General features: G+C 44.9%; 1 protein-coding gene across 1 annotated transcript; it reads right to left on the bottom strand.

Annotated features, from left to right (window-relative positions):
* Positions 1-15,835: 15,835 nt before the first annotated feature.
* LOC128848161 (myosin-1B-like) lies at positions 15,836-47,963 on the bottom strand. Its single transcript, XM_054047969.1, has 40 exons — positions 47,945-47,963; positions 47,670-47,721; positions 44,159-44,397; positions 43,930-44,073; positions 43,681-43,837; positions 42,838-42,865; positions 42,627-42,735; positions 42,438-42,530; positions 39,824-39,887; positions 39,630-39,728; positions 38,943-39,046; positions 38,642-38,780; positions 37,145-37,290; positions 36,924-37,073; positions 35,561-35,731; positions 34,635-34,941; positions 34,432-34,505; positions 33,226-33,313; positions 33,014-33,131; positions 32,494-32,617; positions 32,272-32,408; positions 31,099-31,354; positions 29,318-29,560; positions 29,034-29,210; positions 28,802-28,947; positions 28,630-28,720; positions 27,711-28,100; positions 26,724-26,850; positions 22,815-22,933; positions 22,294-22,490; positions 21,755-21,938; positions 21,509-21,674; positions 21,233-21,357; positions 20,677-20,985; positions 20,373-20,576; positions 18,849-18,974; positions 18,585-18,755; positions 18,396-18,500; positions 17,990-18,085; positions 15,836-16,130 (listed from the first exon to the last, which is right to left on the bottom strand). The coding sequence occupies exons 3-40, from the start codon at positions 44,360-44,362 to the stop codon at positions 15,978-15,980; spliced, it is 5,841 nt and encodes a 1,946-aa protein (XP_053903944.1). The 5' UTR covers positions 44,363-44,397; positions 47,670-47,721; positions 47,945-47,963; the 3' UTR covers positions 15,836-15,977.
* Positions 47,964-50,717: the final 2,754 nt, after the last annotated feature.

Genomic DNA, 50,717 nt, shown 5'->3' with positions numbered 1-50,717 from the left:
CAGTAACCTGTCCTCATTATTTGCTGTCCCACCAATCTTTGTGTCATCTGCAAACTTTACCAGCAAAGGTTCTATATCATCATCTAGATTGTTGATAAAAATATTAAATAGTGTTCAACCAAGAAATAATACCTGGGAAACCATGCTAGAAACAGCCAGACTTATTGATGTCTCCCCATTAGCAACTACATTCTGAGATCTGTCAATGAGCCAGGTTATTTTTTATCAATTTTATGTGTGCCCTGTTAGTTTCATATAATGCAACCTTTTTAATCAAAATGTCATGTGGTACTAAGACAAATGCCTTGCAGAAATCCAAATATACTATACCACACAGTTACCTTTATCTACCCGACCTGTAATCCTGTCAAAAAAAGGTTAGTTTGACAAGACGTGCCTTCCATGAAACCATGCCGACTGCATTAGTTATATTTGTAGCTGCAGTGAGGCAGAGTGGCCTCCCTCTGGACTTGAGAGTGAGAGACCATTACCCTCCCCCGATGGGCAGAGCCAAACTCTCCCCGCCTCGCCAGAAGTTCCAGGGTAGGACAGGAAGTATGAAGTTCAGTGGATCTTGCTTCTAGGAATCCGAGCCTTTTGCAGGACCTGAGCAGACCAGTGTCCTACTGCCTGAAGAGACGGAGGACCCTGAGGCATCCACCCTGTGCATCTTGGGGAATACCTGGAGACCTAGACATGGTGGGGAAGTCTCAGACCTTGGGTGAGCCAATGCACTTGCCCAACTCCAAAGACAGGCTCAGGCGGCCAGAAATAGTTTTATCTGTGTGTGCTTTGGGCACCTTCGACATGACTGTCCCATGATGTACTGCAGCTTCGGCCAGGAATGGACCAGGAAGTCTAGGACCTGTAAGCAGCCCTTGGGTAAGGTGATGATCCCCCTCAATGTGGACAGAATCCAAGTCTCCGGCCTTATTGACTTCAGATGCAGACAGACTCTCATCCATCAGGACTACGTCAAGCCCCCAGACCCATCGCTGGGAGTCATCTGGCTACAATGCATCCATGGGGATGTGAGCTCTACTCAAAGCGTGTGTCACCATAACGGTGAAAGGAGAGACACAGGACATGACGGTAGGCCTGGTGCCAAGACCAGCATTCCCTGTCATCTTGGGCCGTGACTAGAGGGGGTTTGCTGCCAATGTTGGGTCCCAACATCCTGAAGTAGCCTTTGAGGGAGAGGCCTTTGAAAAAACGGATGAGGTGCCTGAGGACTCCGACCCGAATGGCCAAGAAAACCAAGATCCTGACTGCGAACTCCACCGCCCTTGCCGATGAAGAGGTCACCCCGGCAGCCTGTTCGTGAAGAGGCCTTGAATTTGGGGGCAGACTTCAGTCAGGGCCAAAGGGAGGATCCCACACTCAGTCAGGTCTATGAGCAGCTGGCTCGCATCAATGGGACCATGACCAAGCCCCATCAAATGACGCTGTATCCCCCACTTTGAATTGACCAGTGACTGCCTTTACTGGATCAACCACAACCCTTCTGGGCTCAGCTTGTGGTACCCCAATGCCACCAATGCGTGGTCTTGCAACTCGCCCATGACATTCCAGCAGCTGGCCACCTGGGTCATGAGAAAACATTAGCACGAGTCCTGGCCTGGTTCTTCTGGCTCAGGGTGCACCAGGAGGTGAAAGATTCTGCGACTTCTGTTCCGAATGCCATCTCATGGCCCTGTGTGGAGTGCCAAAGGCTCCCTTCATCCTGTTGTCAGTGATTAGCACCTCATTCAAGAAGTTCACCATGGACCTCGTGGGGCCCTTCACAAAGAGCATCATGAAGTTCAAATATATCCTGGTGGTTTTAGATTATGCCACCTGGTTTCCCAAAGTGATCCCCCTTTGAAACATCCTGGCATGAACCATAGATGAAAAAACATGAAATCAGTTTTTTGGTCCAACAGGATTAACTCAAATCACTGCTAATAAAGTCTGTTGAAGACACAAAGATCATTGGGGCCCTAAATAATTATGAGAACAAACCTCTGATGCAGAACAATCTGGATCACTTTGAAAGCTGGGCAGTTAAACAACATTAATTTTAAGGCAGCCATACGCAAGGTTATAGATCTAGGAACAAATAGAGTAGGTCACACTGAAAGGCTGGGAACCTGCATCCTGGGAAGCAGAGACTTTGAAAAGAATGTAGGGGTCATGAACGCCCGGTGCAATGCTGTGACAAAAAGACTTAATGTGCTTCTTAGCTGTATAAAAGTAATATTGACTAAGAGTAGGGAGGTGATATTATCCTGTATGCAATGCAGGGGAGACTATTGCTGGATACTGTGTCTAATTCTGGTATCCACACTTGAACAAGGATGTTAAAAAACTGGAGAGGGTTAAAAGAAGAGCTGCAAAAAACCCTCCAACTCTGGAGAATAAGCTTTATGACAAGCGATTTAAGGCATTCAACCTATTTATCAGAAAAAGAGTGCTTACCAATTGCTTGCTGTTCATAAATTGCATAGTCAATTGCTTGGCCAGACGTTGGTTTGTTATAAAATATATTCAAGAGACCAAATAACCAATATCAGTCAGGTTTATTGCTATAAGCCAGTAATAATATAGTACAGGAAAAAGGTTCTATATGATGCCAGTCTCCAGGAAGCCATCTTATGCAGTGATGTTTCATTCATCTTACAGGGAAGGGGTGCACCCAGAGATAAACATTTCAGTTGGTATTATTTATATGATGATTTTACAAGTTACGCGCCTCTTTACACATCACTAAAATCCACCCCATCAGTTTGTCCCAGTTACCTACATTGTTGTTCCTTCCTTTTCTTTATTTTGAATACCAGCATTCTAGGTACTGGTCAATGTAGCTGTGGTTCATCACAGCTGCCCTGACTGAGGACTTTTGCTGCTGGATAGAGATAGTTGGCATGAGGAGGATTTTGCTTCCTTGAATGACCCCACTTGCTGAGGGACTATTCAGAAGGAATGTGTCAGGCTAACATCTTGGCGTTATTTCCAACCACACCAGTTCAATGGACACTGACAAGGTACAAAAAAGTGTCAGCTGCAAACTTTGTGCACTTGTTTGTCCTACAAAGCCATTGCCCTCATGGGCAAAAGAGCTGATCATTCACTTCCCTGTTTACAGGGCTGTCAGCAGGACTCCACAGTTGCTTGAAGATGGTGCAGAGTACAGCAGCACACCTGCTCGCAGCACAGAGACGCTTTGATCACATTACAGCTACCCGGTATTCTTTACACTGCATGCATATGATGAGATGGCTGCTGGACTTTAAATTTATCTTTTTTTATTCTTAAAGTAGGTTCTGGCACTGTCCAAGACCTCCTCTTAGAGCTTTGTCCTGGTGAGTATCTGCATTCCCCTGCCCACACCTGAAAGGTGTGTCATCATTGCACCATTGCAAGTGCTCGTGCGATTACTGTGATGGCACTGGGGATAGCACTGCCCTCCACCACATGTCCTCCTCCACTTGCATCCCCCCTGCCCAGTTTGTAACATCATTGGAAAACCACATTTTTTCAGAGGTGTTTTCCACGTTCATTGCCATGGCCTCTGTGTAGGAATCTCTTCCCCCCCCCCCCCATTTTAAACAATACAACATTTTTGTCCTTTTAAATAATTTATCTGTATTATTTGTATCGTATATAGCACTGCTTGTGCATGGGCCTGAGTGCCTCAGTGTGGGCGCTTTATAAAAAACATCATGGTGTCTGGGGGCAAACCAGTGCACCGTGCATAAAGGAGCTGTGTGCTGGGGGTTCTGTAGGATGGGCTCAGGAGGAAGAACTCCTCCCCGCAGGCCACAGACCAGCAATATGACCTGACTGTAGCTTCAAAGCTGCAATAGTCCTCACTGTACCACTTGGCAAAGTCCTGCCTATTGAAGCCTTAGAATCCTAGAACTGTCGGGCAGGAAGGGCCCTCAAGAGATAATCCAGCCCCCTGTGCCAAGGCAGGACCAAGTGTGGCTAGCGAGGCCCAGTTTCCAGAAGGGCTGAACACCTGCAGCTCCTGTCTGGGGCTTTGTATAGAGTTGTGGGTGCTCAGCATTAATGAAAATCAGCCCCAAGTATCTGTTGTTGAGCACCCAAAATCAGCAGCAACTTGTGAAAATTTGAGTCCAGATATTTGAGAGAGACAGGTGAGGAGCAGAGGGAATGGCAGATTAGCCTCTGACTCTGAGAATGGACAATTTAGGGCCTAATACAAAGCCGACTGTAATCAATGTAAAGACTCCCAGAGGTTTCAATGGGGTTTAGATCAGGCCTTAAGACATTTTAACCTCTGTTCTTAACTGCTATAATGATATATGTATTTATAACGCTGCTCGCCCTCTGCAGCCATCGGGTCATGAAATCCTGGCCCAGAGTAAGGAAGACAGAGAAGAATGTTTATCTCCCCTGGATGCAACTCATCCTGCAGCAGTCTGCCAGAGAGAAGTTTGGTAAGAGAAGAGGAACCCAGACAAAGATGTAGTTTTTGCTTCTTCTGTGCTGCGGAAAGCAGTCACCCTTTGGAGAAACAGGAGACATTGAAAATGAGACGTGTCCATCAGAACATATGGGCACAGCCAGAGAGGTAAGGGAATAATCCAGGAACCATTTGTACTATCAGATGTCAAGAATGACCCATTAGTTTTTTAGCTGCTAGTTAAACTAGCTCAACTGACCTAACTTGAGTGGGGGAAAAAGCACCTTTTGTCCCAGTCTAGACAAGACCTAAATTACTACATGTGGTGAGGAGAAGCAATGAATTAGGGCCTCACTCTTTACCTTGGTCAGCATTTTCAACCCCAATCCAGCACTACAACTGCTGAGGCTCCCATGTTGTTTCCTTCCCTCTGGATAACTGGATTGACTGGCCGCTACATCAACAGAGCATTAACTTGAGTCTTTTGTCTAAAGCAGTGGTTCTTGACCTTTACTGCAGCCTGCACCACTTTGGTTCTCAAAATATGTTCTCGCACCCCTTATCAAAAATCAAAATATGTTCTCACACCCCTTAAACCTAGATATATTTTTGTTTGTATATTACAGTAATTGTTAAAAATGTATAATGTTAATAAATACATAGGTTTGATGAAACAAAGTAGTTGTACTTATGTGCCTGTGCTTAATTTGTGTTTTCAATGATTTACCGTCTAAAAATCTGGCATGTCTTGCACCCCCAGAAAGGGCATCTCGCACCCCCAGGGGGTATGTGCACCCCAAGTTAAGAACCACTGTTCTAAAGCCATCCCTGACAGGTGTTTGTCCAACCTGCTCTTCAAAACCTCCACTGATTGGGATACCACAACTTCCCTTGGTAACCTCTTCTAGTACTTATCTAGCCTTACAGTTAGAAAGCTTTTCCTAATGTCTAATCCTGATGTCGATTAAGTCCATTACTTCTTCTCCAACCTTCAGTGGACATGGAGAACAACTGATCACTGTCCTCTTTATAACAGCCCTTAACATATTTGAAGCCGATTATCAGGTCCCCCCTCAGTCTTTTTTTCTCAAAACTAAACATGCCCAGTTTTTTTAACATTTCCTCATAGGTCAGGTTTCCTAAACTTTTTATTACTTTTGTTGCTCCTCTGGAGTTTCCCCAGTTTATCCACCTCTTGTGACACCCAGAACTGGGCATGGTATTCCAACTAAGGCCTCACCAGTGCCAAGTAGAGCAGGACAATTTCCTTCTGTGTCTTATATAAAGCATTCTGTTAATATACCCCAGAATGATATTAGCCTTTTTTGCAACAGAATCATGTTGTTGACTCATTTAATTTGTGATCCACTATAACCCCCAGATTCTTTTCAGCAGTACTTCCACCTAGCCAGTTATTCCCCATTTTGTAGTTGTGCATTTGATTTTTCCCTCCCAACTGAAGTACTTTACAACTTGTCTTTGGAATTTAATTTTGCTGAATTCACACCAATTCTCCAATTTGTCAAGGTTGATTTGAATTCTAATCTTGGTTGCCAAAGTGCCTGCAATCCTCCCCATTGGTGTCATCTGCAAATTTTATAAGCAAACTCTCCATTCCATTATCCAAATCATTAATGAAAATATTGAATAGTACCGCTTATTTAGTCTGCAGAAGAGAAGAGTGAGGGGGGGATTTGATAGCAGCCTTCAACTACCTGAAGCAGGGTTCCAAAGAGGATGGAGCTAGGCTGTTCTCAGTGGTGGCAGATGACAGAACAAGGAGCAATGGTCTCAAGTTGCAGTGGGGGAGGTCTAGGTTGAATATTAGGAAAAACTATTTCACTAGGAGGGTAGTGAAGCACTGGAATGGGTTACCTAGGGAGGTGGTAGAATCTCCATCCTTAGGGATAGCTCAGTGGTTTGAGCATTGGCCTGCTAAACCCAGGGTTGTGAGTTCAATCCTTGAGGGGGCCACTTAGGGATCTGGGGCAAAATCAGTACTTGGTCCTGCTAATGAAGGCAGGGGGCTGGACTTGATGACCTTTCAAGGTCCCTTCCAGTTCTAGGAGATAGGATATAAGGCCTGGCTTGACAAAGCCCTGGCTGGGATGATTTAGTTGGGGTTAGTCCTGCTTTGAGCATGGGTTGGACTAGATGACCTCCTGAGGTCTCTTCCAACTGTAATCTTCTATAATTCTATGATCCCATGCCCCCAGGACGGACCACTATGGGACTCCATTAGATACGTCCTCCCAGTTTGACAGCGAATCATTGATAAGTACTTTTTGAGTAAGGTCTTTCAAGCAGCTGTGCACCCACTTCATACTAATTTAATCTAGACCACATTTCCCTAATTTTCTTATCAGAATGTCATGTGGGACTATGTCAAAAGCCTCACAAAAATCAAAATATATCATGTCTACTGCTTTGCCCCAGCCACTAGGTCAGTGATCCCATCAATGAAAGAAATTAAGTTTCTTTGGCATGATTTGTTCTTTACAAATGTATCTTGACTACTCTTTATTACCCTTTTATCCTGTAGGTGCTTACAAATTGATTGCTGTTCATAAATTGTATAGTAAATTGCTTGACAACACTTTGGTTTGTTATAAAATATATTCAAGAGACCAAATAACCAATATCAGTCAGATTTATTGCTATAAGCCAGTAATAATATAGTACAGGAAAAAAGTTCTATAAGATACTTGTCTCCAGGAAGCCATCTTATGCAGTGATGTTTCATTCACCTTACAGAGAAGGGGTGTGCCCAGAATTACACATTTCAGTTGGTATTATTTATATGATGATTTTACAAATTACACATCACTAAAATCCAACCCATCAGTTTGTCCCAATTACCTACATTGTTGTAACTACATTTGAGTGCACAATGTATGGTTTTGTGCCTGCAAATGTTCATTTTCTGAACATAGTAGGCACTGTTGTATTTTTCAGAGACAGTTGTATTCAGCTTTGAAAATGTGGTGCTCAAAATTTTATGACATGAGAAAAGAATCTGTGTGTTTGACTTAAAATGATGATCTTTTCTCTTTCTGAAAATAGTATTTTAAATTATTCAAAGTTGGAGAGAAAATTAACCAATACGTGAACAACATAAATTTCAAGCAAGAGACCTTTGATCATTCTTGCTGGTTCTCTGCACTGGTTCTCTGTTTTTGACACTCCTATGAAGGGCAGATTGACTTCATAATACACTTTGATAGATTCCTTTCTAAAAATATATTTGCATACTTATTTCACAGCTGCCATCACTATCCTGAACACAAGAATAGTTTCCACTGTAAGAGCAGTATGGGCAGGAAAAGAGTCTGACAGCTGGTTGCTAAACACGGCAAAAGGTAGTCAGTCTGTACATCACAAGTTATCGGGAAATGACGCTCACTACAATAAACCTGTCACTTTGTCATCTCCCAGCACAAACCTGAAAAATAACCACGATCATCTGTCTTTAGAGCTGCTTTTTGATTCGGTGGCCAAACCAAAAATAAATAAATAAATAAATAAATAAACATTAGGTTCAAGTCAGCCAAATCTTTCTTTTTTACTTTCAAGGTTTTCTAATCTTTTTAAATAATAAAATTCAAAACAAAAAGTTATTTTGACTTAAAAGATTGAAATGTTTAATTGGAAAAAATATTTTTGACTGAAACAACTCAGTGAATTCAATACAAATTCCAGGCAGCCGCCCAACAGGAGGCAGTACAGCTGCAGCAGGAGACCAATTGCCTGCTGATGAGCCAGGCCGCCCAGGACCATGCTGCAGGAAATGGTGAACCAGATGAAGGCCCTTACGGTGCTGAGCCATGGCTGTGATGGGATATGGACTGTACCGACCAGCAACTGCCTGCAGAAAATTATGCAGGAGGATGATGCGGAGGCGTACCTCTTGGCCTTCAAGAGGGGAGCCCTATGGGAGGCCTGGCCCTGAGATCAGTGGTCTGGCATCCTCGCACCGTTCCTGTGTGGGGAAGCTTACAATATGGCCGTGGCGGCTGTGGCAGACTAACCCCAGCTGCAAGCAGAGATCCTGGCCAAATCCGGAGCAACGACAGCATTGCGAGCCCAGAGGTTCCATGAGTGGCTGTACAGTGAGGACAAGGCACCATGGTCACAACTGTTTGACCCAATCCACTTGACCCGGAAGTGGCTGTGGCCCGACGCCCTCAGCTCTGAGAAAATGATGGAGCTCCTGGTGCTGGGGGCTACCCTCGGGCCTCTGAGCCTGGGTTGGCCAGAATGACCCATCCACCTGGTAGAGAGACAGCTGGCAGCCCCTGAACTGTTCCAGACCCCAGGAGATGAGGCATGACAGACCAGGAAGCCAGTCCCAACCCTGAGGCCCTGGACTGTCGAGAATGCCAGGAGAGCCATAACTGGAAGGAGGGGCACTGAGGAACAGCCCGAGGCCCTAAAGGGACCAGGGGGCTTGGGAGAAGGGGGTTGAGGGAGTGGGCCGAATAGCCCAATGCAGAAGGTGACAACCAGGGTAAGGTATCAGTGTTACGAGTGTGGGGAATTGGGGCACATAGCAGCCCAGTGCCCCTACAGGAAGGAGCCCATGCACTGCAATCTGGGGTATGACGGGGAGGAATGTAGCCTAATCAGCCTGGTGGGGGTTGCAACGACCCCACTTGGGTACATGAGATTGGTAAAAATTAATGGCATCGAGACCATAGCTTTGGTGGATTCTGGGAGTGCTGTCACACTGGTCTCGGGGAAATTAGTGGGGCAAGAACAACTGGCGTGGGCCAAAACCACAGGAGTAATGTGTGTCCATGGCACCGTAAATTTCTACCCCACGATCCCAGTGAGGGTTGAGATCCAGGGGAATATTACCAAGGTGACCACAGGGGTGGTCTCCGGACTCCCCTACCCGGTCTTAATCGGGACTTTGCAGGGTTTGAGAACCTACTCCCCCCAATAGGGCCAGAGGAGGGCAGCAACCCCCAGACTGAGATTGAGGCACCCACACATAGCCCCACCCCAACTTTCACCAGACTTGCCCAAGAATTATTTTCACCTGTCCAGGAAGCCCCAGAAATCTAGGTGGGAAAGGAGGTTAAATAAAAGGTTAGGAACCAGGATTTTGGTGGGGAACCAGAAAGCCACCCTGGTTGGCAGGCAAACCTATTCAGGAGGCCAGGAGACAGCTCGGACCAGTGAGGACCTGCAGGCAGTCCCCAGCATCAATAGGAGCAACTCAGGGGGCAAAGTTGAAACTGATCCCATAAAATTAGGCCAGATTGGTCTTGCATGTGAGAATTTTGGGCAGGACCAAGCCTATGACCTACTATATGCAAACATGAGGGAGGAGGTAGTGGAGGTAAACGGCATGTCCGCAGAGGGGAAAACCAAAGGCCCAGAGCCATACTACATGGTCAAACACAATCTGTTGTACCACGTAGCCCAAATATGGGGTGGGGGGAGAAGTAGAGCAGCTCTTAGTACCACGGAAGCACACAAGGGCAGTGTTAGAGCTAGCTCACAGCCATTTATTTGGAGGACACCTAGGAGTAGATAAGACCCTGGATAGAGTCCTAAGGAGGTTTAACTGGCTAGGAGTATGGGTGGAAGTCTAGTGCTATTGCACCTCCTGCCCAGAATGTCAGATGCACAGCCCCTGGCCTCACTTACGGGCCCCATTGGGGTCCTTGCCTGTTATTGAAGTCCCTTTCAAAAGGATAGCCATGGACCTAGTGGGTCCTCTAGAAAGATCATCCTAGAGCCACCGAAGCATACTTATCATCCACACCACACAGTACCCAGAAGCCATCCCCCTAAGAAGCCCCACGTCCAAAGCAATAGCAAAAGAACTGGTCCAGGTTTTCACTAAAGTGGGCATCCCTAAGGAGATCCTGAATGACCAAGGGATTCCCTTCATATCGAAATTAATGAGGGACATATGTACCCTATTCCACATCCAGTCCTTGCAAACCTCAGTCTACCATCCTCAAACAGATGGTCTGGTAGAGCGATTTAATCATACCCTCAAAAGCATGATCCAGAAAGTAGTGGCTCGGGACAGAAAAGACTGGGATACCCTTCTACCGTACCTGATGTTTGCGATACAGGAGGTTTCCCAGGTGTCTACTGGATTCATAGAATCATAGAATATCAGGGTTGAAAGGGACCTCAGGAGGTCATCTAGTCCAATCCCCTGCTCAAAGCAGGACCAATCCCCAACTAAATCATCCCAGCCAGGGCTTTGTCAAACCGGAGCTTAAACACCTCTAAGGAAGGAGATTCCACCACCTCCATAGGTAACCCATTCCAGTGCTTCACCACCCTCCTAGTGAAAATGTTTTTTCTAATATCAAACCTAAAACTCCCCCACTGCAACTTGAGACCATTACTCCTTGTTCTGTCATCTGGTACCTCTGAGAACAGTCTAGATCCATGCTCTTTGGAACTCCCTTTCAGGTAGTTGAAAACAGCTATCAAATACCCCCTCATTCTTCTCTTCTGCAGACTAAACAATCCCAGTTCCCTCAGCCTCTCCTCATAAGTCCTGTGCCCCAGCCCCCTAATCATTTTTGTTGCCCTCCGCTGGACTCTTTCCAATTTTTCCACATCCTTCTTGTAGTGTGGGGCCCAAAACTGGACACAGTACTCCAGATGAGACTTCACCACTACTGAATAGAGGGGAATGATCACGTCCCTCGATCTGCTGGCAATGCCCTACTTATACAGCCCAAAATGCCGTTAGCCTTCTTGGCAACGAGGTCACACTGTTGAATCATATCCAGCTTCTCGTCCACTGTAACCCCTAGGTCCTTTTCTGCAGAACTGCTGCCTAGCCACTCAGTCCCTAGTCTGTAGCAGTGCATGGGATTCTTCCGTCCTAAGTGCAGGACTCTGCACTTGTCCTTGTTGAACCTCATCAGATTTATTTTGGCCCAATCCTCTAATTTCTCTAGGTCCCTCTGTATCCTATCCCTACCCTCCAGAATCTCTATCACTCCTCCCAGTTTAGTGTCATCTGCAAACTTGCTGAGGATGCAGTCCACGCCATCCTCCAGATCATTAATGAAGATATTGAACAAAACTGGCCCCAGGACTGACCCTTGGGGTACTCCGCTTGAAACCGGCTGCCAACTAGACATGGAGCCATTGATCACTACCCATTGACCCCGATGATCTAGCTAGCTTTCTATCCACCTTATAGTCCATTCATCCAGCCCATACTTCTTTAACTTGCCGGCAAGAATACTGTGGGAGACTGTATCACAAAAGCTTTGCTAAAGTCAAGGAATAACACATCCACTGCTTTCCCCTCATCCACAGAGCCAGTTATCTCATCATAGAAGGCAATTAGGTTAATCAGGCATGACTTGCCCTTGGTAAATCCATGCTTATTGTTCCTGATCACTTTCCTCTCCTCTAAGTGCTTCAGAATTGATTCCTTGAGGACCTGCTCCATGATTTTTCCAGGGACTGAGGTGAGGCTGACTGGCCTGTAGTTCCCCGGATCCTCCTCCTTCCCTTTTTTAAAGATGGGGACTACATTATCCTTTTTCCAGTCATCTGGGACCTCACCTGATCGCCATGAGTTTTCAAAGATAATGGCCAATGGCTCTGCAATCACATCCACCAACTCCTTTAGCACCCTCGGATGCAGCGCATCCGGACCCATGGACTTGTGCTCGTCCAGTTTTTCTAAATAGTCCCGAACCACTTCTTTCTTCACAGAGGGCTGATCACCTCCTCCTCATACTGTGCCACCCAGTGCAGCAATCTGGGAGCTGACCTTGTTTGTGAAGACAGAGACAAAAAAAACATTGAGTACATTAGCTCTTTCCACTTCCTCTGTCACTAGATTGCCTCCCTCATTCAGTAAGGGGCCCACACTTTCCTTGACTGACTTCTTGTTGCTAACATACCTGTAGAAACCCTTCTTGTTACTCTTAACATCTCTTGCTAGCTGCAACGCCAAGTGTGATTTGGCCTTCCTGATTTCACTCCTGCATGCCTGAGCAATATTTTTATACTCCGCCCTGGTCATTTGTCCAATCTTCCACTTCTTATAAGCTTCTTTTTGCATTTAAGATCAACAAGGATTTCACTGTTAAGCCAAGCTGGTTGCCTGCCATATTTACTATTCTTTCTACACATCGGGATGGTTTGTTCCTGCAACCTCAATAAGGATTCTTTAAAATACAGCCAGCTCTCCTGGACTCCTTTCCCCCTCATGTTATTCTCCCAGGGGACCCTGCCCATCAGTTCCCTGAGGGAGTCAAAGTCTGCTTTTCTGAAGTCCAGGGTCCATATTTTGCTGCTATCCTTTCTTCCTTGTGTCAGGATCCTGAACTCGACTATCTCATGGTCACTGCCTCCCAGGTTCCCATCCACTTTTGCTTCCCCTACTAATTCTTCCCTGTTTGTGAGCAGCAGATCAAGAGGAGCTCTGCCCCTAATTGGTTCCTCCAGCACTTGCACCAGGCAATTGTCCCCTACACTTCCCAAAAACTTCCTGGGTCTCCCCCTTCGAGCTACTATATAGATACCACCCATGTGGCATATTAGATATCACCAAGGAGGATTGGGAAGAACAGCCTAACCCAGGGAAGAATGTCATTGAGCACATGGCACAGATGAGAGAGCGAATAGCCCGAGTGACCCCCGTAATATGAGAGCATTTGGAGAAAGTACAAGAGGCCTAGTGGACCTATTACAACCGTCGGGCAAAAGCAGGGAGAAAGCAGAAGAATGGGTGCTGGTACTGGTACCACGTTAACTTACTGAAACCCTGGTGCGACTGGGAGACAGATAGATGGCTCACAAGGGCAAGTGAGGATATTCCCTGAACTAACCCCAGAACAATGAACAGAGGTCATTGATATGATCCAGCGGAACCAAGACATGTTCTCCATGCAGCCAGGCCGTACGACGATGGTCCAACACCATATCATCACCTACCCAGGAGCAACGATAATGATAAAACCATACCGAGTACCAGAGACCAAAAGGGAAGAAATTAGAGTGGAGGTGAGGAGGATGCTGGAACTTGAGGTTACTGAAGAATACTACAGCCAGTGGTCCATCCCTAGCATCTTACTCCCCAAGCCTGATGGCACCCTGAGTTTTTTTAACGACTTACGGAAGTTGAACAAAATATCCCAATTTGATGTCTACCCAATACCACACATCGGTGAGCTAGTTGATCAGTTAGGCAAGGCCCGATTGACCACTCTGGACTTGACCAAAGGCTATTGGCAAATCCCCCCTGGCCAAGGACACCAAGGAGAAGACCACTTTCTCTACACCAGACAGCCTCTTCCAATACACCATCCTCCCTTTTGGACTCCATGGGGCCCATACAACATTCCAACAACTAATGGACAAATTACTATGACCCCATGCCAAGTATGCTGCCGCCTATTTAGATGACGTAGTCATCCATAGCTTTGAATAGGAGATTCACCTAGAAAAGTAGAAGAGGTGCTAGACACCCTTAGACAGGCCGGCCTCACCGCCAGCCCTCCCAAGTGTGTGGTCAGGCTTGCCGTGGACAGATACCTCGGGTATGTAGTAGGAAGGGGGCTGGTGAAACCTCAATGGTAAAAGGCAGAGGCAATACAGGTTTGGCCCCGACTGGTCCACAAAAATCAAGTCAGAGCATTCCTACCGATACTGGGGTACTATCATAGATTCATCCCTCACTTCGCCATGAGGACATGGCTGTTGACGGACCTGATAAAAGCTCGGGGCCCAAATATAGTAAAGTGGACCAATGTGGCAGAAGACGGAGATGCATTTACAGATTTATGGATGGCCCTTTGCAGTCATCCAGTGCTCATAGCCCCAGTCTTCAAGAAGAAATTCATTCTACATACAAATGCCTCGGAGGTAGGGCTAGGGGCCATCCTTTTGCAGATGTGGGGGAGGAGGAGCACCCAATCCTGTACCTCTGCTGGAAACTGCTCCCCAGGGAGCAATGGTACAGCGCCGTTGAAAAGGAATGTCTGGCGGTTAAATGGGGCACAGAGACTCTCCGATACTATTTACTGGGGTGGCAGTTCACCCTTGTGACAGACCATGCTCCACTCCAGTGGATGCACAGAAACAAGGAGAAGAATGTGAAAGTCACTAGATGGTTCCTATCCCTGCAACCCTTCCATTTCCAGGTACAGCATATGGCCGAAAACCAACACGGCAATGCTGATGGCCTGTCACGACAGCACTGCCTCTCATCCCATGTAGCCCAACCCTGTAGCATTGAGCGGGGGGGTGAGGGCGGGAGGGAAAATATGTGATACAGCAGGGCCAGAGGGAAGCAGGAGAGTGATAGATGGGAGATACATAAGCCACAGGATGATCAGAGCCTTATTCCCTGTGGACCGAGGAGAGGCTACTACAGGTTAATTAGAGCACCTGGAGACAATTAAGGCCCTGCCAGAGACCTAATAAAACCCCCTGCTTCAGTCAGACAGGGAGGGGGAAGGAGAGATGACTGTAGTTTCGAGGAGTACTCTTGTTAATCAGAGGATCAGAGTACCAAGGGAAGGGAAACCCTGCTCAAGCAAAGCAGAGGGACTCCCCAGGCACACAGGACTGAGAGAAACCCTGCCCAAGGGGGGGAGGGCAGGAAGCCCACGAAGCTGAAGCGGCTGGGACCTGGAGTAGAGGACAGGGCTGGGTCCCTTCCCAGCTCCCCTTCTCTCTCCTACCAGGGCACTAGCGGATCCCTCAATGCCCAAGAATAGGGGCAACAGGCAGCGCCCTGACTCATCACAGGAAGGGAAAGCACGGAACCCATCATAATAGCACCGACCATTTGCCACATTACACAGGGAGCAGATCTGATTTGTGGGGTCAATTTCATGTAACACAACTCCCAGGAAGTTGAATTTAGAAAAATTCAAATTGGAAATAAGATACAACTTGTTAACAGTGTGAGTAATTAACCAGTGGAACAGATTACCAAGAGTTTTGGTAACTTCCTCATTGCTTGGTGGCTTTGAATCAAGACTGGATGGGTTGACAGCATTCACTTACATCATACAGAAGAATAATTTCCTCTACTCCAGGAATTCCTGGGTGAATTCTGTGGCCTTGTACACCTCTACCCCAATATAACACGACCCGATATAACACAAATTCAGATATTACGCAGTAAAGCAGCGCTCCGGGGGGGCGGGGCTGTGTGCTCCGGCGGATCAAAGCAAGTTCAATATAACGCGGTTTCACCTATAACGCAATAAGATATTTTGGCTCCCGAGGACAGCGTTATATCGGGTAGAGGTGTATTTGCATGAGGTCAAATTGGATTATCTTAATGGTGGCTCAAATTCTTTAAAAATGTAGGGATGACAGTTTACAAATATTTTGTGTATGTTTAGTTAGAAAAATATAAGTGCACAAACCTTAATAAGACTCTAGAGCTAACAAGTACAACACAAAAGCCACTTTTGGTTCTTTGTATGCAAAGCGCTCTACAATCTTTATTTCCTAGACACTGAGGACAGAATAAACAATAATTACAAAGCGAAGTGACAGAGATTTTCACATTTTGTGCATTTCTCAGTCACTTTGCAGCATGGAGACATCCTCACTCTTCTCCTTCAATCTTCTTATGAACCTCGCGGCTCTTCACCCGGAGCTTATTGACCTGGGACTCCGCAATGTCAGCCCGCTCCTCAGCCTCTTCCAGCTCGTGCTGGATCTTGCGGAACTTGGTGAGGTTGACATTGGATAGTTCCTCCTGAGGATGGAGAAAGTGTTGTGAAAACCAAAAGGCTAACCGTTCCCCTTCTCCCACATTTGGGTCTTGATTGGATGCAAATGTTTGCCGAGGGGAAGGCCCAAACTCTGTCACCCACTGACCACTTCTTACCTCATAATTTTCTAATTTAGAAAATGTATTTAAAACTAATTGAAATACTTTTGCAAACATTTAAGAGTTATGTATCTTTAGCTGTGTATGTTCACTGATAATGCTGGAGTCTTTTGCATTTGCAAAATGACAGTAAACATATGATTGTTACTAAAAGTTTATCCTACGGTGGATGGGACAGTGAAGAAATCCAAATGACAGATGCCACACCATTCTCGCTCATAAGCATTTTAAGGGGAACACTTTAGATGAGCAGTCTAAAAAATCTCCTATTTGCTAGATTTTGTATTAGATTCCCCAAAAATTACCTTTCATACAATTAGAATGTGTGCTCATGCTTTTGCAAGAAAAGGGCAATTGGTACTTTCTAGTGAGATGCATCTTACAAGGAAGAGGAAGACAGAACTGAATGAAAGGAACAGATCAGTTGTGTTATATCAAAAGCACTATAACCCTTTCACAAAAAACTTTAAAAAGTTTTAGTTCCCTAGTGCAAATCTATCTGTGTGAAACACGCGCACACACACACACACACACACGGAGTGCAGGGACGGCTCCAGGCACCAGCCCACCAAGCTTGTGCTTGGGGCGGCACCTGGAGGGGGGTGGCGCGGCGCTCCGGCCCCCGGGGAGAGCGGGGCCACGGCCGGGCTCGCCGCCCTCCCCCCGTCTCTCTGGCCGCCCTCCTCCCAGGACTCCGGCTGCCCTCCCCCCGGCTGCCGGGGGGAGAGTGGAGCCCCCACCGGGGCTCACCGCCCTCCTCCCAGGACTCCGGCCGCCCTCCTCCCCCCGCCCCCACAGGGGGGGGGGGGCGGCCGGCGGCTTTTTTGCCTGGGGAGGCAAAAAAGCCAGAGCCGGCCCTGACGGAGTGGCTCCTTATTTTTTGTGTATTGTTGCAGGGAAATCAAAAGTATTCTGATAGATAGTGGGGATTTAAATAATTAGAAGAGCTACTGGACAGGTGATTTACATTCTGGGACAAGATAAGAGGGAGTTTTATATTAAAAAGACTTTAATGGTATTTACTGTATGTACTTAAAATTTGAGTGGGTAGTGTATACTGTAGTTCAGATAGCTTCCATTCTAACCCCTTTCTCAGTTGCTCATAACTTTCTGTGACAAATTCTTTTCAAGAAATGTACAAGCACCCCTGAAAAACAGGAGGAGTGTAAATATTCCACCAGCCTGATAACACCATGCTACAGAATGTACAAGAATGGTTAACCGAACAGGTACAGGCCAAAGGATGTGCAAGTTCTGCTATGATGTACACAAGTCCTGATTTGTTCCAAGATCGAAGTACCTCAGCCATTGCCCCAGGGGAAGAAACGTTCTTTGATAAGGTGACAGCATTTTCTGGCTCTGGCAAAATTGCAACTTAAAGGTATTATTTATATCTGAATGAAATTGTGTTTACTGCAGCCTCCCAGATCCATTGTTCTGGGTTGGCACTGAGTTGTGGGAAGTCCTCTCCCAACGATGTTGCTCTGAACCCGTCCAGGTGTCCACAAGAGATGTTACAATGGCCAATACAAACTAATTCTCTGTGTACTTGAGCTGTTATGCAAAAAACAACTACAAGGCATCCAACAAATTCCAGGGGCTTAGATAGGCAGACATACAGACAGACAATTAGTGGAAAACAACTTAATATCATTCTCCTCAAAGTAGCAGAATTTCTATCCCATAAGAGGATAAATATTCGCCTGCCTCAGAATGATACTTACAGCCTCCTCAGCTTGTCTCTTGTAAGCTTTCACTTTCAGTTGTAGTTTGTCTACCAGATCCTGGAGCCTGAAAACATTCTTGCGATCTTCCTCAGTCTAAAAAGAGTTCGTAATGGAAGAGAGTCAATTAATTTCCTAATTATTTGTCTATTTCCTTCATATTATAAAGTGAAAGCAATGTTCCATATAAAACATTTTGGTAAGTAGGATAATAAAGATTATAACATGGATATTTTAATAGTCTTTTAAATGATTTCCTGGTGAACTCTTTGTTTTTCCATAGTATTACTGTTCACTGTCTTACTGTTTGAAAATGGCAATAAAAATTCTGCCCTGCAGGATCACATGCAAATAATTCATGCTCCCAGGAGAAGGATGTGACAGCACAAAGGGCCTCCCTCCTTACCTGATAGGACAGTTCCTTTACTCTTCTCTCATACTTGCGCATACCCTTGATAGCATCAGCGCTGCGTTTCTGCTCATTGTCAACCTCACCTTCCAGCTCACGCACCTGAAATGAGAAATGGATCGTTGAGTTTCACTGTGACAGGACATAGGAAATGCTCCTAAATGCACAAATATGGGGAATACACACTCTGGCCTCCAGTTTCTGGATATGCTTCTTGCCACCCTTCAGTGCCAGCTGCTCTGCCTCATCCAGACGGAGCTGCAGATCCTTCACCGTCTGGTCCAGGTTCTTCTTCATCCTCTCCAGGTGGGCACTGGTGTCCTGCTCCTTCTTCAGCTCCTCCGCCATCATGGCCGCCTAGTGAGTAAAGAAAGGAAACCGGTCCAGAAAACCAGCCATTTCAGGTGCAAACACAGCCATATTCTCCAAAGAAAAGTGCCTTCAACTCACATCAGTGATTGCTTTCTTGGCCTTCTCTTCTGCATTACGCGCTTCCTGAATTGTCTCCTCCATTTCACTCTGGATTTGGGAAATGTCTGTTTCCAGCTTCTTCTTCGTGTTGATCAGGCTGGTGTTCTGTTTAACAATAACAGACAAGACGTGTTTACAGTTAGTCCCAAAATATTGACTCTGGAACATGAACTGAATATTTGTACTTAAGGTACAGGTTACTATTAAAATGTTGTAAAACAGAACTCTCCTCTAAATGAATTATCACTGCAGAACACTGGCAGATAGTCAGTGACGTGCTGTGAATATTTTGAGATAGAGCTCTCAAAAACATTGTCCCTCCCCACCCAGTCTGTGACAAACCCTGTATACCAAGGCTGTGTGCTTGCAGAAAGGACAGAAGTAGTGAGTGAATAAATACTATATTAATACAAAGAAAAATCTTTCTCATTGCCTTAATAAAGGTAGCAGTAAGGAGTACTTGTCAAACAAACACAGAAAGCACCTCACACACATGTTTGATATATATTGCCGTGTATTGACAATTTAATGTAGCTCACACTTCAATGTGTGTCATTACAGAAGGGTACAATGGGAAGATCATCTTTTAATGTCTACTGGTGATATCATCCCTTGTGAAAATAGGTTGGAAATAGTGGTGCAATCTGGTCAACTCCAAAAGCAAAATAATTGCTCTTTAGAAACACTTTCTGAGCCCAAATATCATCTCTGGGAAAGATGATTTAACAGTATCCATCAACAGAAACTACATCTGAGGCAGGAAACCCACCAGCTCTCCCTTCAGACTGGTTCAGAATGATTCCAAAATGCTACCTGAGGCCCCTGATATCCCCCTTCATCACTCAACTTCAAGTATTGCTATAATTGCCTCTGACCTTCACAACCCCCGTGTAGCCTTCAACACGGACTTGCAGTTTTCTGCTTCCATTTCAGCAATGGTCCATCCTACTGAATATTGCCACAATACTCAGTTCAGAAAAGTTCTTTACTGCATCTTAACACTGCCTATCTCTGCTCTTTGAAGAATATGCTGTGAATATTTTAAGAGCTCTCACAAACATTACCCCCATAACCTGTGACAAACCCTATGTGCCAATTGTTGTAAATCTGGTCCATTCCAAAACAAAATAATCACTATGTAGAAATACTTCCTGAGCCCCAGGGTGACTTAAAAGTATCCAATGACAGAAACTGTATAAGAGGCAGGAAAGCCACTCCCAGAGCCTCTGAGACACTTGCCCCCCTCCATCACATCACTGCAATTATAACCTTCGTCATCCCTGTGTCATCTTCAACACAGCAACATGAGGAAAAACAAGGATGGCCTTGCAGCTTTTTGCTTTCTGTTTAACAAATGTCCAGCCTATGGACATTAGCATAAAGGCCATTTCAGGAACAAAAATCTTCTAAACACCCCCTAGCATTGCTCTTTGGAGCAGGGAACGTACAGAGCAGTCTCCTGCGTAGGGATTTGTGGGATTTCTTTTCACACTAGACCCTGACCTGGGTGTGCAGGAGCTGCACTCGTTCACTTGCATCCAGAAGCTCCTGTTCAGCCACTTTCCTGGCCCTCTCTGTCTGTTCCAGAGCTGACCTCAGCTCCTCAATTTCAGCCTGCATCAGGTTAGCTCTGCGCTCAGCCATGGCCACCTGCTCCTTCAGGTCTTCTTGGCTTCGGAGAGCATCATCCAAGTGTATCTGGGTGTCCTGTAAAATGAGTGAGAGAAATTAGCTGGAGGCGCAGACTCCTTGGCATGCTGAAAAGACCAGCTGAGCTATTGCACTACGCATGTGTGGCTTACTGTACCTTGAGCACTCCTTGTGTGTTTCGCAGGTTCTTCTGTGCCTCTGCAGCCAGGCGGCTGGCATGGCTCAGCTGGATCTCCATTTCATTCAGATCCCCCTCCATCTTCTTCTTTAACCTCATGGCTTCGTTTCTGCTCCTGATCTCAGCGTCCAGGGTGCTCTGCATGGACTCCACAGCTCTGATATGGTTTCTCTTCAGCTGTTCAATTTCCTCATCTTTCTCAGCAATCTTCCTGTCAACTTCAGACTTTACCTGGTTCAGCTCAAGTTGGATGCGGAGGATTTTGCCCTCTTCATGTTCTAGTGAAGCCTTAACAAGAACAAGTGAAGGATCAATAAAGGGACAAAAATAGTTTTTTCCTTCCAAATAAAGTGTTAAATGCTCCCTCAGACTGGAATGTAGTGCTGTGGGTAGCATGGGCACTGAGTACATAGCTTCTAGCACAGCATGTGCTGTCCCCCGTCCCTGTGAATTATCCCACCGTGTTTAAAATAGGATACAGCTCCAAGGTTTTCTGACTATCTCTCTGTAAAGCAGTGACTAATGGCATGCATACCTCAGCTTCCTCCAGAGCGGCCTGGATTTCTGATTTCTCTTGCTCAATCTGCTTCTTCACTTTCTCCAGCTCATGCATGGCCTTTCCCCCCTCTGCAATCTGCTCCGTGAGGTCAGAAATCTCCTCTGTTGGGTTACAGACAAATAATATAGTCAGACAAAGGGCCCAAAGAGAGAGATTCTCCTTAGAAATGCCACAGGCACAGACAGATTCACTTTAGAGTGTTGACAAGCTTTCCAGAAGCCCCATGTTAGGAGAAGAAATCCAGGGACTTACGCTGCAAGTTCTTGTTCTCACGCTTCAGAGTTTCAAGTTGATCCAAAGTTTCCTCATAAGCATTCTTCATCTTAAACAGCTCCGTGCTGAGAGAGCGAGACTCTTTCTGGGAAGCTTCCAGTTCAGCCTGCGTTTCCTCGTATTTCTGCTTCCATTCTGACAGAACCTGAAGAACAACAAGACCTTAGTCTAAGCAACGGAGATCACTAGAGGGTTCTCCATCCAACATCCACAAGGCTGAAATACCTTATCAAAATTCTTCTGCTTCTTATCCAGAGCTGCGCAGGCAGCATTAGATCTTTCCACATCAATCATCAGGTCCTCCACTTCATTCTGCAGCCTCTGCTTCGTCTTTTCAAGAGAAGCACATTTGGAATTCACAGCTTCGACATGTTCTTCAGCATCCTGCAGACGCTGAGCAAGCTTCTTCCTGGAAGATTGTAAATACAGCTCCCATTTTAGTGAGTAAATACAGCTCCCATTTAGTGAGTAATGTGGGAATTAAACTGTGTGCAGCTGCTCTGGGATTCGTGAGAGCATAAGTCATCTCTTCTGGGCTGTGACTCCAGTGCATACATAATATGTGCCCTCTCCTAACCTTGGAGACACTACTGCATTTGGACTTTCCCCCTATTGTTTCCCAGGAGATATATACACTTTAGTTTTTCTTTTTCTCTACCATACATCACACCTGGGCCCCATATACTCCGAGTATCTTTGGCCTCTTCCCATTTCCACATTACATTCTTTGTTTCTTCCAGCCCTTCCCCGATCCCAGCACGTACTTGGCCTCTTCCAGTTCCTCTGTGCGCTGAATAGCGTCTGTCTCATATTTGGTTCTCCACTGGGCAACTTCACTGTTGGCCTTGGACAGGGTGCGTTGCAGCTCACCCTTGGCTTCCTGCTCCTCCTCATATTGCTCCCGGAGCAAGTCGCAGTCATGGCGAGCAGACTGCAAGGCGTGGGCCAGTGCGTTCTTAGCCTGGAGATACAATAGTGTTAGTACAGTGTTGCTAAATATCCTGGGAATCCTTCTGACAGTATCCTCCATCAATTGATGGAGTGGTAGAAACCCCATTGTATGGAGGCATTTAAAATTGATCTGGATAAATATAAATATACCGCAGGGAAATTACCTGCATTATAAGGGGCTGAACTAAGTGACTTAATAAGTCATTTCCCTGTCTAGTTTCCAAACTGGTATGGTTTTATACAAGGTTAAAGCATCCTTTCTAGACGATGAATCAGGCATCAAATGAAACCTCCAACCTTCAGATGAAGACAATACAGTTGGAAAAATCCTCACCTTTATCTCCTCCTCTAGATGCCTCTTCAGTTCCTCAATCTGTTGGGTAAAAGCCTGCTTGCCTCTTGAGAGCTGAGAAACTAATGTATCTTTTTCCTCTACCTGGCGTGAAAATTCACCTGAAAAGGACAAAGTGAAATAGGAGGGATTTAATGAGACTCAACTGACAATGATGGAAACAATGTTTATTCACAGATGAGACAAAATCATATGTTAGATGTGAGAAACTCCTGTTACATCATCCAGTCTATCTCTCTGCCAATCTCTTGTTCCCCACAGTACATTTTCTAGTAGCTTTTTCTAGTCCACTTTTCTAGTTCCATGTAATTTTATAGACTCATCACCTGTGGCAGTTTAATACATCTCGCTGCCAGGAAGGTTATCCTAATATTGACTCTAAATTTTCTTTTCTTAGTTTCATTCCAGTAGTCCTACTTATACCCTTGGTGCATCACACTAAACATAGTCTTCCACCCTTCGTATTTCCATTAAAATAAACTAAGTTATCACTTAGCCACACTGTACGTTACTATCTTATTAAATCATTTCTCATTACTAGTTCCTTCATCACCTTGGTCAGGGTTGGATTAAAGAATTTTGGAGCCTTGTGCACTGTGGAAATTGGGGGCCCCTTATCTTCCTTAAACCCAAGACACAGCATGTGATATACAGTCTGTAAATATGGCAGCGTGTCTCAGTTAGCTTGGCATTGTGCCAAGACTCGAATGATCCAAATGTGTATATAGAGGGAGAGGTATAGACAGCCTTCTGAGAATCAGAGTGAGAGCACCTGTATCCCAATCATTTTCCTCTTGCACCTACTGATTTCAGAGTAGGACCATGGATTTGGTTTCAGGGCCCAGAGTGGAAGTTTGCAGCTCATTGTACAGCCACACAAGTTTGAGTCTCCCAATACTTAAATGAATGTCAGTGCCAGCCAAGCCCAATAACATGGTAGCTTTGCAATGAGAGTTGGTTGCTTCCTTTTACTCTTGACAATAAAGATGCCTTCATAACCTCAGGTCACCACAGGACTTAGCATTGTTTTTTTCACATACTGGACATCAGGAATAATAACTTATCCACCTTTCACTAGGGGTCTGTCTACACTGCAATGTAAGCCCAAGGTTAATAGAACTCAAGTTAGAAGACCTTGGGTTTATTAACCTAGGGTTTGAGCATCTACACTCATTTGTAACCTCAGGTTAGGAACTGTTGAACCCTGGGTCTCAACCTGGGGCTCCAATGTCTATGCTACATTGTGCGGGACTGAGTTCAGCCACCCATGTCCCAGACTTCTTAGCGCCATCCCAAAATGTGGCCACTCTAGCCCTTTGTTCATGGTGCAGTGGGGGAAAACTTGATTGTCTGGAGGACAAAGAAAATCAGCCTGTGGAGTTGTGCAGTACTTTTGGCAAACTCCCAGAGCACGAGTCCTGTGGGGCAGCGTCTACACTGCAAAGCAATAGGGCTTGGGCCCTGAGTCCTGGCTTGACTCAGGCTTGGACCCTCCACCCCCATGGGGTCCTGGGACCCTGCGTCTGAACCCAGGGTTAGTGTGATTTGTGTGTAGACAAAAAGGGGGTTAGGCTTCAGCTCGAACCCTGGGCTTACTTTCAGTGTAGACATACCCTGAGAGATCGGATCGTGCCACCAGGACTTTCCCAAAATATCTAGATGAGATAACTATTCTAAATTGGTAGAGAAAGTTCAGATAAGACTTTTTAAAAATTGAATATGAAATATATTCGTATTAATAGATCTAGAATATTTAATTTAAATATACATGGCCATTTATTAAAAATTTAATACCAATGCTCTGTCTCTTCTTTTGCTCTGGAAAACATTTGCTAAGTAAGCTAATTGCTGGGGTATATTTATGAAATGGGACTTAGAAATTAATGTGACCATGCCCAGTTGGCTCTTCAGCTACAGGGGGAAAGTTCCCAATGAAAGCAAGACTTGCCAGAGACCATATAAATCAGAAAAGAGCAAGTACATTTGTGCATTGGAACCTGAGTGAGCCTCCTGAGCCACGGACGCTTCGCTGCCTTTGAAAAACAGGCAGGGCTTAGAGAGGAACTTTGCCAGCTCCTCAGCGATAGGAGCTCTGAGTCTCAGCTGGCTCTGGACACATGTTGGATCCAAATCAATACAAATAAGGGACTGACTCTGAGACACCAATTGTGGGATTGGGCTTCACCAGCCGAGCAAGCAAGGAAGTTGGTTCTTTTCCCCTGAGAAGAAGGGTGGACTTGAGTACCAGGATGCCCAGCTCCCAGGACCCAAAGATGACAAAGATGCAGAAGGAGACATGGACAAGCGGAAGCCCAAAAAGCGACCCAAGAAACCAGACTCCTCCCAGAAGCCCCCTCCTCTTAGGTATCTCTGATCACCATGACCATTCGGGAGAGCGCTAAGAAAAGACCCAGTGCCTAGGGCGCCAGACCTGCCAGTTCATCTGCCTACGGTGCCAAACCTAGGTAGCCTGCAATCCCATGCAACAGGTCACTACACCACTCACTGAAGTCTGGCCCAGCCACCCCCCAGCATGACAGCTGGGGCAGTCGGGCCAGATTTAATGGGACACAAAGGGGATTGCCATCGCTGAGAGTCAGAAACACCGGCCACTGACTACCCATCCCTGGACACACACGCCACCCTGTCCCTTCTGTTCCTCACATAGACAACCCCCACCAGCCTGACTCCCCCTCTTCTCCTCCCAGGCATCCCTCATCATCCTGACCCTCCTCTTCCCCTCCCAGGCTCCCCCATCACCCTGACTCCCCCTCTTCTCCTCCCAGGCATCTCCCAATCAGCCTGATCCTCCTCTTCCTCTCCCAGAAACCCCCCACCAGCCGGACCCTCCTCTTCCCCTTCAAGGTGCCCCCCACCATACCACCCTGACCTCCCTAGCCCATGAGCCTCCTAGAAGCCTCCACCAGGTAGTCCCTGCTCCTTACCCCTCCCTGCTTGCAGCAGTGCTTTAAGGCCTATGGACTCTGGACAATTCCCATGGAATTGTGGGAAATCTTTAATTCCTTGACAAGAATCATGCCAAAAGAATCTGATATACTCAAAGGCCTTGCATGTAGTTAATAAAGGTCTACATCATGTATTGACATTAAAAAGTTGAAGCCTAAAATTATTTAAAAAAAACCTAAAGTATAGTCCTAGCTCTGACGTGCAAAGGAACATCCAAATTAACCCTTTGCTGTAAAAATGGTCCCTACAACGTTCAATAGAGAATGTTTAGAACCGCCCTGTTTTGTGTGACGTGATGCATTTGCCCATGCAGTGCAAAACTAAACTGAGCTTCTTTGTTGTCATATTAGTTGGCAAATGTAAATCTACTCTGGGGTCCAGTGTGTCTCCCAGACCTCTCTCAACATTCCTGTTTCTCAGAGTTCCTCCACCCATCAAGTACATGTACTTTGGTTCATTTCTCCTTAGATCTATTAGTTGTAACTTTCCAAAAAGCATCTTGTGTTGTTATTTTCCTGCTCATCTTCCTAATCTCTGTAGGTTCCTTCGTATTATTTTTATCCTTGCTGGGTTTTGCAACTCTCCCCATATAAGTATCCTCTGCAAATTTCATTAGTGTGTCATTTCCCCTGTCTTCCTTATTATTCTTAGCAGTAGCAGCAGTAGCAATGCATTTGGTGATGTGTTCAAAATAAAACAAAAATCTTTTAGTCTTTATTCTATTAGCATGAAGTATTCAAGAAGGGATTTCTACTTGGTAATGACCTGACTTATGATGATCTAGAGTGTTTATAGGCATCACATAGAATGGCAGGTAGATTCTAAGCCATAGAGAGATAAATTCACCATTGTCAGAAGTATCCCAATTCTCGGCATAGACTGGTCAAATTTCTACCTTGAAGCAAACACTTAGAAGTGTCTTACCTGCTTCTGTCTGTAGACGAGCTCGTTGAGTGCTCAGGTCATTGATCAGGCGCTGGTGCTCCTCTTCCTTTGTCTTAACCTCACTAAGCTGATCTTCCAGAGTGCGGCAAATCTTCTCAAGGTTTGCCTGCAATATGTGAAATGGACAAAAGGAAAGAGGCTACACAACTGGCTCTGTTGTATTCTGAGATCACATGAGGTGCTAAGCATCTGCAACTCTCATGGACCACAAAACGCTAGCCAGCGTTTAAGAGAGAAAACAGTTCTATAGTCAGACTTATATCACTAAGATTGCAGGATTTATAGAAGATATGCACCACGATATGTAGTAGTGTGTGATAATGTATTGTCATAAATCATTCAAATGTTATCTCACTTGTTTAAATTAAGGAACAGATTGTCAGTTGAGATGCAGAGTCCTTGATTTTTATTTTAAATCATGATTTATTGCGTATTTACTATTAACAAAACTCATCACTTTACAGTGATCAGAGGGAGGGAAGGGAGAGCAGAAGAGAAAAAGGCAGGAAAGTAAAAAAAAGTGAGGTTGAGATAATTAATCTGTCAGAAGTTTTTAATGTTTTTATTTTATTACTTAAATTTTAATAATTTAACTAAAGTTTCAGTGTAATAATAATAATAATCGTGAAGGTCTTTCCTGCTAACGTGGTACTAACCTGGACTAACAAATGTACAGGCCTTTGGATTCCAAGTTTCTTTCCTATCAAAACATTGGCCATTAGCCTTAGACTTTATTCAACCCTGCATTTGGTTCTTATCTTATAAACCAAAAGTACCCATTAGTTATCATTATATTAGTGCCAAAATTACTTATCGCCAACTCATAGTAATACATGTATAGCTCTTACCCTTCTTTTACACCCTGCTTACATGTAAATTTGATATAATTAAATATAAATCCTCTGTTCTTTTCAGCTGCAATAACACTTAGGGTAAAGACAGCACTTTCAATAAACAACTCTGTACCTTGGCTTTGGAGACAGTCTCCATGTTACTAGCCAGGTCATCAATCTCCATCTTCAGTTCACTTTTCTCTTTCTCCAGCTTCTGCTTGACTCGTTGCAGGTTGTCGATTTGCTCCCCAAGCTCTGCTGTGCTGTCCGCGTGCTTCTTCCGGAGGGCGGCAGCTGTGGCTTCATGCTGCAGAGTGGCCTCTTCAAGGTCTCGGCGCATTTTCTGGAATTCTGCCTCACGCTTCTTGTTCATCTCAATCTGAACCGCTGTGGCTCCACCAGCTTCTTCCAGCCGCTCACTGATCTCCTCAAGTTCCCTGGAGAGATCACCCCGCTGCTTCTCTGCTTTCGCCCGAGAGGCACGTTCAGCCTCTATCTCCTCCTCCAGCTCCTCAATACGAGCCTAGAGAACAACAGGAAACACTAAGACTGTGGATTCATTCTGGGGTCAACACCAGTATGGCTGTCAGCAGAGTACTGCTGGCATAACACCGTAGAATAGATGCAGCCTACACTGACAACAGGGTGGCAAGGAAACACCACCTCCCTGAACTAGGATAGCTACATCCAAACCCACTGAAAGAAATTTGGGTCCCTGGTAAATCACGTTCACTGTGTCCACCTCTTTCCATTTCACTTTATTTACACAGATGTTAAAGATGTTTTGGGTATCCCCCTGAGCTCAGGACCCTGGCACAACTCTCCCTCCTTTCTCCCTCCTCTTGTCCGCCTACATTGATGGAAGCTTTCTTCCACCAACACAGCTGGTGTGCATCTACACTGGGCAAATCTATGTCAGTCAGGGATCTGGTTTTATCAAACCCTTGGCCGACATGACTATGTCAACCTAACTTAGACCAAGCCTAAGAAAGATGGTTTCCTTTTAACTGAACTCGTTCTGAAGGCCAGAAGAGAAAGAATTAATGACTAGCCTGTAACTCTTTGATCTTCTTCTGCAGCTGGACGCCCAGGACTTGCTCATCCTCAATTTTGCTTTGGAATTGACTGATTTCAAAGTCCTTCCTTTTCACACACACAAAGAAAAAAAGAGTTAGTGCCGGAACAAAATGTATCTGCAGGATACCCCCTGCAAACCATACCTACTTCTTCAGTTTTTCCTCCAGCTGCTGTTTATCATTTTCTAAATCCATTGTGGATTCCTGGGCCAGCTTCAAATCTCCTTCAAGTTTCCTCTTAGCTCTTTCAAGGTCCATGCGAATCTTCTTCTCTTGCTCCAGCGACCCTTCAAGCTAAACAGAAAAAGACCATAAATTCTCTGCTAACAGGAGCCTGATTTCACACTGGTTTTATTCTCTCAATATGTTATTGTGCCTACATCGTCCACTTGCTGCTCCAGCTTGGTTTTAGCTTTGCTCAGTGTGTTCACTTTGTCCTCTTCTGCCTGCAGGTCATCCAGGGTCTGCTGATGGGCCTCCTGGAGGGCTTTCTTTTCCTTTGTCAGTTTAGCAATGGTTTCATCCAGGACTGCCATCTCCTCAGTGAGGTTTTTCACCTGCAGAGTTGAACAAAGGTAGTTAACGAAAATGGATACAAAACATTATTGTTTGTGAACCAACAGTGTCATATTTTAGAATCTTCGTTAGAGATTCTGCCTTATACCTTGTTTTCTGTGGCATGTTTTTCCTTTTCAACCTTGGCCAATGTTAACTCAAGGTCATCAATGTCTTTCTTCAGCTCTGAACACTCGTCCTCCAGTTTCCTCTTTTTGGCTGTCAGCTCAGCGTTCATCTCCTCCTCATCCTCTGCTCTTTCACTCAGTTCCTTAATTTTAGCTTCAAGTTGGATTTTGGTTTTGATCAGCTGGTCACATCTTTCCTCAGCATCAGCCAAGCCATCAGATTCCTACAGTGAATCCATTATTAGGATCTTTTCTAAAAGGTTTTTTTTTTTAACTGGTGTTTGTCTCATAATGACTTTTACTGCATCTTTTATAGCATGGAATAGGTATTTTATAGTTATGGTTTTGATGACACTTCCACTTGTAGCTCATATTTTCAGTCACTTAAAATTTTCCAGAAAAAAACAACCATTTGTCCTGAAATTTATCTAATTTCAACAGAACTCAGAAATGAAAAACAAATATTTTTCAAATATCTGGCCATAAGTGAAGCATCTCTCACCAGTTCATATTTTTGGCCAGAGGAGTTCGCTCTCCCCCCGGGGCACCACTGGGGGCCCTGTGCTCCCCCCTCCTACCCGGCACTGCCAGAGGGTACCCTGTGCTCCCACCACCACTGTCCGGGGACGCTGTGCTCCCCACTCTACCAATCCCTCCCTTGCCTGCCCCACCCCCAGAGGCTCTGCTCACTGCCGCACTACTATTGGTGAAGAGGATTGTCACTCCGTATCATCTCAGCGCTAATTGGTGGAGGCAGAGAAGGGGGCAGGGTGAGTGAACTCCGGAGAACTCTGGCTCCTGGAAGAGGGGATCTGGCTGCCCAGCACTCACTCTCCCTCCACTGCCCTGGGGCTGCCTAGAGTGGCCAGACAGCAAGTGTGAAAAATCAGGATGGGGGTGGGGGGTAATAGGAGCCTATATAAGAAAAAGACCCCAAAATCAGGACTGTCCCTATAAAATCAGGACATCTGGTCATCCTAGGGCCGCCAGAGGAGTTCTGTGACCCCGCCAATTACTGGGGGGGCCGTGTCCCTGCTTTTCCCGCCTTGCACACACCCTGGCTCATAAAGCAAGTACTCAGGGTGCTGCCACTCTACTTCTGTGGAGGGAGAGAGAGAACCCTACATCCGCCACTGCTGCTCCAGAGGAGAGGAGGCCCTTTCTGCCTCTTCTTCTGGGAAAAGAGGACCTCGTACTGTGGTCACTGCTTCTCTGGGAAGGGAGGAGCCCTGCTGCCACTGCCATTTCAACTGTGTGTGTTGGAGGGGTGGGGGGACCACATCACAGGGCTGGGCTGTGCGGGTGGAGCCATAGACGGCCCCTTGTCATGGTGTGTGTGAGGCTCCAGATTGCCTTAATCCAGCCTGGGATGGCAACATTGGTGGCATAATACATTTAAAGGGTACAGCAGATGTGTAAATTCATCAGGGGTTGTGAATACATTGGCACTGTCACAGTAAATTGCCATGGATGCGGCAGGAGTATTTAAAGAGCATAACTTTGCTTCTCCAAATTTGCTTGCTCTCACTTTGTTTTAGGGCATGACCTGTCATACATGGCTGGGAGTATTGTTATTTATTTATTTATACACCGATACTTTCTTTTTGATACTTTATATTTTAAACACGGGGAATATTTTATCTTGGCCAAACACTGATCCCAGTGCTATTAATGGGATGCTTCATGGGAAAGTTGCATTGGGAACTTTCAGCTTGGACCTTTCTACTGTACAATAAGGGTTGAATGCACTGGTGATACTCACAGACTGTACTTGGAGCTGCAGGTCGTTTTTCTCTTGCAGCAGGGTCACCATTTTTTCCTCCAGTTCTTTCCTTTTTGCCTCAGATTTAGCAAGCTCCTCTTTCGTCTTCTCAAACTCTTCCTTCATGTTGGCCATCTCCTTCTCAGATTCAGCACTCTTCAGCAAGGGCTTGATCTTGAAGTACAGCTTCATCCAGGGCCAGTGCTTGACATTCATGAACGAGCGAACGTTGTATTGGATACAGAAGATGGACTCTCTATAATGTCATCAGAATATATGGTCAATGTTAAAGGCCAGATACTGCAATGCTACTAATTGTGAGTAGCATTTATTCAGCCAAGTAGCCTCATTTGAGTTCAAATGGGGCCACTCACATGAAAAAATACTACTCTAAGGGTTACAGACTCTGGACCTGCTTGAGCCTTAGAAAGTCTAGGGGGAGTAAAACTCCACTGTCGGTCTCCTCAATGTGCATGTTGAACTAATGTCTGTTCTCTGTAGACTCACGCTCACAAACCGGGATGAACTTTCGCTCCCTCTTTACACATCACTGACCCACTCCCTCTGATGAGTGTTTTGGAGTCTAAGGGACTCTGAACTGGTGTAACTCATGCTGAGGAGCCAAAGAAAATTTAGCATAAAAGTACCCAACCGGAAGATGGAAGTTAAGGTGGAAGTTAAAGTTGGCCAGCCCTAGTCTAACACACCTTCTTCTTGCTCCTTGGTATAGCAGTTATATCGATTTGTACTCCCAGATGGAGCTGGGCAAATAATTGATTTGTTGGTTCACTGGCAGTTCCAAAAAATAAAATAAAATAAATCAGTTTGGGTTGAACCAAAACTAATGTTGAACCAAAACTAACTGACAGGTATTCTGGGGCTCCTCCTATGGTTGTTTTGTGAATGGCACCTAAATCCCCTTGTGAATCTTGAGCGGACATTTTCTTGGGCCTAAACTACCAGCAAGTTCATTAATGGTTTTGGTTGACCTAAAACTGCATTTTTCAACAAATGAATTATTCGAAAATTTTCACCCAGCTCTACTCCCAAGCGCTCACACATTGATACAGTAGATTAATGAGATCTAAGTCAGACTGAGTCCATCCCTCCAATTCTGTTCATTTCACCTCTGTGGGGTGACACAGACCCAGCAGACATACAGTACATTGCTACCTTCTTTCCATCATTTTCTTGAACTCCACTCTCATCAGGAAGCCACGACACATGGCTTGTGTGCGGGTGATAAGCTGTGCCAGTTTATCATCTCTCATCTCCTCTAGAAGACCCAGAAGCCCTGCTTTGAAGAACACCTTGAGGAAGAGAATGTTACAGACAATCACTTTCATTCTGTACAGAATACAAATAGACAGTGTTTGAATCAAAGAGTGTTTGTACCTTGGTGTGACCAAATTTATACTGGGTCTGATCAATATCAATGGACCCAAGTAGTTTCTCAGAAGCCTTCTTGCTGTCCATGAACTGTCCTTCTGGAATGGCGCTTGCATTTAAAATCCTGTATCTGTGGGAGAAAACAAAATATGAAGAAGCTCACATTGCTCACAATTCTGGCCACACTGGCCATAACTCTGTCACTGCCTTTGTCCTCCCATGAAGCCCCTATTCTGAGTTCCCACAGACAGACCAGACCCATCATGAAATTCAGCTTTATGGTATTTAAAGGGCTACATAGTCACCTGGCATGGCCACTCCACTGCTCACCCAGCCCATTCCCCTCCCCCCACACAGGAAAAGTGTGGCATTTTTGCTGTCTTTTGGACTACACCTGTTTGGTCCTAAATTTCTTCTATACACACAGCATGTGCTGGGCGCTGCAGTGACTACAATAGTTAAAGTAGTTAGAAAATGCAAGCTACTCCACAGAGAGAGAATGGAACAGGGACTGGAGGAGTCTTACCTCTGTTTAAAGTCTGCATAAATGACTCTGCTGGGGAATCCTTTCCTGCAAATTCGGATCCCTTCCAGCACGCCGTTACACCTTAGCTGGTGCAGTACGAGCTCATGTTCCATGGCACCTTAACAAATCACAGCATAAATTAGTACTTCTTTGTGCAGCCCAGAGGGAATGGCTGCATCTCACTAAGAGCTCTGTACACTGGCGCTTCTTACCGGGTGTCTTCGTTTCATTGGGAATGAGGCATCGCACAAAGTGAGGATGAGTGCTTCTCAGATTGCTCATCAGCTTGTTTAAATTCTCCTGTGAGACCATAAGCAAAGGTTTAGGTTAACCAATGTGACACCTTGGCAGATGTATGCAGATCTATGTACTGATAAAGACAGTAAAATGTTTATAATGTGATCATGATTTGTAGCAAACTGTTGACCAGTGTTTGAAATTCAGACAAATGAGCTGTCAGGTCTTACCAGCAGGAGCCATTCTAACCTATGCCTCCCTCCTTCTTGTAATTTTGAAACGTGTTAATAAATTGAAATTAAATAATTAAAATAGTACAATTGAGCCTATGGGAAATGGCCATTATGACTGGCAGAAGAGACACTGGAGTTGCTAAAACATAAGGCAACTTTCAAAAATCTGGGACAAACATCAGAAGTTTATTCTGAACTTAAAATTTAATGGACTGTATGTGAGGATAAAACACAGGCCTGAATGCAGACTCTCCACTGCCCACCACCTTGTCTAGTCATTGACACCTGAACAAAGTGAATGCAAGGTGGGTGTCAGGCACTGCCACTCATGGGGGGGAGGGAGGAATTCTGATTTGGGAGCTTTGTACACCCTGTTTGCACTCCTTTGCACCAGTGAAAGTGACACGCAAGGTGTCAGGCAGGGGAGAATCAGGACGCTTAAGAGGATGAGAAAGGAAGGGGGTGAGAGGCAGAAGGAAAGTGAGACACAAGTGACACACTCAGCTCTTCAGTTATAATCAAAGATATGAAGGGTGCCTACAGACCCGACCCCATTGCAACACCCACATGTGGGGGGAAGGGCTGCACAGTTTATGGTCCTGAATCATTTTCCTCTGAAAGGGTAAGTAGAGGGAAGGGACACGTTAAGCCCCATATCAGAGGATGATTTTGTTTTATATCATTTTTGACATCATCCAGAGGAGACAGTGACTCTGACATCATCCAGAGGTAACAATGACTCTGGCCCTTATTCTCGTGTTGTTAATTAGGCAAAACTCCTAGTGACCTGCCTGGAAGTTTTGTTTGAGGAGTGCAGCCCTTTGCTCTTTATGAGCAAGGAGGCTTTGCATGTCAGAACTAACTGGAAACCAGGCTTTGCAGAATTAAAGGGGGTCTTCTTTCCTCCTTCACATAGAAAAGAGATTTATAATGACCACTGTACTGTACCCTGAAAAGAGCAGAGACGGTCTGGAAAGAAGAACCCTTCTTCTTGCCTCCCTTCTTGCCACCACCACCACTCTCTGAATAATACAAGAAAAGGATGCAATTAAAATGTAAAGATCTCATGAAGATTAACATTTTGCATATTTTTAATTCTATAGGAGTCACCTGCTGTGTGCCAAAGAAAATACTGATTTCACAGAAATTACCTGCATCTCCACCATACGCGGCAAAGAGCAAAGCCAGTGTTTTCAGTGACGATTTCTGGTACAGCCCAATGACAGTTTCATTCAGAGGATCCTTGTTCTTCTCGAGCCAGCCAGTGATGTTGTAGTCCACAGTGCCAGCATAGTGCACCAGGGCGAAGTGGGCCTCAGCCTTTCCTTTGGCAGGCTTGGGCTTCTGGAAGTTGTTGGACTTGCCAAGATGCTGGTCATAGAGCTTGTTCTTGAAAGACACATCAGTTGCCTTGGGGAACATGCACTCCTCTTCCAGGATGGAAAAAATACCCATTGGCTGAAAGACACAGCAACAGATGAGAAGAGAGAGGAAAAAGAGATATTACAAATCAGCCTCCTAGACAATGTGAGCATCTCTTGGTTGCATTCAGAAGGGATATTGTGTCAGTGAATGTGCCTTCAACAAGATGAAATTAGAGTAACCTCCCTATGGTATCTATTTGTAGGTTTGAAAATAATAAAGATATAGCTCATGGGAAATCACCTTGCATGTCCTAGACAGATTTTTAATGTGCTAGAGAGTTAAAGTGAATGAAACAGGAATCATTCTAAATCTCTGTTTCTAGGGGTGAGGCCGTGCATTTCTTTAGATGTCCTTCAAATAGTGACTGTGTCTCAGTAACTGAAAAGAATTCTAAAACTAACACAGTCCTTTTCTTTGTGGAAGTGAGCAGGGACAGGGATGGTTGCCATACAGTTATATGTGGTTGCCTTGTGACCCTATCCCAAAGTTATGGATTGAGACCTTTTCACAACCAATGTCCAATATATTTATTTAATTATTCAGAGTATATTAAATAATTTACATGCACTTGAGCATGCATTTATTCATTATCTTAAGTATAGCAAAATCCTTTAGAAGCTAAAGAACCCTTGAGCACATAAAGCATAAGAACCTTCTCAATGAGCTCAATGCAGGCAGCCAAGTCCATCCCAAAGTCAATGAACTCCCATTCGATTCCTTCCTTCTTGTACTCCTCCTGCTCCAGCACAAACATGTGGTGGTTGAAAAACTGTTGCAGTTTCTCATTGGTGAAGTTGATGCACAGCTGCTCCAGGCTGTTGTACTACACAAAGGGAAAAAGAAGATATATCTATATGTAAAATCCTGTGCACACCTGATATACCTAACAATGACTCTTCTTTCAACTCATCATGTCTGTATAACTAACCTGGGCTTCAATGGGATTCTGAGTTCTCTTCCCTAAAACTAGCCAGATGTTTTGGGATTCAATCCTCAGCTCTGCATAGACATTTCTGCAGTGTAAGGCCCAGGCTTGTTCAGCTATTTCTGTGCTCTGGGGCCCAGGCCTACTCAGGCATTTAAGCTCTTGGTCCTGATCATATATTAGGATCTGGGCCTGCCCAGCTCCTTTTGAGCTCTCAGCCCTCTGGCCTACTCAAACATTTCCAGATACTCAGCTGCAAGCCTGCCTGGGAGTTAATGAGCTGTCCTCTAGGTGCCATGAACACCTACAATAATTTGCGTTAGGTGGAGAATAATTTCTTTGCTATTATGCACCACCTGTTAACAATTTGAAGGCACTTTCAGTGTAGTTGTCATTTCTACATATACCACACAAAAACTATCCAAAAATGAAATCATTGGAGGCTCATACTACTGTGGAGGAAGATCAAGAGACACCTGTTTTTTGTGGAAAAATTGGAAAGAGTCCAGCGGAGGGCAACAAAAATGATTAGGGGTCTGGAGCACATGACTTATGAGGAGAGGCTGAGGGAACTGGGATTGTTTAGTCTCCAGAAGAGAAGAATGAGGGGGGATTTGATAGCAGCCTTCAACTACCTGAAGGGGGGTTCCAAAGAGGATGGAGCTCGGCTGTTCTCAGTGGTGGCAGATGACAGAACAAGGAGCAATGGTCTCAAGTTGCAGTGGGGGAGGTCCAGGTTGGTTATCAGGAAAAACTATTTCACTAGGAGGGTGGTGAAACACTGGAATGCGTTACCTAGGGAGGTGGTGGAGTCTCCTTCCTTGGAGGTTTTTAAGGCCCGGCTTGACAAAGCCCTGGCTGGGATGATTTAGCTGGGAATTGGTCCTGCTTTGAGCAGGGGGTTGGACTAGATGACCTCTTGAGGTCCCTTCCAACTCTGATATTCTATGATTCTATGATTCTGTTTCTGCAGAAAAGTCAGGCTTTTCCAGGAAATTATTTAAATAATTAAAAAAAAAATAACCCTCAAAGTTCTCAGAACCCATGAGCATCCCTTCCAAGAACCTGCTGTCAAATCTCTGCTCCTTACATCGAAGATCTCAAAGCCAGCAATGTCCAGGACACCAATGAAGTACTGTCTGGGCTGCTTGGTATCCAGCTGCTGGTTGATACGAATGACCATCCACAGGAACATTTTCTCAAAGACAGCCTTTGCCAGAGCACCCACAGAATTGTTCACCTAACCAGTGGGAGAGGGACTGGAGTTACCATACAAAGCAGAGGAAGAAACCTGGGTGTGTTAATTCAAACCATGAATTCTAGATCCCCAATTGTTACCTGCTGCACAGTTTGACCTTTGGTCACATATTCATTCCCAACCTTGACTCGGGGGTAACACAAGGCTTTGAGCAGATCAGCTGAGTTCAGACCCATCAGGTAGGCAGCTTTGTCAGCCACTAAACAAAGAGTGAGAGGAATGAACCAGTAGCTCAAAAATAGACTTTGGTGTTTTTTATAATGACTAGAAAAGAGCAATGAGATCTCTTTGTGTTTCACCAGCTACCACATACTATTAATAACTCCAGTAATTATGGAGTTTAGAGCTTCCTTTATTTCTTGATTTCTTGCTGAAATGTTTTGCATTTGATTCAGAGGGTCTGTACATCAAGTGATTGAAAGAATTTGTCAAAAAAATATCCCATATGGTCTGAATAAAAAATGTTAAAGGAGAAAGAAGCAGATGAACAGCCAGAATGAAAAGATGGTTTTGAAGCTCTTTCTTTGCCACTTTACTGTGCAGCCTGTATAGAGATTCTGATTTCTGAATGATCGGAATAAAGGACTCAGGTTAGTGGCCATATTCCATGCTGTGCAACCCCACTGACTTCAACAGGATTACAAAGGGATGTATTTCAGTGCAGCATTTGGCCTAGAAACAAATGAGAAAGTCTCTCTTCAGTTTCAAACCATGGCCCAAATTGTGTCCACACAATGAACATGCAGCTCCCATTGGCATAGGAGCTGTGCATGCCTTCTGGGACAGAATGGAACTTCATGATATTAAACTAGTATAAATACCCAATGCTGGCCCTCTCCTGCCATCACTTCCCCACTGCCTGTCTCATCTCATAGCACAATCCATGGGCTGGTTAGGCAATAAAACACCTGCAGGGCCCTTTCATGTGTGAAGCCAAGCTGTTTTACAAAGATGGCCATTTTAGAGATGGGGAGGTTGAGATGCTTACACCTTATGTGTCATTTACACCCATGTGTAGTAGGTATGTTATAGTAGTGTGAAAGTTATTAGTGACCCCCCCCTTAACAGAGCAGCCTTTATGTCAACCAGCGGCCATTAGGGGGAAGCAACACTTCAAGTACACAGTAGCCTGAACTTTTCAACTGTTTTCCCTTCAAGGCCTTAAGGTAGTTGGAGCTGGTCCCAAGCCAGTTTTCACTGACCAGATAGCAAAAGCACGGGTCTGACTACCACCAATCAAGTGTTAACACTGCAAGGACCTTTGTCTGAATGTGTATAAAGGATCTGTAAAATGTGTGTAAGACAGAGTTTTTGTACCAAGGTGCAAAGCTCTCCTTTCTTCTGCAGAATAAAGCAACTCTTCCTTATCCCTGTCTGGCTCTCAGCTAGGTGGACCCGATATTTCTGTAACAGTAGGTATGATATAACTTAGATCAGCCCTTATAGCCACCTCCCCCATGAGTTAAATTGTGCGAGCTCAGCACAAGTGATAACTAAGGCTTCATTTTTTGCTTGTATTATTGAGAGTTTAGCTCAGATTCTGCTAATACCTTCCGTGCCATCCGGCTCTGCCTGCTCCTCACGCTGCTTCTGCTTGAACTTCATGTTCCCATAGTGCATGACTGCCCCTGTCAGCTTGTATATGGCCATCTTTTCATCAGAATTGAAGCCCAGAATGTCAATGGCGCTCTGTCAACAGAATCAGGAAAGGAAAGATCTAGCAGCTAGGTGACTTAGGAGCCAAAGCCCCATTGACTTATGATGGGATTTCAGCTCCTAAAGCACTCAGACATTTTACTCCTTCTCTGGTATAGGTAATAGTCCCTGTGCTACTTTCTGTGTGCTACTCACATCTGTTGCTATGAGTTCCTCCTGATCATCGATGCTGGCTACTGTGATCTCACCTTGACTCACAAAGGGGAAGTCATATGGGTTGGTGGAAATCAGAAGCATCTCTGAAAACAAGAATAGATTCCAATTTTTACCTGCTGCAGTTTGGTCTTTGGTCACGTATTTATTCCAGACCTTGCCTCAGGGTAACACAGGGCTTTAAGGGTATATCTACACTCCATTGCAAACCCAGGTCTGTGGGCCCCAAGCCTACAGACTCAGTGTTTCCAAGCTTACACATGTGCATCATGCTGCATAGTAAACCCAGGTTTACAATTGAATGATCTGTTTCTCAGAACCATGCTGATGCATCCATATTGCTCTCAGACTCGAGTCAGACTTTCTGCTTCTGGGGACCCAGGCTTGTGCTGTGATCCACGCTGAGAAATGACGGAGCTTGGACCCAAGTCACAGCAGGATTTGGGGTTGTACCTACCACCCCACATAGGACCCTGGTCCTGACGACTTACTGACCCGAGTCAGATAGATTTGAGTGTGAACTGTAGAGGAGGGGTTGGGTTCAAACCTGAGTCTGAGCCTGGGTTTACACTGCAGTGCAGACATGTCCATAATTGCCCATGTAACAAAGCTTATCAGTTAGTGTTACTCAGTGACCAGTTCCACCAAAAGAGCTAAAACGTTTCTTACCAATTAATTCTGGCTTCTTGTTGGACATGATCTGATAAAATATGTGGTAGCTTCTTTCCGCCTTGAGCTGGAAAGTGACTCTAGATTTCTCCAGCAGATCTGGCAAGGCAGGTAAAGTACAATTAGCCACAAGAAAACACAATGAGAAAGAAAGAGAGACAGAGAATTGTGACCCTTAAAGGGAGGTCCCTTACATGTTTCAATGTCAGCAGAAGCCAGTTTCCCTGTGGTACCAAAGTGGATTCTGATGAATTTACCCTTTAAAGGAAAAAAGCCATTTCATTTAAAACCTTCAGAGACAGACTCATAGACTCATAGACTTTAAGGTCAGAAGGGACCATTATGATCATCTAGTCTGACCTCCCGCATGATGCAGGCCACAAAGCCATCCCAACCCTTTCCCTTGACTCTGCTGTTGAAGTCCCCAAATCCTGTGGTTTAGAGACTTCAAGTAGCAGAGAATCCTCCAGCTAGCGACCCCTGCCCCATGCTGCGGAGGAAGGCGAAAAACCTCCAGGGCCTCTGCCAATCTACCCTGGAGGAAAATTCCTTCCCGACCCCAAATATGGCGATCAGTAGAACCCCGAGCATGTAGGCAAGATTCTCCAGCCAGACCCTCATTGGCCATTGATACTATTTACCAGCGATGGCACACTGTTCATTTGACTAAAATCATGTTATCCCATTAAACCATTCCCTCCATAAACTTATCTAGCTTAATCTTAAAGCCAGACAGGTCCTTCGCCCCCACCGTTTCCCTTGGAAGGCTGTTCCAATATTTCACCCCTCTGACGGTCAGAAACCTTCGTCTAATTTCAAGCCTAAACTTCCCCACCGCCAGTTTATATCCATTCGTTCTCGTGTCCACATTAGTACTGAGCTGAAATAATTCCTCTCCCTCCCTGGTATTTATTCCTCTGATATATTTAAAGAGAGCAATCATATCCCCCCTCAGCCTTCGTTTGGTTAGGCTAAACAACCCGAGCTCCTGGAGTCTCCTTTCATACGACAGGTTTTCCATTCCTCTGATCATCCTAGTGGCCCTTCTCTGTACCCGTTCCAGTCTGAGTTAATCTTTTTTAAACATGGGAGACCAGAACTGCACACAGTACTCCAAATGAGGTCTCACCAGTGCCTTGTACAACGGAAGCAGCACCTCCTTATCCCTACTAGATATACCTCGCCTAATGCATCCCAAGACCGCATTGGCTTTTTTCACCGCCACGTCACATTGTCGACTCATAGTCATCCTGCGGTCTACCAGGACTCCGAGGTCTTTCTCCTCCTCCGTTACTTCTAACTGATGCGTCCCCAGCTTGTAACTAAAATTGTTGTTAGTCATCCCTAAATGCATCACCTTACACTTTTCACTATTAAATTTCATCCTATTTCTGTTACTCCAATTTACAAGGTCATTCAAGTCTCCCTGCAGAATATCCCGATCCTCCTCCGAATTGGCAATACCTCCCAACTTTGTGTCATCCGCAAACTCCTACAATTGGTTCCGAGGTCAGTAATAAATAGATTAAATAAAATCGGTCCCAAAACCGAACCTTGAGGAACTCCACTGGTGACCTCCCTCCAACCTGACAGTTCACCTTTCAATACGACCCGCTGCAGTCTCCCCATTAACCAGTTCCTTATCCACCTCTGGATTTTCATATCGATCCCCATCTTTTCCAATTTAACCAATAATTGCTCGTGCGGTACAGTATCAAACGCTTTACTGAAATCAAGGTATATTAGGTCCACCGCATTTCCCTTATCTAATAAGTCTGTTACTTTCTCAAAGAAGGAGATCAGATTGGTTTGGCACGATCTGCCTGTGGTAAAACCATGTTGTAATTTGTCGCAATTGCCATTGACCTCAAGGTCCTTAACTACTTTCTCCTTCAGAATTTTCTCCAGGACCTTGCACACTACAGATGTTAAACTGACAGGCCTGTAGTTACCCGGGTCACTTTTTTTCCCTTTCTTGAAAATAGGAACCACATTAGCTATTCTCCAGTCCAACGGTACCACCCCCGAGTTTAAAGATTCATTAAAAATTATCGCTAAGGAGCCTGCTATTTCTCGCGCCAGTTCCTTCAGTATTCTTGGATGAAGATCATCTGGACCGCCCGACTTAGTCCCGTTAAGGTGTTCAAGTTTGGTTTCTACCTCGGATACGGTAATCCCCCCTCCTGTATCCCCCTCTGTCACGCTGCCAATATTCCTAATCCCTTCATTGGCCTCATTGAACACCAATGCAAAATATTTGTTTAGATATTGTGCCATGCCTAGATTATCCTTAATCTCCACTCCAGCTATAGTCTTCAGCGGTCCCACTTCTTCTTTCTTTGCTTTCTTCCTATTTATATGGCTATAAAACCTCTTACTATTGCTTTTAATTCCCCTCGCAAGGTCCAACTCTACACGGCTTTTGGCCTTTCTCACTCCATCTCTACATGCTCTGACCTCAATAAGATAAATTTCCTTACTGATTCCTCCCCTCTTCCACTCTTTGTACGCTTTCTGTTTTTTCCTAATCGCTCCTTTGAGACGGTCGCTCATCCAGCTCGGTCTAAATCTCTTGCTTACTAACCGTTTTCCCTTTTTTGGGATACAAGCCTCCGACAGCTCCTGCAGCTTTAAATTAAAATAATCCCAGGCATCTTCTGCCAGAAGTGGGATTTGCAAAGCTGCCCTGGGGGTCCCTTCAGCAGGTTTGAACCTCAGCCAAGATTTATATTATCAGTCTAATGATAGGAATGTATATGGCCCATCATTGCACTTGTGACTAGGAGCAATTTTGTCAAAAAGACTTACAAAACGAGAGGAGTTGTCGTTCCTCACGGTCTTGGCATTACCAAAGGCCTCCAGCAGGGGGTTGGCACTGATGATTTGATCTTCAAGGGTCCCCTACAAAGTAACAATTATTGTCAAATTAAGGTTGTTTTAAACCACGTGGCAGTTTCAGAACAGAACATTTAATCCCATCCCTAATGACCAACTCACATGCATTTTGCCTGGCTCGTCCTTCTTCTTCTCCCCAGAAACTGCAATTGTTGCAAAGTACTGGATGACACGCTTTGTGTTCACAGTCTTTCCAGCACCGGATTCTCCGCTGTCAAATCAAACAGAGAAGCAGAGAACACATAACCAAAGAGTTTCTTCCTGCAGTGCACAGCAAAGCCAGCAAAAAAATGGAGGAGGGAAATATACATACGTGATGAGGATCGACTGATTCTCCCGATCTGTGAAAGAGACAGAATCAAAGAGACTTTTAAAAGAATTACTGTGTAACATTGAACTCACTGAAAACTGAGTGAAACAAATAAGTGCTGGGATTTGCAAAGGGGCCTCAGGGCATCAGGCAACAAACCAAAAGTCCATAAAAATTTGGCATCTACCTCCCTTAAGCCTCTTTGAAAATCCTAGCCATAATAAATAATAAATATAAACTCAAACAGATCAATAGAGCCGTCGCAGGATACTTATACCCACTTCCCTGTCACAGAATTCCCTCTTACAGCAATCTGATGGAGCTATTTATATCTCTGGACAGCAAAGCGGTATACAGAATAATGACCTGATCCTCAATTTATAACCATCTGCATAACACCAGTGCAAAAAGAGTGCAAAGTGTGTGTGAATTACCGCTCAAGGTGTAAGGGAGTGAAGAATTCTGATGCACCACTTAGCACAAGTATAATTGACACACACGATGCAAAGTCAGGAAGAATCAGGCTTCCTGAGAACAGAGTGTCATGATTCTTCTTTGGGCCCAGCTAGAGCCAGAATGTGCAGAAGCAGATATGGACATTCTGTACTTTTTCCATTAACCACACGATTGTGAACTTCCGAAAAGGTTTGCTTTGGGTTCTCTGAGAGCTGGGCTAATGTTTGGGTCAGGTTCAGTTTGTCTTTGGACGAATTTGTGTTTGCACATTGCTAGTTTTCAATGTTTTTGGTGTCTTTAGCTGCATGTCATATTTCCCGGAAACAAGCTTGTGATTCCTCATATGAAATTTTCACTCTATAATCACTTTTCAGGAGTTGAGCCACTCACCGGTTAACATGAACTGATAGGCGTTGTCAGAGATGGAGAAGATGTGGGGAGGGGCCTCTTGACGCTTTTTGCCCCTGTAGGCAGACACAACTTCTGGGTTGTACACTGGCAGCCACTTGTATGGGTTGACAGTGGCACAGAAGAGACCAGAGTAGGTCTGAAAGAAAGGGAGATAACGTGATTGGCTTCCACATGATTTAGTGTAGCTGTTAGTTTGGAAGTCCAGGAAAGACTTCGGCCTGTACTTACATAGATCATCCAGGCTGCATAACGCTCTTTGAGGTTATACAGGACGGCAGGTTCATGGAGATGGGTCATCATTGCCATGTCCTCGATTTTATCATATTTGGGAGGGTTCATGGGGAAGACTTGATCTTCCTTAACAGTCAAAGTCTGGAAGGAAAGAAGAGACCCATTTCTATCAGCTAAAAACAGAGGAGGAACAAAATGCTGTTCCTAACTCCTTGTTTTTACTCACTTCTCCTTTGTCAGTCTTGACTGTGACCTTCCCTCCTTCCCTGCTCTGGATTACGCTTTTCACATAGGATTCCTTGGAATGCACCACAAAGACCGATGTCTTAGCATCGAAAGGCTTGTTCTGGTCCTCAATTCTCTCCTTCTCTGTCTTTCGGAGGAAAGGAGCTGCCACCCCATAGGCGGCCATCTCAGCATCCGACGACATGGCTGCTGTTATCTAGGGCAGCTCAGCAGTGAGCTCTGATGGGGAGAAAATGTGTGACATTGACTCACATGCTGTTCATTTAGAATACTCTGCCATGTCAGTTTCTTACACTTGTTTAACTGGCCACATCACTCCCAACTGCCCCTCCTGAGACCTGAGTGAGAGGCTTTCCCAGTCATTTAGATCCAGACTCTAATTTTGAGCCTCTATTATCACACTGTTAATTCTTTCCCTATTTATACCTTTCCTAACCATATCTATAGAACCAGAGGTCCTGCAGTTCCAGTGGGATGCACACCATTGTCCACCCACCCATTGCCAAAGGAACACCATTGTTTATAGGAACAATGTAAGTAGATCCCTACATGAGGGACCAGGAAGAGTCAAGAACATACCAGGAATTTTGAAAGCCCTCTTAGGTCCTCTTTCCTGGGTACATTTTAGACTGTGTTTTGTGGTTACAATGAAAGGGTTGTTGGGGGCACTGGAAAGTGGGCGTTTTCTTGCATTGAATAATAAAGATAATGCTTTTGATGTAATTTAAGCTTTTCATTCAGGATTCCAATCCCATCTTATAAGTATGACCTCCCTTCTTTGTATTTGATTTTGTATTTGGCTATATTGAAACATAGAATCATAGAATCATAGAATCATAGAATATCAGAGTTGGAAGGGACCTCAAGAGGTCATCTAGTCCAACCCCCTGCTCAAAGCAGGACCAATTCCCAGCTAAATCATCCCAGCCAGGGCTTTGTCAAGCCAGGCCTTAAAAACCTCCAAGGAAGGAGACTCCACCACCTCCCTAAGTAACGCATTCCAGTGTTTCACCACCCTCCTAGTGAAATAGTTTTTCCTGATATCCAACCTGGACCTCCCCCACTGCAACTTGAGACCATTGCTCCTTGTTCTGTCATCTGCCACCACTGAGAACAGCCGAGCTCCATCCTCTTTGGAACCCCCCTTCAGGTAGTTGAAGGCTGCTATCAAATCCCCCCTCATTCTTCTCTTCTGGAGGCTAAACAATCCCAGTTCCCTCAGCCTCTCCTCATAAGTCATGTGCTCCAGACCCCTAATCATTTTTGTTGCCCTCCGCTGGACTCTTTCCAATTTTTCCACATCCTTCTTGTAGTGTGGGGCCCAAAACTGGACACAGTATTCCAGATGAGGCCTCACCAATGTCAAATAAAGGGGAACGATCACGTCCCTCGATCTGCTGGCAATGCCCCTACTTATACAGCCCAAAATGCCGTTAGCCTTCTTGGCAACAAGAGCACACTGTTGACTCATATCCAGCTTCTCGTCCACGGTGACCCCTAGGTCCTTTTCTGCAGAACTGCTACCTAGCCATTCGATCCCTAGTCTGTAGCAGTGCATGGGATTCTTCCGTCCTAAGTGCAGGACTCTGCACTTGTCCTTGTTGAACCTCATCAGGTTTTTTTTGGCCCAATCTTCTAATTTGTCTAGGTCCCTCTGTATCCGATCCCTACCCTCTAGTGTATCTACCACGCCTCCTAGTTTAGTGTCATCTGCAAACTTGCTGAGAGTGCAGTCCACACCATCCTCCAGATCATTAATAAAGATATTAAACAAAACCGGCCCCAGGACCGACCCTTGGGGCACTCCGCTTGAAACCGGCTGCCAACTAGACATGGAGCCATTGATCACTACCCGTTGAGCCCGACGATCTAGCCAGCTTTCTATCCACCTTACAGTCCATTCATCCAGCATAAGTTGTTCAAATGAGCTAAGCTTTATAAGTGATCCAATGTAGTCTGTATAACTGACCTGTCATCATCATTTACCACTTCACCAATTTTAGTGTCATTTGCAAACTTGAGCATTGATAAAGAGATTGGCTAGCATTGGGCCAAAAGCAGCTCCCCCTGAGCCTCCATTAGAAATCTGCCAATGGATGATGATCCTACATTTACAATCACTTCTTGAGATCTATCAGTTAACTAGTTTTTATTTCATAGTGCTTTTTTTGTTTTATCAGAATGTCATGTGGGACTAATTCAAATGCCTTATTGAAGTCGAAGTGTATTCTTTGAACAGAGTAACTTTTATCAACCAAATTCATGATCTCCTATAAAAATCACGTTTGTTTAGCAAGATCTATTTTCCATGAGACCAGATTGATTGGAATTAATGAATCTTAATTAATTAATTATATTGCTTTACTGACTGCATTCCATACCAGCTTTTCCATGATTTTGCCTGGGATCAATGTTAGGCTAACCCATAGGTGCCGGAGCTAGGGGTGCAGGGGATGCTGCAGCACCCCCTGGCTTGAAGTGGTTTCAATCATATACAGGGTATACAATTTGGTTCATCGCTCTCACCACCCCCACTATACAAATTGTTCCAGCACCCCTGGGCTAACCAGGTCATCTTGTTTATCTTTTTTAAATATTGGCTTAACATTGGCTTTTTTTCATTTCTCTGGAATTACTCCAGTGTTCCAAGATTTGTTAAAAATCATCATTAGTGGTTCAGCCAATTCTTTTCATACATTTGGGTACAAGTCATCCAGTGTTGCAATTTAAGAATGGTTACTTTAATAGTTACTCTGTCTGCCTGCCTCTCCCATGCCAGTTAATCAAATATTATCAATATGCTATTACTCCTTTTATAGTTTCTTTATTTAACTATACAGTGCATTAATGGCACTGTCAGACTGGTCAAGATGTCCGTGTGAAAGGGCCACCAGCTGCCTTAAACGCTTCCTGAAATCCTCTTCTGAAGGCATTTTCACACATATAGATCTAAGTGCCACTCACTAAGCTACTCTGCGCAGTAAGAAATGAAAACTTGATTAGGATTTACCAGAGAAATGTGTCTCTCTTTCAGCTGGGGCACAATTATTGTCAGTCATGTTTGGGGTGTGGGGAAAAAGCAAATTCTGGATACGTGTTCATTAAAATAATAGATTTAGTCTCTGGACAAGTAATTAGATTCTATTCCCTGGTGGGTCTCCTCTTTTGGGCCACTCTGTCCTGGTTTATTAGGGACCTATGAGCTGGCGTGTAGGAGTTCACTGTGTACAATTATGTTGTGATGTGTGTATTCAGGAGAGGTATCTCAGAGAGGACACTTGCTGGCCCAGCATTAGTGGTCAGTGGCTTCAAGTCCAGCCACTTTAGAGACCTGCCTGTCGCAGGCAACAGAGCCCAAGCGCAATATACAGTGCATTTACACAATGGGCATAGATATTAGGGGATACAATGACTGCCTATTGAGCTATATAGAAATCCCACTCTAGAGGGTCACTCACCATCCCCTGGGAATTAGCAAATCAGGATCTTACCTCTTTCGTGATACCAGATGGATAGTATGCAGACTGGAAGCTGGTCAATATTCTAAAATAGAAATAGAAATTCCTTTCTTATTGCTGCATGAAACTCCAGTGATAAATTGGAGATTGAAAATGTATAGATGACTCGAAAAGTGGATTTAAAAGTCCTGCTGTCATACGCAATCCCTCCTGGAAATGAGTGCTAGCGGCAGCAGGAATGCAGTGGGATGTGTGGAATGCAGAGTGGGCTCCCCCTCCCTTCAAACCCAAGTCCCTTACACTCTTACCTTAGAGCTTTCTGTGAAAGGACAAGACAGACTGGTCTCAGGGGCTTTTATAGGGTGTGAGCTGCAAACACAGCAGCCGCCTCCTCTTTCTTAGGTCAAAACATTTTTGGCAATCTTGTCTCCTAACATAATTCCCATTCATATTAGATGTGAATGGATATAATTAGCCATAGTTCTGTGAATCAATCTCCTATAAATACTTTAACAAGGGAGCTGGCAGGGGCAGTTGGGGAGGTGAAAGGGACTGCCTGGAGTTTGTGCTTTGTGCCTGAAATCAAGCAGAAGAAGAGAGACTGGGAAGAATCTAGTTCCTGTTATGGGAGACAGCTCCTAGCAGAGGGAGCAGGGAATGAGACAGAGAGGGGAGAGAGTTCCAGGGGCATGTAGCTGGAGAGAAAATTGGGGTCTCAGGGACAGGGATCTAGCAGTGGAAGAAGGTCCCTCAGTCTAGCAGGAGGGAGTCTGGGAATGGGGGCATAGCTGACAGGAGCAGGGGACCAGAGAGGATATGGATGTCTGGGGAACAAGGGGCCTGGAGGCTCAGGGATGGGGGAACAAAGAAGAACGGGGATCCTTGGGGAAGTGGGATAGGGAGAAGAAGTAAATCCAGGGCCAGAAGGGAGGGCAGTAAGTGCAAGGGAATAGCTAGGAAATGGGGGTCAGTGGAAGGGAAAGAGCAGAGAAATGGAAGTCCAGAGTCAAGAGACTGGAGCAGGAGTCCTGAAGAAGAAGGTCCCCACGTGAGTGAGTCCAAGGGGAAGGACCCTGGAGATGGTGTGGATGGGGAGTGTTAAATGGATGCAAAAATTATACATTCTACTGGAAAGGGGCAAGGAACAGCTACCCCCAGACTGTGATAGGTAGCCAGATTCTACCACCCCTGATATGGGGAGGGTACATGCATCCCACATTGTTATGGAGGGAGCAGATGCATCCCAAACTGATATGGGAGAACAGGAGCACCCCACATTGATCTGGAGGGGGAGGTGCCTCCTGCTATTTTAGGGAGATCATGTGCATCCTCCCATTGTTGGTGGAGAGTCAGGTGCACCTCACATTGTTATGGAGGGGCATATGCCTTCCACACCATTCCTGGGTGCAGTGGGGTTCTGGGGCCACTTTTGCATACATCACAGAGTGACAGAGAGTCCCTCTCTTTCCCATCTGTCATTCCTCACTTTCTAGGCATCAATTTCTATAATAAGCCAGGCAAACTGTTGTGTAACCGGGATCAGTGCCGGGAACCGTATCATAGTACCCAATATAGGGATCACTGCATACACCCCCATTAGTGCTTACAGCTTGGGCTGCACACCCCATTAGAGCTGCCTGCCTAGATGTCCAGCTATGAGGTTGAGGAAATGCTTTCCTCCTTTGCTCCCAGTGAGCTGTCTGCCTGGTACAGCACAATAGTGCTGGAGGTGGGGGATGGGTCCTAGGAGCCCTGCAGAGGTCAAGTTTCACATTTGGCATAAATCCACCTTGAAAATGTGCAGAAGATATTGAGCTCCAAGAACTTAAAGCCTAAGAGCCAAATTCTCAGTGGGTGTAAATCAGCATTGCTTCATTGACTTCAATGGATTTATACCCGCTGAGAATCTGGGCCTAAAAATGCTGTAGGATTTCAGCCAGCATATCAATCACTGTGAGCTGTCCTCACTCCTGTGCTGGAATGAAAATGATTAAAACCAAATGAAGCACATGTGTATCTCAGCACAAACATATGGGAGAACATACTGCTGACACCACCGTAACGTTCACACACCTGCAGAAACCCTACTACTGGGTGAAATTCTTCGGTCAAAACTTTCTTTTAAAACAAAAAATTACTGTTTTCAAAGCCAAAACTTTCACAAAAACCTTTCTGTTTTTCAAAGTTTGCTGGTTTTTCTTCAAAACTGAACGTTTTGTAAAATTTCAAAGTTTGTTTTTTGGGGTTGTTTTCCTTCCTCCCTTAGCACTTTCCCCCTTTTTTTCCTGTGTTCCTTTTGCCACTGAATTCATTAGAATAAATTATATCTAGGAGTTGAGATTTTGGGGGTTTATTTATTTATTTATTTGTTTGTTTTCTTTTCTGGAAAATTTCCACAAGAGCGAAAGGAAAAATTTACTGTAATTTTTTCCAAGTTGGAGAAGTTCTGAAAAATTACAGAGTAGGAAAAGGAAAAACTGCAGGGTGATAGGGAATTAAAACATTAAATGGTGGCATGGGAAGAACCTGGATACCATATTTTTTGTTGCATTAATGGCAAAAAATGAAATGTCATAAATTGGAAATTTCAGCTTTGTAAACTAAAATTTTCAAGATTTTTCAATAAAATATTTCAGAAAAAATCAAACTATTAAATATTGTTACATTTTGAACCCTGCAAAATGGAAACATCAAAATCTTTCACAAAACAGTATTTCCATTTTTCAGCCAGCTCTCATCATCTCCCTGCTCTCTTCTGTATGCCCTCCAAACCTTCCTTCCAACATCACCTACACACAGCCACATACACCACTGCAGAGAGCCACAGGCCAAAGCCTCAAAGGGCTAGATTCACCAAAGTAGATAGGCGTGTAAATCTGGGTTTAGACTCCAAAGTCCCAGCTTTGGCTCCCACACAATCCACAAAACTCCTGCTGAACCCACCTAAACTCACTACATTTTTGCAGTGAAAGTTCCCTAGGCACCTATCTTTCTGGCACTGGGCACATGCATTGCTGCCTCCTTCTAGGTGTCTGTCTCCCACCTAAGCCCCCAAATGATGCACCAGCCAGGGAAGACAGG

Source organism: Malaclemys terrapin, chromosome 13 (assembly GCF_027887155.1).
Source record: "Malaclemys terrapin pileata isolate rMalTer1 chromosome 13, rMalTer1.hap1, whole genome shotgun sequence".
Classification (NCBI taxonomy): domain Eukaryota; kingdom Metazoa; phylum Chordata; order Testudines; family Emydidae; genus Malaclemys; species Malaclemys terrapin.
The sequence above is the reverse complement of the archived record's forward strand: the minus strand, read 5'-3'. Positions and strand labels throughout refer to the sequence as shown.

What these genes read in the sequence shown, in the direction of transcription:
- LOC128848161 (XM_054047969.1), bottom strand. Translation starts at nt 44,362, where the DNA reads ATGTCGTCGGATGCTGAGATGGCCGCCTATGGGGTGGCAGCTCCTTTC. An exon ending in AGGAACTCATAGCAACAGAT is followed by an intron (nt 38,781 to 38,942) that starts GTGAGTAGCACA and finishes TTCTGTTGACAG; the next exon opens with AGCGCCATTGACATTCTGGG. An exon ending in ATCTAGAGGAGGAGATAAAG is followed by an intron (nt 22,491 to 22,814) that starts GTGAGGATTTTT and finishes TTGTATCTCCAG; the next exon opens with GCTAAGAACGCACTGGCCCA.